This window comes from Pistacia vera, unplaced genomic scaffold (genome assembly GCF_008641045.1).
Source record: "Pistacia vera cultivar Batoury unplaced genomic scaffold, PisVer_v2 Contig10, whole genome shotgun sequence".
Lineage (NCBI taxonomy): Eukaryota > Viridiplantae > Streptophyta > Magnoliopsida > Sapindales > Anacardiaceae > Pistacia > Pistacia vera.
In genome coordinates this window covers 43,620-115,708 of record NW_022195027.1, presented here as the reverse complement: position 1 = coordinate 115,708, position 72,089 = coordinate 43,620, and the positions used below count along the sequence as shown (strand labels likewise).

The 72,089-nt window shown below is 36.6% G+C and overlaps 3 protein-coding genes across 4 annotated transcripts; 2 read left to right on the top strand and 1 right to left on the bottom strand.

Moving 5' to 3' along the window:
- The first annotated feature begins 15,297 nt into the window (after positions 1 to 15,297).
- Positions 15,298 to 22,598, top strand: LOC116111400 (tRNA-dihydrouridine(20) synthase [NAD(P)+]-like). Of its 2 annotated transcripts, none has more exons than XM_031398472.1 (9): positions 15,298 to 15,393; positions 15,495 to 15,600; positions 18,171 to 18,309; positions 19,122 to 19,176; positions 19,325 to 19,461; positions 20,285 to 20,421; positions 20,913 to 21,019; positions 21,241 to 21,368; positions 22,213 to 22,598. In XM_031398472.1, the coding sequence occupies exons 1-9, from the start codon at positions 15,349 to 15,351 to the stop codon at positions 22,283 to 22,285; spliced, it is 927 nt and encodes a 308-aa protein (XP_031254332.1). In that variant the 5' UTR covers positions 15,298 to 15,348; the 3' UTR covers positions 22,286 to 22,598. The 2 variants fall into 2 exon arrangements, with proteins under 2 accessions (XP_031254332.1, XP_031253726.1); XM_031397866.1 differs by having other exon boundaries at positions 19,122 to 19,230.
- Positions 22,599 to 23,346: 748 nt separating this feature from the next.
- Positions 23,347 to 30,028, top strand: LOC116116525 (protein RMD5 homolog). The gene is made up of 2 exons (XM_031402877.1): positions 23,347 to 23,738; positions 28,631 to 30,028. Exon 2 carries the CDS (start codon positions 28,675 to 28,677, stop codon positions 29,821 to 29,823), a length of 1,149 nt encoding a protein of 382 aa, XP_031258737.1. The 5' UTR covers positions 23,347 to 23,738; positions 28,631 to 28,674; the 3' UTR covers positions 29,824 to 30,028.
- A 2,688-nt stretch (positions 30,029 to 32,716) lies between these two features.
- Positions 32,717 to 35,104, bottom strand: LOC116122191 (probable E3 ubiquitin-protein ligase EDA40). The gene is made up of 2 exons (XM_031408121.1): positions 34,560 to 35,104; positions 32,717 to 34,476 (listed from the first exon to the last, which is right to left on the bottom strand). Exons 1-2 carry the CDS (start codon positions 34,938 to 34,940, stop codon positions 32,767 to 32,769), a joined length of 2,091 nt encoding a protein of 696 aa, XP_031263981.1. The 5' UTR covers positions 34,941 to 35,104; the 3' UTR covers positions 32,717 to 32,766.
- Positions 35,105 to 72,089: the final 36,985 nt, after the last annotated feature.

The window sequence follows — 72,089 nt, the reverse complement described above, 5'->3', positions numbered from 1 at the left end:
GGCTGTCGCACTATAGGCTGTAGTCTCGAACCTAAAGAACTTGAGTTATGCTGGCGTGATTAAGAGATATGAGAGACTTGAACACATGAACTCAAGCTAAGAGCGAGCTTATGAGCTTAATCAGCGCAAAGAGCTCAATCTGAGAACATAAAGAGCTCGATCAAAGAGCATAAAAAGCTCGATCTGAGAGTGGAGGAGTTCGATTAGAAAGCGCGAAGAGCCTGATCTATAAGCATAACTCGATCAAAAAGATGAAGCTTGATCTGAGAGCATAGCTCGGTCAGAAAACATGGAGAGTTTGATCTGAGAGCATAGATCGATTAGAAAGAATTGAGAGTTTGATGAGTGCATTGCTCGATCAGAAAGCATTGAGGGCTAGATCTGAGAGCATTGTCAATCAAAAAGCATGGAGAGCTTGATCTGAGAGCATGACTTGATCAAAAAGCATGGAGAGCTTTATCTAAGAGCATAGGTCAATTAGAACGCGCAAAAAGTTTGATCTAAGAGCATAGCTCGATCAGAAGTATGGAGAGCTTGATCTGAGAGCATAGCTCGATAAAAAAACATGGAGAGTTTGATCTGAGAGCATAGCTTGATCAGAAAACATGGAGAGCTGATATGAGAGCATAGCTTGATCAAAAAGCTTGGAAAGCTTAATCTGAGAACATTGCTTGATCAGAAAGCATGGAGGGCTTGATCTGAGAGCATTGCTTGATCAGAAAGCATGGAAAGTTGATCTGAGAGCATAGCTCAATTAGAAGATGGAGAGCTGATCTAAGAGCATAACTTGATCTGAAAACATGGAGAGCTTGATTTGAGAGCATAGCTCGATCAAAAACATGGAGAGTTTGATCTGAGAGCATTGCCAATCAAAAAGTTTGAAGAGCTTGATTTGAGAGCATTGCTCGATCAGAAAGCATGGAGAGTTAATCTAAGAGCATAACTCGATTTGAAAACATGAAGAGCTTGATCTAAGAGTATTACTCGATCAGAAAGTGTAGAGAGCTGATCTGAGAGAATAACTCGATTAGAATGCGTGGAGAGCTTGATCTGAGAGTATAGCTCGATCAGAAAGTTTGAGATTGATCTGAGAGCATAGCTAGATCAGACAGCATGGAGAGGTGATTGAGAGCATAGCTCAATTAGAAAGCATAGAGAGCTTGATTTGAAAGTATAGCTCGATCAAAAAACATGGAGAGCTTGATCTGAGAGCATAGCTCGATTAGAAAGCACGGAGAGTTTGATTGAGAGCATAGCCGATCATAAAGCATGAGAGTTTGATCTGAGAGCATAGCTTGATCTGAAAGCATGGAGCTTGATATGAGAGCATACTTAATCAGAAGCATGGAGAGCTGGATATAAGAGCATAGTCAATAAGAAAGTATGGAGAGCTTGATCTGAGAGCATAGCTCGATCTGGAAGCATAGAAAGCTGATATGAGAGCATAGCTGATATGAAAACATAGAGAGTTTGTATGAGAGCATAGCAATCTGAAAGCTTGAAAGCTTTGATCTAAGAGCATTGCTCAGTTAGAAAGCTTGGAAGCTTGAGAGCTAGAGAGCTTGAGAGCTCGATAGCTTGGGAGCGTAAAGAGCTAGCTGAGAGTTTGATAGCTTGGGAGCTAGAGAGCTTGAGAGCTCTTTCTAATATGAGAGATATTGAGCACGCGATCTAAAGCTGAAGATCAGAGGGTCTAAACGCACAATCGAGCGATCTTGCCACGTGATTTGAGAGTCTGATTTGGAACATGCTTCAGTATTTTGACGATAACTTGAGATGCAGACCTGGATTGGATGATTTTTGAACCGTCGAAAAGCTGACTCAGAGGGCTAGATTCTTGTGTTTACTGCTTAGCCAGATTCAGATTTTCGCATTTGATAACATGATTCTAGATTAGAAGCGTGGGATTTGCTGAAGAAGTTGAGACTTGTTGGAAAAACATGGAGAGCTGTTGTGAATCAAACCCTCCTTTAGCGCCAAAATATTGATATAAAAATTTGCATCAACTAAAGAATTCTGATTGACCCTGTCGGAACCAGAATGAATGTGCACGTGATTTAATGAAAATCAGCAACGAATAAAAAAGAAAGAGTCATAAATAAGAACACAAACAATTTTTTAAGTGGTTCAGCAAGTTAGAACTTGAGCTACTCCATTGTTATCTTATTGCTTTGAGAGCTTACAAAAAACAGTATAATTTCTAGAAAAAAATGCTTAGAACAATTGCTTAGCCCTCTTGACAAACAAGTTATGATGGGTATATAGCACCTATTTACATGATAAAGTTGAGATAAGATTCAAATACGTAAGATTAGGAAGTTGCATGATCTTCAGTTACCTTAATGAAATCTAAGTCAATTTGAATATCATTATTCCAAATTGAGCCAATCTAAAATATTCTCTCTAATAAGGAATTATCCTCTCGAATTTCACGCATAACATCTGTAACATATTATTAATATATTTATTTTGAGGCAAGTAACCCGTGAATATTTATACATACATTTAATATAAAATAATTTGTTTATCTTCCAGAATTTATTGATTTATTACTGGTTTATTATTGATGTATATAAATTTATAATGTTCCTATTATTTTATCATTGATCCAATAATTAAGATGAGTAGATACAAAAACTTTATGATGTAAAAATTGAAATGAAGAATAACAATATATATATTTGTGTTGAAGATGAATAAAAAATGTGAAAGAAGATAACCCTAACCCCATCTTCTTCTTCTTTCATTTTCTTTATCCTACCCGCAAAGTCATGGCCACATGGCTCCATGTCAGCATCCAACTTCATGGTTTGATTTATCTGAGTATCCATCCATTTTAATGGTGGCGACGCAACAAGCTGACACATATTACCTTTATTCCAAGTTTCAATTCTGACCAAAGACTATGCAAAAATACAAGCAGTCAATCTTAGACAACTTACTTTATTCATTATTTGGAAAAATCTAACGTTCAATCATCTATTTTAAGAACAGGTTCTCCGAATAATTAACCCTATCAACAAGTGGCGATGGCATTCCTGTTAGACATAAGTGTAATGTTGATTATTTCCATAGAAAAATATTTCCAGTTTCCACCTTGAATATACATTTTATTTGATTTCTCACTAATGAAAAGATCGATCACGAAATATTATATATATTAAGCAATAGCTAGAATAATAAACTTTGATATTTCATTAAATTTGTTGTGAAATATTGGAGATTGTAAATCCGTTACAACTTACAAGTATTGTATATCATTAAAGTACAGTTTTTGGTTTTGAAAAATAAAAAATTGGCTCATAAATTAGTCTCACAAAATCTTTTTCACAACTCCGAGTGACAGTTCAATACTCAATTCGTAATAATCAGCGAAACAATTTATTAGAAAATTAATTATAAACTGTCAAGTCAAGATTGCAGATTGAATTATAAGTGTAAATTGTTAATTAGTGTTTCACTATAAAAAGGCCAAACAGTTATGATTTATTAATTATAAAAAAAAACTCTTAAAAGTCGTTTTTATTCTAACATCAATTTTTAAGTATTACATCAAGTATATTCTCTCTTAATATATTTTAGTTTTAAAAAATTATATACAAATCACAAATCAAACCATTCTAATACCCTGAAGAAAAACCGTTTCAGAATGATAATTTGTGAAAGAAAAAAGAGATAAACAGTGTGAAATAGAATTAAAAAAAGAGAGGCTAATTCTTCATTCAATAATGATTGAGTTGCCGATTAAACTACCGATTTGACATACTGATTAAGTTAAATTTGAGATTTGGGTAATGAACAGGTGAGTCGGTATGTAAAAATCGATAACTTGATCGATAAGTGTAGTATTAGTGTTCTTCATTTGTTGAGTAAAGTAAACATTGCTTTACAAAAACTAATGGGTGGTTGGGTTGGGACCACACTAGTGAATAAGAAACACGAGGGGGGAGAATAAGAATCTAAATCTGAAATTTCATTCCTTTTTTTTTTTTTTTTTTTTTTTTTTTTTTTTTGGTGACAGCATTGATGTTGATGGGAAGCTTCAAGGCAAAAAATTAAAAGTTACACATATGATCCATTCACATGAGACCTCCTCGAAACCAATAAATAAAATTTAACTTTATCAAAAATGGGCGGTAAGAAAAATGAATTTGGCCACCTCGACTAGTCGTCTGACTCCAAATAAGGTTTTCGAAACAAGGCAAACCTTATAATCCGTGGTCAATAACATTAACAACATTTCTCGTGATTCAAACTTGAGACAATAGAAAAGCCAACCCCTTCGAGTCTTTATTGTTAGGCTAACCAATTGTTAGTTATAATGGTACAAGTTGGCTCCAGATAAATTTGATTTATCTTTAAATATTGAGATTTTAATGTAAGATATATGTATATATTTCTAGATGTTAAAACATTAGATTTAGATTACGAAGATGATAGTTAAAATTTATTTTTAAATATAAAAATTTACTTTGGTGGCTGAGAATTTTAAATACAGATTCAAGAATAAGAAATTATTACATATCCTCCCATTGTTAAGCTGATGAAATGAACCTTACATTTGATGATAATTATCTTTTGAAATATATTTTTATTTATAAAATTACCTTTTTTTTATGGTTTGAAATTTATTTAGGTTTAAAAAAAAATTAATGTCAGATGATATAATGCCGTGCAGCTAATAATAGATAACGTGGGCCGTGGGGTATCCCATCCCTCTATTCGATCAAAAATGAATTGTCACCATTAATGTAAATATTGATCAGGTACGAATAACATCTTCACATGACAACCTTGCCTTTCTAGAATTGCTTACAAATCAACCATTACCTTTATTTCTATTTTACTTTTAATTTTGTCTCACCAAATTTAGTATTATTCAAAGACTATTAAGTGTCTACTTTAACACACAACTCTTGTGAAATGATCTTCACTAATTTTAGTTTCCATCAATATTATCATCATTACATTATATTACGGTTCAAAAATAACGATGATTGTTTTTAATGCATTACCTAAATTATAAAACTAATAAAATTCCTCCTTTTTAAAAAAAAATAAAATTTCAGCACTTATCTCCTCAGTTGTTCAGAATAATTTTATTAATAAAAATTAGTTTCTATTTTAACTGAAAATTGAATGAGGGGAAGTGAAACTTATCCAATTAGAATCAGAAGTCTAAACACTAGAAAGGGGCATGAGCATGTGAAGAGTTCAATCAATCTAAAATCTGCACCGTTCATTTGGCAATAAAGGAGTCAGATTCTCAGGAAGTAGTTCTAGTTTATAAGACAGACGATTATTTGGTTTCTTTATATCTAACAAAACCTTTATGACAAAAATATATTATATTTTAGTTTTACCTTTAAATAAGATTAATTAATAACATATAGTTATAATTTATCAAAATTATTTCATAATATATTACATTGCCTTTAGGGTTCATGGTAAAATAATCCTTTTTTCTTCATGTCATTTTCAGTATTTTAAATATAAACTGTATTATATTATACAAATGAAATTACATTACATCCCAAGACATAAAAATAAATAAATAAATAACCTAAAAATTGTATAGCCTCTTTTTGCCAATGTAACATAATAAAAATCATTATATCGATAACGTTAAGTTGTGGATGCTATGACGAAAACCCAAACAAAATCAAATTTAGTGGTTTGTATAATAAACGTGTGTGTGGTGCGGCACTTTTTTAACATTTTCCCAATCACTATTCAATGTCGAAAGGGAAACTGTTGACTTGACATCACCACGTCCATGTCAGCCGTTATCTATCGGTTATCGATTCAAGTACCGCTGCCAAATCTTCCGCCACGTCAGCTGTCCTTTTAGAGAGCTATCCGAGGTTTAAGCCTCCCAGCTGTAAAAAACTGGAAATCTCTTCGCTTACATCACCTGCAATTTGTTATATAAATATTATAATATTATAACAATTTATGTTCTTTTTTCGGGTGGATATATAATTAATTATTTAAAACAATGATTTAGTCATATGGTCCACGCCATGTTCCATTATTCTATGCGATGACTGTGGGCCGACTCCAACAGAATATGGGATAGAGGACCATAGCACGAAGTTTTTTTTTTTTTTTTTTTTTTAAATTGAAAATTTACTTTTAATTAGGGGTTTTGTCAAATATCTACTTGATTTGATTGATGATAGATTCAGAGTAAAAAATTATGAAAATGTTCAACTTATTTGGAATTTAAGTTTGTACGGAAACAAAATATGTCGTTGTTTGGTTCAATATTTCTACCCATATTTTTAATCTTATTTTTCAAATATTATTTAGCACATTATTCTAGACATATTAGTCTATTTTTTAATTATTCTTAGAACCCTTAAGTTTATTAATTTCACTAAATACCTATAGAAAAAAGTTTAAAAATTAGCAAAAACACCCCCACCCACCCATATTTGCTAGATTCCGATAACCATTGTCGATGATAGCTAGAATCTGTCATAACGGCTTACACCAAGACCGAAACTGGTCGGTTATTTATCGATCTGGCAGTCAGCGACGGCCAAAGAAATGGTCATCGTTGACCGAAAACGACGGCCAAAGATGGACCTTTGCTGCCGTCGACAACCACATTTGGCTGTAGATCTGGCCAAATCAGTGGTGGATCTGGCTAAAAAATGTCATATCGACGCGTTACGACACAGATCCAATCGGTCTATGTCGTAGCGCAATTCTTCGGCCAGATTCTGGCGGTGGTGGCCGAAATCTAGCATTGCAGGTGGTGAGGGTGTTTTTATCATTTTATATATTGGGGTGTTCAATTAAATTAGCAAACCTAGGGGTTTTTTTAATAAATTTTTAAATTTTACCTCGTAATACTATCCTATTCAACTACCCAAAATCCTATCCAAAATAATAAACCAAACGCATCCACACTATTGTTGCTAGTTTTTTTCCTTTTTTATTTGTTGTTTCTCTTGACAAATTATAGATTTGTTAATGTTATTTATCAAGTTCTCAAATATTTTTCCCATGTAAGATTCTTAACGTTTAATTTTAAAATTAAAATAAATAGACAAAATATTAATTTCAAAATACTCATAAGCTACATATCACTTTGGATGAACATTTTGAGATATCTCATAAAAAATATATAGTATTATTGTATGTATAATATATAGTATTATTGTCTGTTGTTGATACAGAAATCTGTACCAACCAGAGAATTCCAATTGACCCTGTCAGAATCAGAATGGATACGCGCATGATTTAATAAAAATCAGCAATGAATAAAAAAGAAAGAGTCATAAATAAGAACACAAGACAATTTTTAAAGTGGTTCGGCAAATTAGAACTTGAACCTACGTCTACTGTTATCTTATTACTTTTGAGAGCTTACAAATAACAGTATAATTTCTAGAAAAAATTGCTTTGAACAATTGCCTAGCCCCCTTGAAAACAAGTTATGATGGGTTTATATAGCACTCATTTATATGATAGAGTTGAGATAAGATTCAAATACGTAGGATTAGAAAGTTGTTTGAACTTCGGCTACCTTAGTTGGAATCTAAATAAATCTGAATATCATTATTCCAAATTGAGCCAATCTAAATATTTTTTCTCCTAATAAGGAATTATCCTCTCCAGATTTCACGCACAATAATAGTCCCCCAGTTTTTTAAATGCGTAATCGCGCTTCAAAAACTCATGTCTTTGATATGGATGGCTGTCGCACTATAGGCTGTAGTCTCGAACCTAAAGAACTTGAGTTATGCCTGGCGTGATCTAAGAGATATGAGAGATCTTGAACACATGAACTCAAGCTAATGAGCGAGCTTATGAGCTTAATCAAGGCGCATAAAGAGCTCAATCTGAGAACATAAAGAGCTCGATCAAAGAGCATAAAAAGCTCGATCTGAGAGTGCGAGGAGTTCGATTAGAAAGCGCGAAGAGCTTGATCTAATAGCATAACTCGATCAAAAAGCATGAAGAGCTTGATCTGAGAGCATAGCTCGGTCAGAAAACATGGAGAGTTTGATCTGAGAGCATAGATCGATTAGAAAGAATTGAGAGTTTGATCTGAGTGCATTGCTCGATCAGAAAGCATTGAGGGCTAGATCTGAGAGCATTGCTCAATCAAAAAGCATGGAGAGCTTGATCTGAGAGCATGACTTGATCAAAAAGCATGGAGAGCTTTATCTAAGAGCATAGGTCAATTAGAACGCGCAAAAAGTTTGATCTAAGAGCATAGCTCGATCAGAAAGTATGGAGAGCTTGATCTGAGAGCATAGCTCGATAAAAAAACATGGAGAGTTTGATCTGAGAGCATAGCTTGATCAGAAAACATGGAGAGCTTGATATGAGAGCATAGCTTGATCAAAAAGCTTGGAAAGCTTAATCTGAGAACATTGCTTGATCAGAAAGCATGGAGGGCTTGATCTGAGAGCATTGCTTGATCAGAAAGCATGGAAAGTCTGATCTGAGAGCATAGCTCAATTAGAAAGCATGGAGAGCTTGATCTAAGAGCATAACTTGATCTGAAAACATGGAGAGCTTGATTTGAGAGCATAGCTCGATCAAAAAACATGGAGAGTTTGATCTGAGAGCATTGCTCAATCAAAAAGTTTGAAGAGCTTGATTTGAGAGCATTGCTCGATCAGAAAGCATGGAGAGCTTAATCTAAGAGCATAACTCGATTTGAAAACATGAAGAGCTTGATCTAAGAGTATTACTCGATCAGAAAGTGTAGAGAGCTTGATCTGAGAGAATAACTCGATTAGAATGCGTGGAGAGCTTGATCTGAGAGTATAGCTCGATCAGAAAGCTTTGAGAGCTTGATCTGAGAGCATAGCTAGATCAGACAGCATGGAGAGGTTGATCTGAGAGCATAGCTCAATTAGAAAGCATAGAGAGCTTGATTTGAAAGTATAGCTCGATCAAAAAACATGGAGAGCTTGATCTGAGAGCATAGCTCGATTAGAAAGCACGGAGAGTTTGATATGAGAGCATAGCTCGATCATAAAGCATAGAGAGTTTGATCTGAGAGCATAGCTTGATCTGAAAGCATGGAGATCTTGATATGAGAGCATTACTTAATCAGAAAGCATGGAGAGCTGGATATAAGAGCATAGCTCAATAAGAAAGTATGGAGAGCTTGATCTGAGAGCATAGCTCGATCTGGAAGCATAGAAAGCTTGATATGAGAGCATAGCTTGATATGAAAACATAGAGAGTTTGATATGAGAGCATAGCTCAATCTGAAAGCTTGAAAGCTTTGATCTAAGAGCATTGCTCAGTTAGAAAGCTTGGAAAGCTTGAGAGCTAGAGAGCTTGAGAGCTCGATAGCTTGGGAGCTAAAGAGCTAGCCTGAGAGTTTGATAGCTTGGGAGCTAGAGAGCTTGAGAGCTCTTTCTAATATGAGAGATTTGAGCACGCGATCTAAAGCTGAAGATCAGAGGGATCTAAACGCACAATCTGAGCGATCTTGCCACGTGATTTGAGAGCTCTGATTTGGAACATGCTTCAGTATTTTGACGATAACTTGAGATGCAGACCTTGGATTTGGATGATTTTTGAACCGTCGAAAAGCTGACTCAGAGGGCTATGATTCTTGTGTTTACTGCTTAGCCAGATTCAGATTTTCGCATTTGATAACATGATTCTAGATTAGAAAGCTGGGATTTGCTGAAGAAGTTGAGACTTGTTGGAAAAACATGGAGAGCTGTTGTGAATCAAACCCTCCTTCTAGCGCCAAAATATTGATATAAAAATTTGCATCAACTAAAGAATTCTGATTGACCCTGTCGGAACCAGAATGAATGTGCACGTGATTTAATGAAAATCAGCAACGAATAAAAAAGAAAGAGTCATAAATAAGAACACAAACAATTTTTAAAGTGGTTCAGCAAGTTAGAACTTGAGCTACGTCCATTGTTATCTTATTGCTTTTGAGAGCTTACAAAAAACAGTATAATTTCTAGAAAAAATTGCTTAGAACAATTGCTTAGCCCTCTTGACAAACAAGTTATGATGGGTTTATATAGCACCTATTTACATGATAAAGTTGAGATAAGATTCAAATACGTAAGATTAGGAAGTTGCATGATCTTCAGTTACCTTAATTGAAATCTAAGTCAATTTGAATATCATTATTCCAAATTGAGCCAATCTAAATATATTCTCTCCTAATAAGGAATTATCCTCTCCGAATTTCACGCATAACATCTGTACAATATTATTAATATATTTATTTTGAGGCAAGTAACCCTTGAATATTTATACATACATTTAATATAAAATAATTTGTTTATCTTCCAAAATTTATTGATTTATTACTGGTTTATTATTGATGTATATAATTTTATAATGTTCCTATTATTTTATCATTGATCCAATAATTAAGAATGAGTAGATACAAAAACTTTATGATGTAAAAATTTGAAATGAAGAATAACAATATATATATTTGTGGTTGAAGATGAATAAAAAATGTGAAAGAAGATAACCCTAACTCCATCTTCTTCTTCTTTCATTTTCTTTATCCTACCCGCAAAGTCATGGCCACATGGCTCCATGTCAGCATCCAACTTCATTGGTTTGATTTTATCTGAGTATCCATCCATTTTAATGGTGGCGACGCAACAAGCTGACACTATTTACCTTTATTCCAAGTTTCAATTCTGACCAAAGACTATGCAAAAATACAAGCAGTCAATCTTAGACAACTTACTTTATTCATTATTCTTGGAAAAATCTAACGTTCAATCATCTATTTTAAAGAACAGGTTCTCCGAATAATTTTAACCCTATCAACAAGTGCGATGGCATTCCTGTTAGACATAAAGTGTAATGTTGACTTATTTCCATAGAAAAATATTTCCAGTTTCCACCTTGAATATACATTTTATTTGATTTCTCACTAATGAAAAGATCGATCACGAAATATTATTATATATTAAGCAATAGCTAGAATAATAAACTTTGATATTTCATTAAAATTTGTTGTGAATTAATTGTAGATTGTAAATCCGTTACAACTTACAAGTATTGTATATCATTAAAGTACAGTTTTTGGTTTTTGAAAATAATAAAAATTGGCTCATAAATTAGTCTCACAAAATCTTTTTCACAACTCCGATGTGACAGTTCACAATTACTCAATTCGTAATTAATCAAGCGAAACAATTTATTAGAAAATTAATTATAAACTGTCAAGTCAAGATTGCAGATTGAATTATAAGTGTAAAATTGTCTAATTATGTGTTCACTATAAAAAGGCCAAACAGTTATGATTTATTAATTATTAAAAAAAAACTCTTAAAAGTCGTTTTTATTCTAACATCAATTTTTAAGTATTACATCAAGTATATTCTCTCTTAATTATATTTTAGTTTTAAAAAATTATATACAAATCACAAATCAAACCATTCTAATACCCTGAAGAAAAACCGTTTCAGAATGATAATTTGTGAAAGAAAAAAGAGATAAACAAGTGTGAAATAGAATTAAAAAAAGAGAGGCTAATTCTTCATTCAATAATGATTGAGTTGCCGATTAAACTACCGATTTGACATACTGATTAAGTTAAATTTTGAGATTTGGGTAATTGAACAGGTGAGTCGGTATGTAAAAATCGATAACTTGATCGATAAGTGTAGTATTAGTGTTCTTCATTTGTTGATGTAAAGTAAAACATTGCTTTACAAAAACTAATGGGTGGTTGGGTTGGGACCACACTAGTGAATAAGAAACACGAGGGGGGAGAATAAGAATCTAAATCTGAAATTTCATTCCTTTTTTTTTTTTTTTTTTTTTTTTTTTTTTTTTTTTGTGACCCACTTGTTGGTTATGGGAAGCTTCAAGGCAAAAACTTAAAAGTTACACATATGATCCATTCACATGAGACCTCCTCGAAACCAATAAAATAAAATTTAACTTTATCCAAAAATGGGCGGTAAGAAAAATGAATTAGTGGGTAACAACTTTTTAAGAGAAAGAAACGAGGGGAGGGAGGGATTATGTGGTAGAGGCTAAATGCTGATGCCTTTTTTCAGCAGGAGTGATTCTGATGGCGATAACGATGGGCGAACAAATAAGATTTTTATGAGATAAGTTGGTAAGGTATGGTGAAGATTTGTCCTCTTTAAGGGGAGGTGGGTTCTGTTTCTTGGAGAAATAAATTCAAACGGGAAGGTAGTAGAACTGGGGGAGTTCCAAACTTGGGGGAATTAAAAGGTGGATTCAATTGCAATCCACATTCTTCGTTTTTGCATTTCTTTAGCCTTGACCCATCCTACTTACAAATTTCCACGGACTTGACCCGGTTGATAGATGTTTCAACATTGTTTTATAGCGTTTAATTTTGGGTGATGTATTTATCAACTAACTAGTTTAATTGCTAAATAATTTGTGTACGTGTACAACAACATTTGTGGGTATGGAGGGTTGCTTTGTATTTGTATGTTGAAAATAAATATTTTGATTGGAGTGTTCAAATCAATTAGTACATACCTCAATTAATCCCTGAAGATTTTAAAATTATCAGCCGAATAAGAGTTCTAACAGTCACCCTTATTAGAGGTTGCGAGTACTCGAACTCAGAAGACCATGTAAATTTAGATTCTCATTTGCTTTTTTATCATCAGACCACCTAGTGGTGATTAACTGTCTAATCATCAATTCTCAAGAAAACCATACAATCCATATATAAAGTATTACATTATAAGTTTATAGTATTATTAAATAACAAAAAATTTAAAATTTAAAATGTTAAAATAAATGGTAAGAAGATAATTTAGTAAATATTTATTAACTTATAATAGTGTAAACTTTGACGGCTCATCGATGGTTGTTGTGTATGATTTTTCTATCAATCTCAGAGGATTATGATGTTATAGCTCGATCCAGAATCAGTTCTACTCAATCAATTATTCGACTCAGCATAAGCTCGTTGAGTTGTAGCTTGACCTAGCACAAGCTCATCGCGACCAATCCTTACAGTTGTTCAACCAGCGCACAGATAACATTAGATCCCGAATATTTTAGAAGGGATCAGATCGATAACAATCTTGGTGCAAGTTTTGCACTCAATAGTGAGAATATCAAAGTTGCATTTCAATATTAATTGTAATCTCTTTATTTTTGCTTAAACCCACTCCAACGATGAGAAAGGGGTTAACAAATTGTCATAGGATTATATTGTAAACTCTCACAATAAATACAAAAAACAGTGGACGTAGGCTCAAGAGTATAACTCGCTGAACCACTTTATAAACTCATTGTGTCATTTATTTTATTGCTTATAACTCATTACATTGCTAATTACTCGTAATCACACACACATCAGTTCTGATTCCGTCAAAATCAATCAGATCACTCTAGTTTGTGCAAATCTTGTATCAACGATGGTTTACATAACACTTCAAACCGTTCATGTTTTTTTTAACTCTAAATATATTTATATACAAATAAGATGATGTTAAGTAAGTTTTGTGATTTTTATTCTTTTTTTTTTATATAAATTAAATTAAATTTATTTATTCAACTCTTGTCCACTCGCTTTCAACAGAGACAATTACAGAAAAGTCAGTAGCTGAAGCCCACAGATTTCATAAAATAAGGTAAAACTTTAGTAAACGTTTCAAACAAGTATTGGAGACCTTGTGGTAAAATTTTGGCAGCAGAAGCAACATTAAAGAAAGGATAAACAAATTAAACTCCAAGATAATCTATTAATGGATTGGGATCTTTTAATATCTATTTTTAATTTAAATTTTCATTCACCTTATTCATTTGCAACAAAATATTTCTTTGTGAAAAATAATTTTTTATTCTAAATTTTTTGTTTCAACCATTGGATTAAGGTGAATAAACATATAAAACTTTTAAGTTAAAAAATTTAAATAAAAAGTTAAAAACTATGCAAAAATTATTGACACTTTCACCTAAGTTCATGTAATTCTTAAAAAACATGACGTGACACTTTAAAAATTTACAAAAATTAAATAAACATTTTATTAGTAGGTATTTACGTTTCAACTATTGCTTAAGTAACAAATTTAGGGTTGATTGAAGAAGGTGGATGGATGGCCCTTTTGAATGTGTAATTTGTCTACCCAATTCCTAAAGAGACACATTTGACATTACATTAGCATTCAATTATTCAATCCAAATTAATGTACAAAATCTTAGAACATTTCAAACCCGTACAATACCAAGGACACCTCATCAAGATTTAAGTACAAAGAGTAATCTAAGATTTAATATATAATTATTTAATTTTTTATTCAATTAATCTCTTCAAACTGATCAATTTAGTGTGCATTCATTGACTTTTATCATTGTCAATGATTTTGAAATATTTAATTGATTACTTTTTTATTCATATTTTGGAAACAAATGAACACGTCTATCTGCAATCTCTTCATTATACTTATAATCATAGGCATGACTTTGGAGATTTAATATTAATTTGAATCATAACCAAATTTTTCGAAAACTATTAAAAATTCTCCTATAATTGTTAAATCCTACTCAAATTATTTCCATGAATCTTGTAAGATTAAGCGATTTTTGAATAAAAAAACGTTTCTAAAACACAAAAATTAAGTTGGCAGAAACTATGATTATTATTAGAAATGATTAAATATCATCAAAGGTGGCTCCATCTGCGTTTACTTTCCAAATTTACAATTAAGTTGGCCGATTATTTTTCACAGAAATATTAATTAGCAATTACTATACGTCATACTCGAACCAAATCTTTTGGTGGCCATCTTGCATTGATGTGAAACATTTTGTGAAGTTGAAAGCCGGCTGCCTTACACGCAATTCAATTAGAATACACAAGTACATGCCTGAACGTGACATTCAAGAAAGATATTAAACCAAATTTTCAAGGATTTGGTCTGGGTTTTCTGATTTTCCATATAAAATACAACAATCTCATATTAACCCCACACGTACCTTTGTGAATCTGATTCGAGCCAGATCGCGAACCTTCTTGTGAAAACGACTTCGTTTAACTCATGTACTGTCAATTTATTTTTTGTCGATAAAGATTCATTAGTCTGTACCTATTTGAGTTCTAAAGCCTTCTCTCAGAAGGTTGTAATAAAACAATTTTTATATTATTACAATTTTTTATTTTTTCTCGTCGATAAATTTCCGTCTAATATATGTAATATGGGTTAGAGTTGCTGCATATTGGGCCAATCTATGTCCAAACTTCCCTATGGGCCTTAAACATCAAGCCCAACTTTAATGATCCGCTAACAAAATTGAATTTTGTCATGACTACAAATTGGGCTAACTGTAATCGACTGTTAATCGCACCACAACAGAATTTGTTTTGATTCGCCGGAAACGATGGAATACCACAACAAGCTCGTCCTCGCTCCCATGGTTCGAGTTGTAAGTCAATTCTTTTTCAAACTCCTTTTTATTTCTGTCTGCAACCAAACAGTGTCTACCAACTTTCAATTTTTTGTTTTTTCTGTATTTCTTTCTTTTAGGGAACGCTGCCGTTTAGGTTACTAGCTGCTCAATATGGTGCAGATATTACATACGGGGAGGAGATTATTGATCGTAAATTTCTCAAGTGTGAACGCAGAGTAAACGGTACTGTTTTTGCTCAACTTTCATAAAATTTCTTCCTTTTCTTTATTTATAAATTTTGTTTTTGCAGTTTCGTTAATTTCCTGGTTTTTGCTGAACTAATTACGTGGTTTTGGTTTAAACTAGGGTTTTGCTAATTATAATTGTGATTAATTGCTGTTTCATTAGATGATGTATCCAAAATGGACCAAAAATTTGTAAAAATCAGTTAATTTTGCCATGTCGCAGAAGGATGGTTTTACAAAATCAGTTTGCAATTGAGACTATTTTGCTGAGGAAATAAGTGTAACTATGCACATGGAAGCGTTGAAGTTTTACTGATTATGAATAGTTCGAATTTGAGAAATTTTACATCAAGATTTAAGCGTTTGTGAAATTTAATTTCTCCTGGAAGTGGTTTGCTTTATGAATTTACATCTCTCTTCAATTGTTTGTGTATAACTAGAGTTTTTAATTTGGGAAATGTGTTTGATAGGTGTTAGGTATCTATAGGCCTATGTAAATGAAATCAGCAAGCAATGATGTGAATGTTAGCTTTTAAGAAATGTTTTGCCATGGCAATGAATAGTGAATTCCATTATTTTCTCAAAGGGGTTGTGTTTGTAAACTTTAGAATAACTGGTTAGCGAACTAGTTTTATAAATATAGTTAGTTTGGGTATGCTAATGAGGAGGATGAAGGAACTAATGGTTGAAGTTGAGGTCAGCTGGTATCATAGGGTCTTGCTGCTATTTAGTTCAGATTTCAATTTTAAAGTTGAACCTGCACTCAGATTTCTTCAGAACTATGATGATTTCTTTCGTTGCTTTTCTTGTTTCTTAATTTGTTCATCCAATTGTTCACGGCTCTTTAGAACCTGAGTTTTACGTATTACAAGTTTAACCACTGCAAAGCAAGGTGCACTTGTAATCTTATCATCAAAAGAAGAATTGGTAGACTTCAGCTGGTTAGCCGGATGTAACTGTTTTTGGTTATTTATAAACATGATATTTTAAAGTAAACTTACTTTGGTCGACTCAAAGCATCAAACATGTTGAGAACGTTAATAAGATAGTAAGAGTTAGTCTTTTAAGCAAATCACTTGATGGCATTAATTTTTGTTAATGAATTTTGCAAAAGTGTTTCTTTCTAATGTAATCATGGAAGTGGCCATGTTTTACCCATGTATATAAAGTAGCATAGTTTATCATCAAAATTAGTTTCTTTACACCTAGATATCTTGTCAGGGACTATGTATTCTTTGGCATGTTTGCTGGTTCATGTTTTGTGTTGTCAATTAGGCTTGCATACTCATACTCTTAGATATCCAGGCTCAAACTGTTGAAATGTCTATTTAGCTTGTTATCGGCTGGAGCAATATAGCAAAATGTAGGCTGGAGATATCCAAGTGAAGGTTTCATCACTTTTGGTATATGCTTGAGCTGGAGAAACCACAAACCAAAAATATTGTATGACTAACCACAAACAAGAAATATGGTTTTCTTCATTTTCTTTTTTTTCGGCCAACTCAATCAATTGGACCAAAAGTTGTCGCACTGTAAGGGTTTTAAAGATATTACTAACTACCAACTTATTTACTCTTGTCCTTTTTTCTTTTTAGGTTTCAAAAATTTGGAAGTTATGAAAACTACTTGATTTGGTAGATTATAATGTTGTTCCTTCTGTGCTCTTTCTCTGGCTCTTTGTTGGGTTGGACTTACTTGTGACGAGGTCATGTTAAGATCCTTGACCCAGTTTTGATCAATCCATGTGCTGATGAGCTTGTATGAGGGTTTTGATTTTAAAAAACCGGGCAATTCGATGGACTCTTCAACAAGCAATTTATGATCAACATGAATTTTCTTTTATATAGGCACTTCAAGGTGAATTATTGTTGATTCTATCCTTATTGATTAAATTAGGTTACTAGCTCAACGTGGTGCAAACATTGAATTGGAGGTTGGGGTAGCCAATTATGTACTAGTCGAGTCCTAGCATGGAATAAATGGTAATTTTTTTTTTCATGTTTCAGATCAAATGAATAATTAGATTTTTTAAAACATTTTTAATATAATGAATGGTAAATGGTTTTAGCTTCTAAACAATTCCACTAGGTTTCCTTTGCCATCTTGAAGGAGGAGCAAAGGGAAACACTTTAGAATTCCTTCATTTTTTTAAGTGGAGCATGGTGGAAAAAGGGTGAATGAGAGAGAGAAATAAGGTGATAAGAACAAACATACTTGACACTTGTTCCATGAAATCTATAACTCCCTCAGTGAATTGATTTGGAGTGAGAACTCAAGACATTTCATGGCTAACAAAAATACCTAATTAATGACCTGGCTATACCTCAAGCTCTTCTTTGTCTCACCTTATTTATATAAACAAATCAATGAAGTGATTCCTCTACAGAATATTTTGTCTTTGTTTTTTTAATGGCCAATCAAATATACTTTGACGTTATTTGTTGTATATTTGCATAATTAATTGCTAATTATGTGCTATTTTTGGTGGAAGTTTTGGAAGGGAAAATTTGGTCTATTGTTGGTTTATGTTTTAATTTTTGGAGCCTCATATATTCTTTTGTTGTCCAGAATACATTGGGTCAACAGATTTTGTGGAGAAGGGAACAGATAATGTTGTATTTAGAACTTGTCACCAAGAAAGAAATCAGGTAGTATTTCAAATGGGAACTTCTGATGCTGTGAGGGCTCTAAACGCTGCAAAGATAGTGTAAGTTATCCAGGCATTCATTGTTTCCTTTCGTTATAAAGTGCTAATTCTGGTTACTGCTGTAGCTTTAGATTCTTGGAAATTATATATCTTGTTTCATTTAAGGAAGGTTTAATAGAATTCATTGATGCAATTAGCTCTCTAGTTGTGGTTCTTCTAGGCCTACTTGGCACTCATTAAATTTGGGTGGGGTAAAAGCAAATGCTGCAATTATCTTGTCTGAGTTGTTTGATATAAATCCTGAGAGTTAATGTGTGCCGTAATTGAGCCAGAAAATAGAAAGGTTTATGGAATTTTTCAAGCAATTTCATGTGTATTTATGCTATAAAGAACTGCATCATTGAGCCAAAACAAAGAGATATTCATATTTATAAATGTAGTTGCATAAGCAAGTCAAGCTGTATTAAGCTTAATAGACTATACCAAGTTGTGTTAGGCTCAAAATTGAAATGCTTGGTTTACTGCTGCTATTTGATTTATAATAATTACTTAGCAGACATAATAAGTGATTTATAGTAATTGCTTAGTGATTTCATTTATTATAATTGCTTAGCAGATGTAGCTTGGAACTTGCATTGGCATTACGCAAGGCATATTGGTTTCAGTGCATGCATTGAAGACTAATACTATACCAGATCTGTCTATGATTTCTCTCTCATTCATGTTCCCTGTAGGCAGCTTGGATTTTATATTTGTGCCTGAAATTTGGGGTTGGCCAGTTTAGAAGCATTTATTCATCCCTTGTTTGACCAAAACCTTTTCTCCACTCCTTAATTTGATTAAACATTATTGACAGGAATTTATCCATTTAGGTGTAAAGATGTTGCAGCGGTAGATATCAATATGGGCTGCCCCAAGTCATTTTCCGTGAGTGGGGGCATGGGTGCTGCTCTGTTGGCTAAACCGGAGCTCATTCATGATGTATGCTTGCATATACTTGGAGAAGTCTCATTTTCTTTTTTTTGATGTTGAAATTTTTCAATAAGACCATCCTTATTTTTATTTCTTAATCCAGATTTTGACAACACTGAAGAGGAATTTGGATGTTCCAGTGACATGCAAGATTCGACTTCTAAAATCATCTCAGGATACTGTTGAACTGGCAAGGCGAATTGAGAAAACAGGTGTTTCTGCTCTTGCTGTGCATGGAAGGTTGTTTCTAAGTTGTACATATTTTGTCAGGAGCTTTATACTTTTATTGGTGTGATTGAGCAGGTTTAGATTTTAATGGCTTCATTCCATGTTATGACATTAGCTCCATGAGATGCATGTGCGTATTTCTGTTTATCCAATATGATGGAATATTATTTACATATGTTTTGAATGGTCAGGCCAGTGACAAAATCAAATTGCTGAAATATGCATAGTGAATTGCCTTCTGATAGGAGCCTACTCTAACAACTCAAACAATTGGGCTGGGCAATGGGTCTTTCATGGGCTTGAGTAGAACTCTCTTTGGAAAATCAGTTTGCCAAGGGAGGGTGCTCAAGCCCTTTATAACTCATGTGCCCACCCTTTTCCCTTCCAGTTCGGGATCCTAACACCTTCCTTTCACTCCACCTTCCTTTCCAGAGTGAAAGAAATTCAATCAAAGCAGATCCTTTCCATGCCTTGCTTGGAACTCATTTGACTCCCAAGGCAAATTCTGCCGTTGCCAGGAGAGTAAAAAATCCTTCTTTTTAGATTAATTTTTTTGCTTGAGCCAGAAAGAATCTGGAATACTTGTTACTTCTCAAACGTGGAAGTGAAATATAAATTAAGTTATTACACAAAAAGATAATATCATTTATCCTCATAATCTAGCATCACTGTATATTTATATATCCTCTGAAAACCTTAAATGTAAGGCCCAGTCACGATGTTTGTGATTGTATATCTAGATTACTCATTGCATATCCTTGGAAATTTTAATATAGTATTTTCTCTCAAATTTTATTTCAGTTGTGACATGTATTTCTCTTGAAAAAAATTGCAGAAAAGTAGCAGATAGGCCAAGGGATCCAGCTAAGTGGAGTGAGATTGCTGATGTTGTATCAGCATTGTCTATTCCAGTTATTGCTAATGGCGATGTCTTTGAGCATGATGATTTTCAACGCATTAAAAGTGCTACAGGTAAATATTGTCTAATTGTTTTTCTTATTATTTCAAACTTCATAGCGTGATGGAGTTGTTACATCTTTTAATTTACAATACAGGAAAATGTGCATGAAAGTCTTAAAAATAACTATACAAGGTGGAACATTACCGAGATCTCTTCAATAGATTTTTGTTTAATTAATTTCATTCTAATAATTAATACTTTTTTTGCAGTTTTTTGATAATTATTAATTGATTTTTAGAATTACAAATTATGCACCATTGAAGAGTGTATATTCATCAAATATTGATTGTACGTTATACTAAATTTTTTAATGTTGTTACTTGGAGAGTTTATGGGTAGTTGAAATATCAAGCCTCCTTGGGGACATCTACAAATGGATTGGTTTTATATTGCATTACTGCAGGCATGAAACAGTTTCAATAGAATACTCATACTTCTATATTCCTTTATTGAATTCTGATTGATGTTTATGAATTCTAAGTGATCCTAGTGTTTTTTTAAGGTGCCTCGTCGGTCATGGTTGCTAGAGGAGCTCTCTGGAATGCATCAATGTTTTCTCCTGGAGGCAAATTACAGTGGGAAGATGTGAAAAGAGAATATGTTTGGAAGGTAGGTTTTCCTTTGTGTGTGTTGACTTACTATAACTCAATTACGAACTTGGCTCACATTTCCCTTCTGAAAAATTTGGAAATTTGTGTTGAAGTCAGGTTCAATTTGGCATGTTTTACAGTTTTTTAAATTTTCATAGCAATGGTTTCTGCTATATACTTTGTCTTTGCCATCTGGTGTACTACGTGTGACCTTACAATATTTTGTGCTTTTAATTTCAGAGCATCTTATGGGATAACGACATCAAAAGTACAAAGCACACTTTGAAAGAAATAATAATGCGTTATTCTTGCCTTGAACTCCCAGAAGGGAAGGCTGTGATCAAGTCAGAAACATTGGCAGATCTAGCGTAAGTTTTGATTTTAATAATCTCAGCTTAAAAACTTGAATGGTTTTGAAAATTTCCTCCACCCAACTGGTATTATTATTGTCATTGACTTTATCTGTGTATATTCTGGAGCATATTCAAGTTCTTTTCTTAAACTATGACAATATCATTGATTGAAGAAGTAATTACAAAAGAGTGAGCAGACTGTCCACAAAAGTAAAGATCCATCTAGAGGATCAAAAAAAGATCTATGCAATATAGGAATTCAAAAAAATTTCATTTGAAAGCCTTAAATTGTTAGCAAGTTTCTTTAAGTGATTAATACTCAGCGCATTCCTTTAAATATTTTGGAGCTGGAAGTATTAGTCCTGATTAGTTTCATGAACTACTTCTGAAAGTTTTTAAAGATGCTGCAGTGTATATGTAAACCTTTGAGAGGTTTTGCCAGTGCTAGCATAACTAGATATCTCTTTTCTAGAAATGTGAAGCATTATAAATTAGTAGTTATTCTAATGAATAAATCTTTTTTGTAGAACTGGGTGTGCTGCCTTTTTAATTAACTTTTCTAAATTTTTATGGTATATCTACTCTAATTTATAAAATTGCAGCTTTTCATGATAACGTGGACAGGCCTCAAGTTAGGTTAGGTCTCTGTCATAATAGACATACTATTACATCACATAGTATTGTTTTGACCTGCAATATTTGCGGAAATGTGTCTGGTTTCTTGACCTCCAATCCTGCCCCTAAGATGCTGCTTGGCTAATTGTGTTGCTTTTAGTTGATTGCATCTTATTTTGGCATTTTGAGGCTGTTGTTACTCGGGTGATTATCTTGAACTCTTATTGATTACTTGATCTTTCAGGAAACTTTATGGGGAGGAAAAGTACTACCAGTTTGTTAGTGATAACCGATCTTTGGTCAACGGAAGTAGATGAAATTTAGTGATTCAGTCAATATTATTGCTTGTTGTCCAAGCTTGAACGGTACAGAGTTTTGACAAATTGCGGACACACTACACCCACTGAGATTATGTAGGAAAGAATAAGAAAGGGTAGCGAAGTAGGGTGCTCAATGCTGATATTTTTTTTCTCAGTGCCCTGCTGGCAGAAATGTGCCATGTTGAAGGGGCTTGTATTCTTTGGAATGTGCCAAATGTGCTCAGTAAAATTTTGATCTATAACTTATGTTGTAAGAATTTTCAAAGTAGGGTTATTAATGATGTGTCAACTCTCCTCATACTTCTTTTAACTTTCTCTCCTCCATACATTTTGGACACCACGCGAGAATGTAGCCTTTCGGTGAAAGTGAAAGATTGAGTAGTTGGTAAGTAAATAGATTGCTCAAGTTTGCTTGTGGAATGGTTTTCTTTTGGGAGTAAATGTCTTCATCAAATCTACGTTTTGGTCATTTTTAATTTTAAAAAGTTATTTCAATATGATATTGTCCTTTATTGGAGGTTATTTTGTGTAAAATTTCTGAACTGCAGGGGTCAAACACTCAAACTGTAAGCGAGGCCTGTAATATTTGTCCATTTTATTTGAGCTTGACAGTTACTTTGGTTGGTCTCGAGTTATTTTCAGTGAGATTAATAAATCCGCGTTTCTTTAATAATTTTATAAAATGTCAGCCAACATGATTGACGGGGATGGGCCCATTCTTTTCCATTAAAAATAATAAGCAGATGAACCAATTAATTAAATTAATACATTATCCTTCCTATATTTTGACATAATTGAATTAGTTAATTATTATGTTTAACAGTTTACTTACGTTTTAAAATTTAAATAATAAAATAACACCGAATCAATTTTTTTTAATTTTTAAGTTTATAAAATAAACAATTTATCCACGCTATTTCAACCGACTCACAGAAGGGCCAGGATTAAACATAGGTGCACATATCCCGAATCAAAGCCGTATTGGATCCCGCCTCATAAAAGGAGTGGATAAAACGGTGATAAAAGAAGTCGTAAAAGGCCATTTTAGCAAAATCACATAAAAATAATCTCTTGCGTACTCTGATCCTCCACAGAGAGGCGTTTACTTCCCACCTAGGTTTCTCTCATCTTTACATTCACTTGTTTGTACGCATCAATTTCTTTTTCGTTTTCTACTTTCCATTCTCTTTCATATTTCGTAAACCTAGATCCATCACAAGTTTTTTCTATTTCTTTCTTTTTTTATGTTTTGAGTTTTGCGTTTTATTTAGTGATTTCAGTACTTGATTTAGCAAATATTTGAAATTATTGAATGAATCTCGTGTCTTTCTGTGAGCGAATCTTTGTAGAATGCGTGATTTTGATGTGATTAACATTGTGATTAGTGGTGTAATTTCTGTTGCAGGTGAAGTTGGGAACTGACTGCAAGCTTGCACTTATATTCAGATTGGTAATTCTGATTCTTTTTTCTTTCAAAGTTTTTTTGGTTGGAATTAAATACGTATCATCATGTATACTTTTCATATAGTTTCTTAAAATATTGTTTTTTTTTTTTTTTAAAGAAAAAAATTTGCAAGAGATTGATTGATATTAATGTGTGTTGATGTTAGCAGTTTGTTGAGTTGATGAGAATTTTTTTTCATTTTTTAACACCAATGCTGATTTTTGTTCTGCATAATTTATGTTGAAACACTATTAAACCTGAGAGTTTAAGTTGCCTAAAAGTTTAAGCTGATAAGGAAGGGCTCGTTATACTTGAGTTCCTTTATTCTTCCACTTGTGGAAAACCAGATTAAGAACAACTTGTCTCATAAAATGAAATACAGGCTTTTTTTGTGCCATAATATAATCTAATTAATGAAATAAGGCTTTTTAGGATTTTAACACAAGACCTGATTTAGGGCTAAATAGAGAATGAACATATAGAATATAGTGTAATTTAGAAGGAGAAGAATAGAAATTAGGGTGAGAAGAGAATTAGAGAGGAGAGTGAATTAGAAGATAAGAATTTAGGAAATAGAGGCGAAAATGATTTACTTTTCTTATTATTTCTTAATTAGTTTGTCTTCTGAAGATACATCATTTAGGCCTATATATAGTGGCCAGGTCTTAATCAAAGATGAAATAAAAAATTAACTGCAAATAGATAAACTGAATTTGAGGCAACTTAATCAAATTTAAACAAGTGATAATCCAACTCAAAAATATATGATCAAGGTGGATTCTTGATTCTGTGTCATTTTCTATCAATTTAGAAAATATTGATTTGTGTTGATTTAAGATATTGATAATAATTAAAGCGATGAGGATGATGAAACTCTTCTATATAGGATGGCTCTTCCATTTAATTAAAAAATACAAACATTATCTATTCTCAATGTAGCAAACAAATCACCCCAAACAGTTTTTGTTGCATCAATTAGCTCATGCGAAGTTTTAATGTTGTACACCTTAGCACAAGGGGAATGAAGTTGTGACTGTTATACTGGATGAATGATTTGTTAACACCATAAAAGAGTGCAGTAGAGGCAATAAGCTTCTATTAATTACTGAACTATCAACTGAGTGTAAAGAGATCCAACGGAATGGGTAAACTGTTTGAGAAAAATTTTCACAGTGATTGTGATCACATCACCATCTAGGTTAGAGATAGATACTATCAAGGTGAGATGGCTTACTTGTCTCAGTGGGTGGAATCACACTCTTAGGACTTGTACACAAGATGGGTCAAGAGCCTAGAGAGGTTTAATAACAGTTATACTCTCTTGGTAAGGTACTATGTTCTTTAGGTGCTGACAGAATGATGATTTGAGTATATGTGGGAACTAGAGATGTAACAGAAGGGTTATCTGAAGGTTGTTTGCTTGAGATATGTAAATTTGTCGGGTTAAGTTCTAAAATAGAACGTCTAGGTCATTTCAATTGTCTTATAGCATCTTTAATACCCTGAGCATCATTTCTCATGAAAGTTACATCCTTTATGATAAGTGGCTAAATACTTGAAAATTTATAAGGCATATATGAAAATACAAATCACTCAAAAGGTCTACAAAGTAACCCTGTAAGTGAATAAAGGCAGTTTGACTCTCCATGAGCAAAATTAATGGTTTTAAGAGTCATTTTAATAACCCAAAATGCCATTGGATAATGAATCAAGTCCAATCCAAACACGCAAACAAAAACGGCAGAAAAATATTTTTAATTAGTAGCCAACATTTTCTTGACAGGCAAAGCATATCCCATGCACAGATAACCAGGGCACTGAATCATCCTCATGCATGTTTCATTGTGTGAGTGCTGTGCTTGTGAAGGCTGTTGAGGCTGTTTTGGTGTTAATTATAGTGTTTTGAACAAAATTTTGTTTTGAAAGATTGATATCAATTGATGTAGGATAACAAGAAAGAAAGAAAGAAGGAAGACAGAAGATTAGAGGAGAAAAGAATGGATAATTACTTTAAACCTCTTGAGGTTTCCCAAATAAACTTGAATCCCCTATGATATAGTTATTAACTCTGAACCCCTTGCCATTAGACTGTAGTACTATCTCGATAGTTTTAACAAATACAGAAAATAAATAGTAATTTACCTAACCCTTATTTATTATTTTAATCAATTCAATTATTTATTAATAATAAAGTATATAAAAGTTATATCAGTGACAGCCAAGTGTATAATAGAACTGATACATAAGTTTAAAAGCAATGAACAATTTTGTAAACTTGTAAATCAGTTACGTCGAGTTGTCTCCTTTTCATATCATGGGGCCTATAACTCTATGACTCATTTGACTGGATATATTGTGAAAGTTGCTACTCATCTTGTACCACTGACTTCTAATATCTAGTGATTGTTATCATTTATTAGTACTAGTTCAGAAGGTCTAGACTGTACAGTTCTGGAAATTGATGAAGACAGTTACTTTGATTATGTGCTGTTTAGATTGATTCTGTATCAACTTGTGTAAAAATCAATTTGTTCACTTTAAATTCAGAAATTAGCTGTGTGCCTCTGCCTCTCAAGTTTTCTATGTTAATTCTAACTGTCAAATGGGTTTTATTACAATCTGCTTATGGTTGAACTCTAGTTCTTGAAATTCAGTTCCTTGGGAGTGATAGTTTTTAATTTCCAACAAACACACCAACAACCCCGACCGCGCCCCCCAAACCACAACCACCTCCGCCTCCACAACAACCACATTAGCGGATGTGGGCTTAAATTACTGTGTGATTTTATTCAAACTTAAGAGCAATCACAATTTATTTACCATGATGCTCTGAATTTTATTTATTAAGTTCATTGGATGATCAGTTTAAGTGATACCGTGTAACATTCTAAATCTTGTCAATAGATTATTACGGACTTCCCTTTTCTGGAAGCCACCTTATTTTTTCTTTCATCTATCTTTAGGTAAAAGAATAGTTAGATTAGATTAAGAGCTGGAAATTTTGTGACCAAGTTCACTGTTTGCTGATTCTTCATAAGTATATGTTTTTTTGTCATTTCTTGGGGAGGACAGCATTTGTCTTTCCATATTCCACTCTGCAAAAGATAAAATTTTCATTAATTTAGAACTANTTAAGTGATACCGTGTAACATTCTAAATCTTGTCAATAGATTATTATGGACTTCCCTTTTCTGGAAGCCACCTTATTTTTTCTTTCATCTATCTTTAGGTAAAAGAATAGTTAGATTAGATTAAGAGCTGGAAATTTTGTGACCAAGTTCACTGTTTGCTGATTCTTCATAAGTATATGTTTTTTTGTCATTTCTTGGGGAGGACAGCATTTGTCTTTCCATATTCCACTCTGCAAAAGATAAAATTTTCATTAATTTAGAACTAGCATGCAAGTTAATAGCAGTTCTCTATTATAGGTTCCCCTTATTGAAGTATTTTCTTTTAGGATTCATATAATGGGCACCATAATTTTTTCCATAGCTTGAAACATTCTCTTTATAAATAAACTAGCAAGTGATTCTCATTTGAATGCACTGTAAATCATTTACTCAGTAACTGTTTCGTAATTTTAAGTTCAGTTTACTTATATTTACATTATGGGACTGAAAAAGTATGCATGAGACATAGTTTTACTTGAATTGTTAGTAGTTCTCTTGTAGCTATTTGTCACTGGGTTGTGGAGTTCCATGAGCTTGTAAATGGGCAAAAAAGAATTTGGGAATTGAGAAAATATGCACGTGTATTCAATAATGCAACTATTGTTGGGCTTCATTATAGTGATTTATCTACAAAAACAAATTTAAGTGCATTATTTGATGGACGACTCTTGAGAAGGCTGTTATGCAAAAATTAGTTAGTTTGGTTCAACTTGGATGATACGAATATACGTTCAATAGTGCAACTATTGTTGGGCTTCATTATAGAGATTATCTACAAAAGCAAGTTTAAGTGCATTATTTGATGGATTTCTCTTGAGAAGGCTATGGTGCAAAAATTAACTTTGTTCGATTTGGATGAAATGGTTAAAACTGCATATTGCTTGGAATGTTTGGTATGTTTATTTTGCAAGTGTTAATCTATCACATACTTCAGTTACCACCAAGGCAATATGATTCTCAACTAACTTGGTGGTTTGTTTGATTCCTACATAATATCATGAAAAATGAATACATATTTCACCACTAGTTAGTTACAACTTGGAGCCTCTAATAGCATCATGATGGTTTGGGTGTTATTTTCTTCCAAAACTTTCTCAAGCTAAACTATTGTTTTCGGCCGACTGTTACCTGTTTACATCTTTTAATATGATAATCAACATATTGAGGGGGGAAGAAAGGCTTTTCTATTTAAGTGCATGGAATTGTGGAATTGTGCATAAGACTTGCTNTAATACCATCATGTTGGTTTGGGTGTTATTTTCTTCCAAAACTTTCTCAAGCTAAACTATTGTTTTGGGCCGACTGTTTCGTGTTTACATCTTTTAATATGATAATCAACGTATTGAGGGGGGAAGAGAGGCTTTTCTATTTAAGTGCATGGAATTGTGGAATTGTGCATAAGACTTGCTCATTTTATTTTCTTGTCTCTCTTCTATAATGGTTCAATAAAGAAGAAAGTTTCAATTGGTTATTTTATTGTTATGGTGCTTTCTTTGAATAGATAAGATGAGGCTTGCTACTTTTTAAATGTTTTAGTCCAAGACTTCTCTCCTCTTTTGTTGAAGGTAATGCTGCTGTTGCATTAATTAAACTCTGGGGAAGTTGTAAACTGGGGCTGGAGTCCTTTTCTGTTATTTCATTTGTTTTGCATGTTGTCTGGTGCTGGAAGTTCTTTGCCATTAAAAACTTGACCAAGGAAAGCTCTCTTTTCTCTGATTTGACTGGCAGGTTGATACATTGTTACAACCTACTTACAGTGAATAGGACTAAAGATGGAGCTGAATAACATTAAGGATGCATTTGATCGTGTTGCAAAGAAACAAAAGCTGTCCTGTTCTAAAACCCAAGAAGTGATTGAAAAACTTATCGAAGAAATAGGAAAGGCATTAGAAACAATAAAGACATCCTCACAACTAGATGATAGGTATGTCCTCACTGAACTTAAGAAAAAGTTGCAAGAACTTGCTCCCCTCAGTCAACTGGAAGGCACACAGAAGGAACTGAACATAGCACTGAGCAAGTACACGAAAGTTCTGGAGAAATCCTTCAACCCAGATATATCCAAGGCTTACAGGAATGTTGAATTTGATAGTCAGACAGTTAACCAAATAATTGCAAACCATTTCTATCGACAGGGTTTGTTTGACGTTGGTGACTGCTTCATAAGTGAGACCGAGGGATCAGAAAGTGGTGCTGCTATGAAATCCATTTTCCAGGATATGTATGAGATTCTTGAAGCCATGAGGAGTTGGAACCTAGAGCCTGCACTAAAATGGGCAGCTGCAAATTCCGATAAGCTCAAAGAAAATGGGTCAGACCTTCAGCTTAAACTTCACAGCTTGCAGTTTGTGGAATTATTACGAAGTGGAAGCAGAGATGAAGCTCTCAAGTATGCAAGAGCCTTTCTGGCTCCTTTCGCTTCAAACCGTGTGACTGAGATCCAGAAGCTGATGGCCTGCCTCGTCTGGGCTAGAAAGCTTGACAGTTGCCCATACCCACAATTGTTATCCCCAAGCAATTGGGTTTTAGTGGCAGAAGAGCTAACTAGGCAATTCTGCAATCTTGTTGGACAGTCTTATGAAAGCCCATTGAGTGTGACGATAGGTGCAGGGGTTCAAGCTTTGCCACCACTTGTGAAGTTTATGACTGTGATGGCAGGGAAGAGGCAAGAATGGCAATCGATGAAGCAGTTGCCTGTACCAGTCGAATTGGATAAGGAGTTTCAGTTCCATTCCATATTTGTGTGTCCGGTGTCAAAGGAGCAATCGACGGAAGAAAATCCACCAATGATGATGTCTTGTGGGCACGTGCTTTGCAGGCAGTCTATTAACAAGATGTCGAAGAACAACACAAGAACTTTCAAGTGCCCATACTGTCCATCAGATATCGATGCTTCACACTGTACACAGCTGTATTTCTAATGAATACCCAAATATGTACACTGGGTTTGTATTTAACTGTCTTTCTCTCCATCTCGAACAAACACTTGTAGTTTGGAAGGAACTTGTGTTGTGTTGTGTTGTGTGGTGGTGACACAAGTTGGTCTGGTCTGGTCTGTTGTACACTGTTAGTTTATGCATTTGTTGTATATAGAAATTCTTTCTTCAAATTCATCTTCTTTTGGTATTTTGGAGAAGTCCCAAAACTCCCAACTCTTTTCTTTGCCAGATTGCATGCCATGGGTATATCACATTAATTCATTTTAGAAAAACTAATGGTTTTCACATTGATTCATTCATCTTTTTTTTTATGTATAGTTGTTTCGATTGTACTTTGTGTATGATTAGTTTGATATATGAATAATGTTTCGTTTCATCATTTCAGAACTTTTTCACTACATGTAAAAAGTTAACCTGATAATCAATCAATCCAATGGGTGAGTAATTTATGAATCCTATAGTGAAGCAGTGCATGAATATAGATGATGAAATGCACAGATGTTGGGATATGTTAAAATAGCTTGGAGATGTTCACTTTTTAAAGCGGCAAATAGAAGGTATGCACTCATCAACACCACTAAAAGCTTAAAAGTGTGCGCAATTTCAGGAAATTCATCAATACCCCAAAAGGGCTCCCTACAAAACAATCACCCTTTTTAAGCTTACGATTGATTGTCACCTCTTTTTAGGCTCTCCTTATCTTTTGCAAACGTGTAATTAAAGTCATGCCAACGTAAAAATAAAAATAATTTTTCATTTCCCAAAAGTTGTTCGAGTTTCATTGAATGGCAACCAACACCCCAAGTGAAAGTTCATTTCATGATAATGTGGTCCATAATTTTTTTTAACTTTTAACCATGTGATCTTTCCTTGGTTTGGGATTGATAGGTCCACATTTTACTGAAGGTGTATTGCTCTTTTCTTTTTTTTCATAATTAGGTGGTCCCATCTTCTTAACCCATGTGATTTCTTCGTTGGATCATGTTTCTAATTTTAAGGATACATAACTTTAATTTCTTTTCTTTTCTTTTTTTAATTTTCTAAATCAAAAACTTGTCAAGGCAGTAATCTATGAATTTGATTTTAATGGACCTTCAACACGGTGTTCATATCCACTAAAAGGTTATATTGTAAAATTGCATATACTTTACACACAGAATGTACAAATAGAAATAAATGGGTCAGCATTATTGTACATGATGGTACCTAAAAGGTGAAAAAGTAGAGAAATTGATTATAAGAAAACAATTACAAGGAGGGTGTGTCATTTGTGATACATCTGACAGATATTACGTGCCAGTTGTGTTGATTCTTTTGTTCAATAAAATCTTGATGTTTATATATGTAACAAGGACTTTTATTGTTAGGTTGCAGTGTAAGAGGTGACATAATAATGGCCACCCACCATGCAGACCAACTCTTTGGAAGAACACCAAATTGTTTGATTCATATTTTTTTCTTTAGTGAGAATTAATTTGCTTAAAAACTTTCGGTTAGTGGACTAAGTACTCAAATTATATGATAAGTGGAATGAATCTCCATCTTCAGAAAACACATGTATTTGATTTATCTAATGTTAATTATGAGATTTTGTTTTGGCATTAGCAAGTAAGTGCGCTTAACAAGACATGCATGCACAAATAAAGTGGAACAATTCTTCTTTCTAGTGGAATTCAACTTTTCATACATTTTCAATCACCCAATTTCTTAATCAGTCTGACTCAGAGAAGGAAATCCATGGAATATGGGATTCTTTTTTTTAAATAAAAGAACCCATTTAATGGTTTTGTATAGAACGAATAAAGTATGTAAATTTAATTACAATAAAGTGTTTCCTAATAATTATAATTATATATAGTGAGCTTTTGGTTTACTTTTTTAGTTTATGTTCTATTATTAAATAGAATTAACTTTTTTCTGAAGTTTTTGCTTTTAATTTTGTGTACTAAACCCATCCCTCCTACATTAATTGTGATTGACAAATTGCAGAGATTTAAAATTCATCAAAAGCTTGTTATAAATAAAAAGATCTCTGCTTACTTTATTGAGATTTGGGCATTTGAAAAAGTAAATAAAAATGATAATGCTTCAAAAAACAAAACTAGATATAGTTGAATATACCTTATATGCAGAAGGAGGGTTGTTTGGAGGAGTTTGGGAAGGTGTGGGGTCTGATAATAATGGGGTTAGAATAAAATGATAAGTGGAATGTATCTTTTTCATACACAAAAAGTACTAGATTACCTAATTTATGTAAAATTTGATCACTTTGTTTTCTCCAGAAACTGCCCAAATATCTTACAAGTGCGCCACACACAAAAGTGAAACAAACAAACAATCATACTTCACCTATTCCAATGCCTTCAACATTTTCAATTTAAAAACTATGCGAAATTTTTAAATAACATATGCTCCATCTTTACTCTTAACTTCCATTCTAAAGATTTAAGAACCCTTTTGTCATTTACCTAAAACACAACCATACCCTTCTCTTTAAACCCACCAAAAAATTAATCCATTTCAATATATTTTACATGCAAAAACGAACCCATTTCCAATATGTATTTTTTCCTGGCACATTGTGATTGTAGTGATGAGATTGAGACTCGACAACCAACAAAATAATATAAAATCTAAACAAAGAGCCCCCCCTTCCCCATTCCCTACCAATTTCAATAATTTTTAATGAATAATAATGACAAAAAACAGTCTGAAAACTCAATCAAGTTCATGTGGCTTGTGGGGTTTGTTTCATTTCACTATCTGTTCTGCAGAAAGGGCCTAGCCGTCCTCTACTGCTTTGTCACTATTTACCATCCCTTCATTCAATTATTTTATTTTATTTTTTTTCATATTCATAATATTTATATTTTTCTTTGTAGTACAAATATTTAGAAACAAAAAATATATTTTTTAATATCAATATTAAAATCTTGCATTTTCAAAGCCGTGCAAATCGCTGACTCTGTTCATATGTTTCCTCATAATCGCCACTTTAGCCAATCTCTCAGCCGCTCTCCAAGCCGATGTCGGCGTGAGCGGCTCCGGCTTCTCCTCCGCCGTTTGTCCATTCACTCTCGCCCTCTGACCCTGTATCTGTCTGCGCTTGTGCAACTCGGCTAGCTCGGTTTCCAAGCCGCGTACGTACTCCTCAGCCGAGCCCGTTCTCTTCTGCATCAATAAAGCTCGAGCCGAAGACAACAAGTGGTGAGCTCCGGAAAAGTCGTTAATCTCGATTAATCTCCTGGACTCGGCAACGGCTCGAGTGGTGATGTGGAGATTCCTCAACCGTGCGATGTTGGGGGTCGAGGATCTAACGGCTTGCGGTTTAGGTGCCAACATGGATTGCTCCTTAGAGCAGAATACTTCCTGTGATAATGGGTCTATGTAAGAAGACCGTACGGACAACACATGGTGAGACCCGATTGATGAACCGACTACTTTCAATTCGATTAACAGTTCTCTCTCCTCCTCTGAGTATAAATCCCCAACCCGAACCGACCCCAATGCAAGAGATGCGGGCCGGCCAGTTAGAGAGTAAACACCCGTTATCTCTGCATGACCCGATCCGGATATGAACCCCAGTTGGAGCTTCAGATCCTGGACCACCACGCTTAATAATCCCCCAATGAATTTGGAAAACGCCTCATCATACGGGGCGTGGTTAGACGCGCCGTTGTCACTGAAACCAATGGAATGTACGGGGATATCCGACTGTGAAAAGCGCGTGGAAGACACGACAGGTAATGAACGGCCCTGATTGGAAGAGGAGCTACTTTCTGACAGAATCAGAATCGTAGAGAAGGGATTTCTCTCGCGTCGATCTTCGAGTACTTTGGCTGCTTTTTTAAGCGCGTCGCTTACAGTCATTCCTTGACCGGTAGTCCCAATGGCGTCCACTATTCTCCGTGCGGACCTCCGTCCATTGGTTGTCATCCGCCGTAAAGGCAATAACCTTTTAGAAGTAGTAGAAAACGCAACTATGGATAAACGATCTGATGCACTCAAATTCGAAATCACCAACCGCATGGCCCGTTTCATCATCTGAAGCTTGGACCCTCCCATGCTCAAACTCACATCCAAAACCGTCACTAAATCGATAGGAGCGCGTCTCATTGCACGCGCTCCAACACAAGGTGGCGCCTTAACCTTCAAAACCATAGCATAAGTTTCGTAACTCCTACCTACCGTAACCACAGCCGCCTCAGGCAACAAAGCTATATGAACGTTGGACGTAGAAGAGGCAGAGGCGGCGGCGGCGGCGGCGACATCGATGGTGGTGGCATAGAATCCTGGAAAGTCCTGAAGTTGTTCTTCTTCTTCGGAGGATTCGGGAATGGGATTGAAGTGGGATAGAGAGATTGGAGATGTTAAAGGCTCGTCGTCGTTATAAACTTTGAAGGTTTTTGATACTTGGTGAAGGTGTTTGCTGTTGTTGTAGTTTTTGTCGTCTTGGTTAAACAAAAGAGGGAGTTGTTTCCAGTGAGAGTTGCAAACTGGACAGATTAAAAGGGTGTTCTTGTTGTTGACGTGAGTGGTTATGCAAGGAAAATGAAATATATGAGAACACTCCGCCGTGAAAATTGCTGTTCCCTGTCCAGTCTTCACGCTCTGTAAACAGATTCCACATCTACTCTGCAAAACCAAAACCAAAACTCATTAGAAAACAAGTGAATTAATAAATAGTTTACATAAAGTTTGAATATGAAGAAACTTACTTTGGAGAGACGTAGGGTGGCTTTGAGAAAAGAGAAGCTGGAGGGAGATTTGGGAGAAGATGGATCGGAGAAACGGAATAATCTGGGACTGTGACCGGTGCTGTTAGGTTTCTTCGGACTAGAATCAGTAGAGGTTTTGCATTGAAGTCTGGGGCTGCTGGGAACCGACGTCGTAGTACTGGTTTTGCATCTCATGCTCGGGCTCGAAACTGGCTGAGACTGTAACCTAGGCGTGGAAGGATTGGAAAAAAACCCAAATTTAGAACTCAAACTCGGGCTCTGGCTATGACAATGCTGCTGCTGCTTATCCGTCACCACCGTTGTTGTTTCTCTCTCTTTAGGTATTGAAGTACAAAAAGCTCGTCGCCAACCAGTCACCATTGCCGCTAACAATAACAAAAACAAATATCAAACGTGAAAATCTTTATGTTATAGAAAAGAAGAGTTTGATAGGTTAAGCATAGAGAAGAGTCTCTCGATTCTCTGTTTTGTGATAAAAAATTTGTGTTTAAACTTTCTCTTTCTTCTTTCTCTCTTTAGCTATAGGATATTGATAATAGAATATTTGATATAAATAACACCAACTAATATAATGGAAGAAGCTGCCATCACAAAGACATGTTACAGTATTGGGATTAACAAGTGACTGACAAGTGTAGGTTTTTATCAAGTAACAAGTAATAAAATTTTCCAGTTTTTTTATTTCTGTAAATACAAACAGTACAAATTATAATATCGTGCTAGTATAATGTAATCCCAGCATCACCAATTTACCTTCTTTTCACAAACAAGATTACTTTTTTTTTGTTGTGGTCAACGAAGAATTTTAATCCTTCTATCTGATCCTGATGGAGATGGATGGTGTAGGTGAAGCAACTGTGATCATGCGGATCTTGATGGTGATTTTGGTGGGTCCGGGTGACTTAAATGGATGGGATCCAATTGTGAAGAGGATGGATAAAAAATATGCATTTTATTGATGTGATGGTGATTGATTTTGATTTTATTACTAATAATGCATAGAATAACGAACTAGTATAATGAAATAAAAATAAAAATAAAAAAATTATTATATGCATGGATCCCGAGGAATCCTAGAACACACTGTAACAAAGAGGAAGAGGGAACATGAACAACAACCCTATTTCTGATTTAATGAACAAGATAGAGTAGCCGGGTTAGGTTATTGTTTAATTCTTTTTTGATTCGCTATATTTTATTTCTTTTAAAAGATTCATTAAATTCACTGACGGAAAACAGTACAATATGCCATTTAATAATTGGATAATGTTGTTTAATTATTCTCATTAAAAGCTTATTTGAAAATTTCCGCAATTTTCAATATAACAGCAAAATTCATAATTTATCGTGCGTTATAATTTTTGCATTTAAGTAAAGCATTTTGATAATTTTTTTTATAGCCAAAATATTCAGATCAATTTACATGTATTTTTATTAATTTTTTAAGATCTTAAAATTACCGATCAGATAAAAACTTTAATAAAAATAAGATTTATCAATTTTTCTCTTGGAGTGTGTCTTTCGTATTTGTACATATTTTGTTTTTTATAAAATTCTTACATTTCAAAAAAAAAAAACTTTAATAGTTATCTCTATTAACACCTAAAAAAATACTTAAACTCATGATATTTTTAAGTAATACAATTGAAAATTTCTATTGAACCGTTCGATTATATTGCAAATTATTTGAATCTCATAGCGTAAATATATAAATTCATAATATTTATGACTATTTTTCAATTTGGAAATAGTGTTATTACAATACATGAATGAAATGGTGGAAATGATTACACAATAAAGTGCACGTTTTTGGGTTGATTCCATATAATTTTGCTACGCACGTAACGTATATACAGGACCAATCATTTCTTTACCTTGTTATGCATAGTACCAAAGAATTATGTGGTTAATTATCACACTCATTTATAATTAATTATTGTTATTTATAAATTTTATACGCTAATTATTGTTATTTATATCATGATAAGTACTATATAGAGAACGATGATTTGATAACACTTGGTGCAAATAAATTTAAAATATTAAATATTTCTAAATTTTATTCATTTTGGATTAAGTTTAGATAGGTTGATTCCATGTTCATTAGAGTGCAATCGAATAAGTTAGTTAATTATCAAATCAAAGTACGAGGTGGTTAGCTTGAACATGGATTATTATCGGAACTTTTTATGCTTGATTAGATAAGATCCAAATGTAACCATAAATTTCAATTATTTTAATCTAAAAAAATTGATTAATTTTGGTTGTTAATGTTCATGAATTGATTTGGAACAAAATTTATGATCCAATCATGTAAAATTGTTAATGAATTATGGATATGGTTAATTGCTTTTAGGATTTTTGTTTTTTTTGGTGACTTTGGTGATCGGAAGTGTCCGAGTCAACTTACGCGTACATTAATTAATCTTCCGAAACCCTGAAGTGAACAATCAGATAAATCTTCTCAGTAGTCATCCTTATTAGTACTAAGGGAGACTCGAATTCAAGAATCCATATTAAATTCTTTTACTCTTTTACTAGTCAACCACCTAGTGGTGGTTGCATCTAGGATTCTTTCTCATACGACGGCAACTAAGGATGAGAAGCGAGTCGAGCAGTTTGCGAACTACTCGAGCTCGACTCGTGAAAAGCTCAAAATCGACTCGCTTTGAAGTCAATCGAGTCGAGCTTGAGCTCGAGTGGTTTGTTTGAGGGGTCAAGTCGAGTTCGATCAGGGTGAAGCTCGACGCAATAGGCTCGAGAGCCTTATCGCACTTGGAGGGTCAAATTGCAAATTTTATAACTTTTTTATTTTCAAGTTTTTAAAATGACAAACAATCCTCTTCTAACAATAAACACGAAGCTCGAGCTCGAGTATCCACCCATACTCGTAAGCTCGAGCCCAAGTATTCCAACTCGAATTTCATACTGTTTATCATGAACAGAGCTCTAGACACTTGGCTCGTACACACCCTAGCGCAAAAAAGTTGCAGATAATAACGGTTGTTCTGATTACGGAAGGCCATTCTCAATTGTTTATTAAGTTAACAGTTTGAGAATAAAATTTTTAACATTTATTATGGAATGCTTAATTGTTTATTATTAAATTAACATTGAGTTAACAGTTTGAGAATAAATTTTTTAACATTTATTATGGAATGCTTAATTGTTTTAAGAGTGACGGGACATTTCCAAATTCATTTGTCAATTTTCTTTCCATTTATCCAAGGGGACAAGTCATGTCTCCTTTCACTCATACTACTCCACAAATAATGCTACTCATTTTGTTCTCTTCTTTTTGTGCTTTTTTTTCAATCTCATTTATTCATTTACTCTATTTTTGTTTATATTTTTATTATTTTAACAGGATTAATTGGGTTTATGGATCTTTACAGAAATTAAGTATCCAAATTTCGATTTCCAAAAATATTAATTGAATGAACCTCATCCACAAAAAAATTGGTAACAGAAGCATGCACCTAACTCTAATTGAACCACATTGATCTTCATCAAACAACTATGATGTGACCCATTAACTCCTATTTATTTATGTAAGAAATAGTGGTAGAAGAAGAAGAGTTCTTATCTCAAATAATAAGATGTAGTCTAGTATGTATACGGGATACTAATTATCCAATAAAATATGAATTTACATAATAAATAATAATTTAAAAAAATTATATAGTAATTATTTTTGGCTTAGTGATTAGGATTTAACTGAGTTTAAGTGATCAGATTATGGCTATTTGAAATAATTGTTCTAAAAAAAGATACTTTTATGTTTTTATTTAATTAGTTTAATATGTGAATATATACTTATAAAAGATGAGATATTGGGAACGGTCAAAAGGGCAGATTTTAAATCAAGAAATATAAAATTTAACACTATGACTCATTAATTATTCACGATCTTGTAGATAAAGTATTAATATAATAAAAAATGTATATGCTTTCCTTAAAAGCAACTATAAAAGGTGAGTTTATATTAAAAAAAAATTAAAGGGGTGTTAATGTAAGTTTATGAAACTCATGGAAGGTATCGTAAATTTTACGCTTTGTATTTATGAGATAGTCAACAGTACTCCTCCCAAAAAATCACCAGGCCTTGATTTGACACTTGACAGTGTTAACGGTCAATTATAACAGCAGCGCTCCCAACAGTCACGTGCTCTGTTTAATTTAAACGCCATCACCTCCGCCACACGATTCGCCTCATTGGAAATACCACTCTCGTGGGACGGCGTTAGTCAACTCCGTCATGTATTTTTCAATATGCACAACCTCACCTTCAACTCTAAATTAAATTAAATTTTAATCTCGTTAATTGGATCCAAAATCATTTTTACTCCTTTGCCTTTTCTTCTCCCGGTTGACTATGTTCTTGTTTTTCATTTCTTCAATCACCGGCTACCGGCTATAATATTTTATTTTCAAATCTACGGCCTGCAGTTTTTCCACAGGATCAGGGGCTCTGGATGGTGGTGGAGTCAGAGTTTTTTTTTGTAAATAACGAGGTAAGCTGTAAAAGTGTCCAACTAGTTGAAATTTGAATTAATAGTCAACCAATTCATATCTTCTAGTATTAATAATGTTACTGTAGTGTCCCTATCATTGCTATAATATTTTATCAAAAATATATTTTTACTGTTTAACTTTTTTGAGAATATTAAGAGTAATATTCCCAATCTTGAACCAAACGAAGCCATGTATTTTGTAAAATTAATTGATTGAATATAATATCTTTAGAGATACACCAATCTAGTTTATAAATTTTATTAATGGAAGATTTATAAATTATTTTGAAAATCTTCTAGTCTTGTTATATTAATTAATTGAATTTGATATGCCCCTCATGTAGGTTGGACTTTTCTATTAAAATACAAAGATAATATTATATTTATAACACAATCTCAGGAATTTGACGTGATAACTTGTAATTGATCAACTCATAGTAGGTGTCACTTGTCCAATTGTGACTCCATCAATTGTAAGCTATCACATCAGGATTGTGAGAGAAAATTTGTAAGATTAGGTGTGAATAACTTTTTATTGTGTAAAAACAATTATAAATTTTTTTAATATTATTTCATAACTTCAAGTTTTAAACAAATCAAATAAATGAATAAAGAACAAAAACTTTTAAATAATAAAATAATAATAATAATTTTTTTTTTTTTTTTTAAAGTTTTGGACTGAGGGGTCCAAATTCGAAAGGCAATTAATAATTAAGTGAGTCAAATAATGATAATAATTGTGGCAAACACAATCTCTATGGCTTCTCTTTTAACATAAACAAAAAGGCCCATCTTGTGGCAACCACAATCTCTTAACACCAAAATATTTTATTTCTAGGAATTGTTCATATAGTAGTACAAGTCTTTGAAATTAAAAGACAATTATTATTATTATTATTATTATTATTTTTTTTTTTTTTTTGTGTGTGTGTGTGAATGTGTGAATGTTATACATATTTTTAAACATTACCATAAACATGTTATTAATATTTGCTTTTGCTTTTATAAAAACTTCTCACTAGAAGATTTATACATATGTAAAATGTCAAAATAATGAAATATTATCCATTTAAGTGTGGGTCACATCACATGCCAATGGCCGTCACCATACTCCACTAAGGGGGTTTAGTTTAAGATAGATGTTAAGGATTATATTTATAACTAAACCAATAGACAATCTTATGAGATTATCAAGACCCACCTTCATCTCCCTTTTGACTTTAAAACCCACTCAAATTTTTACTAATTTATTCTATCAATCAACAATTTAATTGGCTTATTTTAAACCTTTGGACCATATCCCACTATCATATTCGACCTTAAAATATATGGGTATGAATATGATAAAGACATTATTACCCTCCCCTAAGGACAAGTATGGTTCATTCATCAGGGCAGAAGAGGATTTTCACCGGGTTTTTAGAAGTAGACCATGTTGCACATGATAATGGGAGACAAACCCATATGATAGATTGATTCAATAAGAGCTTGATTATATATATTTTGATATTCAATTCAATTCAATGCAATCACAATTTCTTCTTAGATATAAGTGAAAGTTTTGCAATCAAAATGGGTTGCATTTTGAGAGGATTATGCATTTTGTCTCAAAATGTGAATCTCTAAGGCCTCTAATTATAAAACAAGTTTTGTCAAAAATGGTTCATTTCTTTATTCAATGCATTCTATATATATATTCCAACTAAATGGAGTTTTAAATTTCAAAATAACGAGTACAAAAGTGGTAGGTCATCTGAAATTTGGATTTCTTCCAACTACCCATCACTTGGCCAAGAAAATAATATTCAAAGACGAGGACACCTTACTTAATTAATTAATTATATATATATATTAGCAATTTAATTAGAAGAAAACATTCCTTAAAAGAGACTACGCGCAAGTGCAAGGCAATTAAGGGCCTCAAGATCTTCCTATAAACGACAGAAACCAATGATGGAGCTAACCAGATTGTTGGCTTCACATGCCCAATTGGAATGGATTAGTAAACCAACATAATTATTATTAATTAACATTCACTAAATTGAATAAATCTATTTATTTAACAAATTGTTGTTTACTAGTTTCATTTAACTCACATGCATAACTAGCTATATATAATAAAACCCAATATTCTTTTTTCTTTTTTAATTTTTTATGACCGGGAGTATTTGGTCCAGTTTGTGTACCTCAACTAATCTCCAATGCCTATAGAACACTTTGCAAGTTCAATATTCTAAGGTAAACCATAAATATATGGTAGATGTCCCCAATGTGCTATATATAATAAAACCCACTATTCATTTTTGTTTTTGTTTTTAATGATCGGGCTGTTCAACCCAGCTTGGGCGTGTCTCAACTAATCCCCAAGGCCCATTAAACACCCTACAAGTCCAATGTTTCAAGGTAAACCAGAAATATGTGGTAGATGACCCCAAAGTAGTTTGAATCTAAGAAATCAATGAAAAGAGCAAATCTTCTTAACCACCAAATTTTTTTCTCTTGTTGAAGTATGCATTTGTATAAGATCTCGGCTTTAAATTTTATATGCAAAAAATTATCAAAGTTCAACCTTTTACATTAATAAAACTAATATCAATGCTCCTAAATTTTGGTGTTTTTTATATAATTTTTTTGGTTTATATTTTACAAAAATACTGGTTTTTAAGGTCCCCAAAATATATGTATTGAGAAGTTTGATAATAATAACATAATGTCAAAAAAAAAAAAAAAAAAAAAGAGATTTAGGTATGGTAGGTGGTTGAGTGGTTGCTATTATGGGGGCACATGCCATGAACTCATGGTGCCAACAAACTATAATTATATGTATAATCATAATTAAAGAGAATGCAACAAAGCTTAATTACTTTACATGCTATAAATTAATCTTTTATAACAAGGTTAATTGCATCTACATTCCATAGTCTACTTTTGTATTATATTTTAATGTTTATATACGTACAAAAACATGGAATTGTTTCATTCCTTGACGGCCAAATTAATAATAATATCCCTCTTGATTCTGTCAAGATTAGTTAATTAATTAAACTTAATGATAATTAAGACCCCCTCTTTCTGAGGTATCAAATGAACTGGACAAGTGAAGAGACGATGTTGAAATTCAGTCTCCGTCAGGGCTCCATAAGGCAGTTAAGAATATTTATTATTCTCCAGAATAAGCGTGCAATTAACTTTCTGGGCCACCATTCTCCTGTACACTGCTTTAAATTTGCACTAAGATGATGTAAAGAAGCTCCAATTATAGTTTGACATGGAGAATGATTAAATTTTTCTGGACAAATTTTTTTTTTTTTTTTTTTGATTCAACGGACAGAATGCGGAAATGCCAACATCAAATTAAGTATTCTTAATATGATGTTGACAAACCGAACATGTATGTTTTATTTGAGGTCGTAAGAGAAACGCGTGGAGTCTCAGGGGAAAGGCGATGAGAAAGAGCGAAATCATTTGCAGCCAGAAATGGTTGCTTTGAGTAATGTTTGCAGATCATGTGAGTCCCCCATTTCAGGAGTTCGGCGATGTGGCAACTTCGGGCTCATATGTAAATCATAATGCCACCACCTTCCAATTAAATGAAGTCGGTATCCCCACAACCGAAGTCTATTGTACCTTGAAGCACAAGTTAAAGATTTTATAATCTATCAACGTCATAACATTAAACGTGTTTATTCTATATCCACAAAATAATAAAAGTTATATACAAAGATATTAATTCGGGCAGGTTTGGTTTGGAGCAGTTTGAGTAAGAATTAAATGAGAAAATGTTACAGCTACATTTAGAGCAAAAGAGAATTGGTATTTTTGCTTAAAACATTTTTCCTGGAAAAGCCAATTTATTCTTATCATTCACACATGGTCCCTCTTCAGCCATTCTGATAAAAAGCTAGATGTCTTTATTTGAATCAAAAATTTCCATTATTAGTTTAATTGTCCTGTTAGCAAAAAGTTCTGAAAAAGTTCCACCTTCTTAAATGAATTTTACAGCTACGTTTCAGTAGCAGACAAAGGAAATTAAACACTTCTGTAAGATAAGAACAAAAGTCTGAGGCTCAATAATCCAATACTGAAGTGTCACACTCATGCACTTAAGATATGAGTTGTTGCCTAACAGGATGTTGAAAATGACTGCCATGGCAACTATGCAAAAATCTTGTGGTCGAGCAAAGGGACTTGGGCATGTGCCTTTCCCTTTTGTTTTCAAACCATATCTACTGATACATCGTTTGTAGAAATGGCACTGTGCCAGGTGACGCCCAAATAGTTCTGAAATGCTAGATGGCATGTACCTTTCTCCTTTCCATTCAACCTCCATGAAATAGACACTACATGTAATATGTCATCCACTATAATCCAGTCCTTTCCGACGAAAGTTTTAGGTAAGGCAGGGGTATCGAGTCATCTGTGCATCTATCCAATTCTTTGTCCCACCATGAATGGCCCCATATTCACAATCACAATCAGGATTAACTTTTTGTATCTGGTTACTTTTACTGCAGCAAGTGCAAAACCAAATCAATCTTTTACTGGGAAAGTAAATTTTCACCTCAAATGATGCGCTTATGATTGGAGTTACAGTGAAGAGATTGGTTACTTTAAATCCTAACTAAGCAAGAATATTCCTGGCCATGATTTCAAAAGAATCTATGATTATTACAACAGAATTCAATTCACTAACCAGTAACCACTACAGCTTTATCCCTTTAATTAAATAATTAGTGCAACTAACCACGCCAACTTTCCCAGTTTCTTATTCTTCAATCCTCAAACCTTAAATTAAAAGCCATTAACAGTTTAACAGGATAAATGAAGAACTTTAACTACTGTTTGAAGAGAAGATGACTAGTCCTTGAATAGAACAAAATGAAGAAATTTTCAAAGATACTCTTGGATAAGAAAATGACAGAATCATATAAACTCTCTCCACAACTTTACACGATTAAAATCAAATAAACATGATAATCCACACAGAATCAAAATATAAGGGAGATTTTTCATGTGATAAAGCAAATACAAATCTTCGTGATTACTTAATGCTGCTGCTCATGATTAAGCTCGCACTAAGTTGAAGAATTATTCAAAGAAGCAATAAGTCTACCATCGGCACCACTAATGGGACAAAAGTTAACGAATAAATTCACAAGGCTAACAGTATTGCCAATGAATAAAAGTCAATATTATTAATTTAAAAGTCCAAAAGGCATCATAATGAAGTAGAGATAATTGTCACATCAAGCATAATGGTGCATTAGAAAAATGGAGAAGGGAAGATTAGAGACAAGTTTTAGTAGTGCAGAGCAATAGAATTTCATGGAATTTGGTGGTACATACCTGTGCCGAGAACAATATTTCTATATATGTTTTGACATTCTAAAAGGGTCTTAAATTATTGGTGTTCCACTTTCAAAGATCCTACTTTATATACAAAATCCACGAGAGAGATTGGTGATGAATCTGTTTATACTCCATAGTCAACACACTGATTTGGGTATCAAATAACAAATTTGATTTACATGAGCTGTAGGATCTGATTGGATCATCTGAAAGAAGAATGAGTGAGGCATCTCAGTGCACAAATATGATTAATTTTATTCAAAAAAAGGGGCGGTTGAATAAAAAATTCAAGAGATAATACCATTTCAAAATTCAAAACGGGAAAATTGACATTCGCATTTCTGACTTCTGACTTCTGTACAATTTTAACTTGGCTGACTAATATCTGGGTCTAAGCGTTTTTGGTAGCATGAATGTTCTCATTTAAGCAAGTTTAACTGCAGATTCTGCGCATCTAATCTCTAATGTCCAGTAATTCAATTATAACAAAAAAGTTTTATAACATGCGTTTTTCTGATAGCATGAAGTGGCAGGTTTAATGCATGTTATATTGCTCTTGAATCTTTATAAAAATTCTCAAAGCTAATGAATTTCAAGTTTCCAACATGATGCCGATAAGATATGAAAACACAGCTGTAATTTTATCGACATTGATAAGTAAGGTTCTTGTTTTAATCTTCAATTAGCTTGTAGCTATCGGCTTATTTATAAAGCCCAAATGAAAGTTTTTATTCTTGATAATTCACAGCATTGCAGTTATGAGATACTGATCCTAAAAACACCTCTCTAAAACTCTACACAATCCGTGAATAAACGAATATAAAGAAGCTGAAAAACTAAAGTTTGAATTAGTCCAATTGACTCATAAATCATATAAATATTACCAAATCAGGAACCTAGCTATAAAAACATTTCAATAAATTATATTGATGCCAAATTTCGCACCAAACGTGGGATTACTGTCTTGCCCTTTGGAACACAGTGCCTTTACACTTCTGCACTTGGATTCATTTGGCTCTTTCATTTTTGACTTTATCGTTTGCTGTAGCGCCAGTCTCTGTCCCAGCGACAAAACTACGAAGGCACCTATGGGATCGCACTGTTAGAACAGGGGCGAAGGCTAATTCCAGTGACATTCAACTTCAATACAGAGTGCTCAAGTGCAAGACTTCTCTTAGTGATTATTGTATGATCATTTCATGCCGTTTAACCCGTCTATATAATAAAATAGATTAGTGTTTAGAGAATGTTATGCCTGAAAAAGTAGAGCTGACGCGGAGTTTTGTAGCATGGGATGGTCAAAACTTTGGAAAGTTCTGCGACCGTAAGTGGCATGGCCCTGTCAGTGCAGTGGGTGAGTGCCAGGTTAACGGATGGTTGAAAATCGTCCACGTGTCCAATCCTTGCATAAGTGGAGGAAATCATTCGGGCAGGTGAGCAATGTGACGCAGAGAAGGATTTGCACGATATCCACCCATTTGCAGATTTAGTAATCATTACCTTGGTTTATCCCACTATAAATAGAGGTCTTCTCTCTCATTTGCGAGATTAGCTAATTTCACTCTAGGATAGCTCTCTCTCTCTCTCTCTCTCTCTCTTGTATTCTCTAAGTTGTAACTAAGCTCGCCAAACGCGACCTGACCTTACTCTCATTAATACAATATCAGTGGACGTATGATTCGTTTTTGAGCATCCGAACAACTTTAAACATTGCTTTTCATCCTTTATTTAACTAAATATTCTCATATCGCGTGTGACTTCTAAGTCTGCTTACATTTTCCACGTACGAATAGTTGGTATCAAAATCAAGCATTAATAGTTTGACGCTAGAAAGAGGGCCTGATTTAATACCTGCTCTTCATCAGAAAAAATCTCTGACTAATCGGTCCTGCCACAGCAAATGGCTCGCGGTTTCGAATCTGAGCGAACCAATTATGGCAATGAAGAGATTCCCCAAGTACATGAGGACACTTCTCCTGAAGTACCGCCAGTCCGGCAGAATATCATGGGGGATATCCCTTCAAGCTTGCGGTTTGATCTGGCCATCATGAGTTACGTGGAGAGGTTCAATGAGGTTCAATAATACTCTTCAAACGGTCAGCCAAAGGCTAGATCGACTGGATTGGGTCGTGCCACCTGAATCCAATGAGGCAATGCCACTACCAAAAACGTCTACAGGTCGCATGAAAGCGCGAAAAAGGGTGAAAGCCCATACTGTGCCCACTACAGCGCGTCAGCGAAAGGGAAAGCAAGTGGCGCACAGCGGACCCAAAGGCTCCGAAGGACCAGCAAACACCAATCGTGCCCCAAGTAAAATGTCCGTGGCATTGCGACTCGGCGATATATCGCAGCATGAGTTGTCCCACTCCACGTCGCACGGGCACTCCCATAAAAGTGAAAGGCAAAGAGTTTCCCAATATCGCCAAAGGGATGACTTTGATCGTCATCGTGCAGGGGATTCCCATCGTTCGTGGGTCGGTTCGTACCACTGTAGAGGTCAAAAAGATTCCCCGAACAACTCGATGCAGTCACACGGCTTTAGCCAGTATGTGTCGAGATTGGCTGAAGCTTCCAGCCGGGGTGAGGAAGAGTCTGATTTGAAGTCTTTCCTTAACCGCAACCGTGAGGGCCGAACCCGCATTGCAGAAAGTGATACCCAGGTAGCTTTGCTGCCTTAGATTGAGGAGCTACAACGAGCTCTAAATTAGCATAAGGCTCAACAAAATGAGCAAGGGTAGGTCGTAGAGGCGTCTCCCTTTTCTTCGGCAGTGTTAGCTACTCCCCTCTCATTGAGATTCAAAATGCTCGACATGTGAGCATTCGATGAGAATTTTGATTCGTAAGATCATTTGTAAGAGTTCAATGACCTCATGGAACTTCACCAAGTCTTTGACTTGGCAAAATGTTGTTGCTTGGCGGTAACCCTTACCTCCCATGCCAAGCGATGATTTAAGTCGCTCCCAGCATGATCATTTAGCTCATGGCCTCAAATGAGCTTGACATTTCTAAGGCACTTTCAGGCGAATCGGAAGTTCTCAATGCCTTTAAGCTACCTGAGCAACATAAGGCAAGAGAGGGATGAATCCCTCTAATCTTATATAGACAGGTTCCACAGGGAGCTCCACAAAGTGGTTCACACTCCCGAAGAGTCTGTTCGGACTCTCATCATTGCTGGAGTTCGCCCGCGTACAGAGTTATGGAAGGAACTGCAATCTGAGGATGATGTTTCTCTCACTCACTTCTACAACCTTACTGAAAAGTACCTCCGCATTGAAAGTTTCATGGCTGCTCTTAATCACCACGACCTCGGTCCTTTGAGCAATGCTCCCAACTAGGGTACCACTGTGGAGGTCAGAAAGATTCCCCGAACAACTCGATGAAGTCACACGGCTGTAGCCAGTGTGTGTTGAGATTGGCTGAAGCTTCTGACCGGGGTGAGGAAGAGTCTGATTTGAAGTCTTTCCTTAACCGCAACCGTGAGGGTCGAACCCGCGTTGAAGAAAGTGATCCCCAGGTAGCTCTGCTGCCTTAGATTGAGGAGCTACAACGAGCTCTAAATTAGCGTAAGGCTCAACAAATTGAGCAAGGGCAGGTCGTAGAGGTGTCTTCCTTTTCTCTGGCAGTGTTAGCTGCTCCTCTCCCATCGAGATTCAAAATGCCCAACATATGAGCATTCGATGAGAATTTTGATCGTAAGATCATTTGTAAGAGTTCAATGACCTCATAGAACTCCACCAAGTCTTTGACTTGGCAAAATGCTGTTGCTTGGCGGTAACCCTTACCTCCCATGCCAAGCGATGATTTAAGTCACTCCCAGCATGATCAGTCAGCTCGTGGCCTCAAATGAGCTCGACATTTCTAAGGCACTTTCAGGCGAATAGGAAGTTCTCAATGCCTTTAAGCTACCCGAGCAACCTAAGGCAAAAGGGGGATGAATTCCTCTAATCTTATATAGACAGGTTCCACAATAAGCTCCACAAAGTGGTTCACACTCCCAAAGAGTCTGTTCGGACTCTCATCATTGCTGGAGCTCACCCGCGTACATACTTTTTGGAAGGAACTGCAATCTGAGGATGATGTTTCTCTCACTTGCTTCTACAACCTTACTGAAAAGTACCTCTGCATTGAAAGTTCCATGACTGCTCTCAATCACCACGACCCCGGTCCTTCGAGCAGTGCTCCCAACTAGGGAGAAAATCGAAGGGTTAATCGCAGACGGGCTAATGATGATCATCGAAAAGAAAAGAAGCAGCGGCACGAGCCCAAGAAATCTTATGCTCCAGTTCTTTGTCACGATCGCGACAAGAGTCAATATACTCCTCTAAATGCCTCGGTATCAGCTATTCTGTATAAATCAGAGGAAGGCAGTTTGCTCGGAGAGTCCATGAAAAATCCCCCTTCAGCCAGAAACAATAAAAAATATTGTCATTATCATCAGGATAATAGACACCACACCAATGAGTACCGAGCCCTCAACCAAGCAATTGAGGACCTCATTAAGTAGGGGCACTTCAAGGAGTATGTCGATGACTCTACTCTCGTTCGAGAGAAAAATCAAGAGGAGTCGAGAAAGAAGCGTTGTAGTCGCAAAGGTCTCTACTGTGTAGGGATTATCTTTGGAGGACCATACCTCGAAGGGAATTCTTGAGGTGCCCAGAAAAGGTATGCTCGCGCAGTCCGTCATGACCCCATAAGTGTGATGAGTATGATGCCGCGACCCGCCAAGGTTCACAGGGAAGAGGAAATCACCTTCTTTGAGAAAAACGAGGTGCGATTGCATCATCCCCACGACGATACTCTCATCATCGCGCCTGAAATAGGTCGGTGTGAGGTCCACAAAATGTTGGTGGACAATGGAAGTGCCATGAACATCTTGTTCTAGCGAGCCTTCGGGAAGATGAAATTGGACGAGGCAGATCTGAAGCCTACCTCTATCCCTCTGCATAGTTTCATCGGGGATCATTTGATTCCCAAAGAGACGATCTCGTTCCAGGTCACGTCCGGAGAGACCAACTAGATGACCAAAATGACTGAGTTCTTAGTAGTGTACTATCCATCCGCTTTCAATGGCATCTTGGGACGACCTCTACTACGAAGCTTCAAAGTGGTCACTTCAATCTACTATCTGAAGATGAAGTTCCCCACCCCGACAGGGATAGGGGAAGTAAGTGGATCTTAATGCACATCTCGTGACTGCTATGTAAGGACAGTGTAGATGGCGTGTGATAAGAGCTTGAATGTTTATATTTTGTTAGTGATTTAATTGGTTTATTTATGGAAAAATGTGTTTAAAGTGTGGAATTTGGACTATTTCTTTCATAAATACCATTTATGGGATCACGGGTGCATATTGAGTGTTTTTAGGCTCAAACAGGTTGTTGAAGGAAAAAGAATGATGTCGATAGGATTCACGATGCGTAGGAACAAACAACACAAGAATCAGGGTCGAAATGAGGGAGTTGTGGTACGTCGAAGATGTTACAGAAAATCTGGAAATTCTTCATCATGAGTATGCGAATTTTCATGGATAAAGCAAATACAAATCTTCGTGATTACTTAATGCTGCTGCTCATGATTAAGCTCGCACTAAGTTGAAGAATTATTCAAAAAGCAATAAGTCTACCATCGGCACCACTAATGGGACAAAATTAACGAATAAATTCACAAGGCTAACAGTATTGCCAATGAATAAAAGTCAATATTATATTTAAAAGTCCAAGGCTCATAATGAAGTAGAGATAATGTCACATCAAGCATAATGGTGCATTAGAAAATGGAGAAGGGAAGATTAGAGACAAGTTTTAGTAGTGCAGAGCAATAGAATTCATGGATTGGTGGTACATACTGTGCCAGAACAATATTCTATATATGTTTTGACATTCTAAAAGGGTCTTAAATTATTGGTGTTCCACTTTCAAAGATCCTACTTTATATCATCCACGAGGAGATTGGTGATGAATCTGTATACATCCATAGTCAACACACTGATTTGGGTATACAATAACAAATTTGATTTACATGAGCTGTAGGATCGGATTGGATCATCTGAAAGAAGAATGAGTGAGGCATCTCAGTGCACAAATATGATTAATTTATTCAAAAAAGGGCGGTTGAATAAAAAATTCAAGAGATAATACCATTTCAAATTCAAAACGGGAAAATTGACATTCGCATTTCTGACTTCTGACTTCTGTACAATTTTAACTTGGCTGACTATATCTGGGTCTAACGTTTTTGGTAGCATGAATGTTCTCATTTAAGCAAGTTTAACTGCAGATTCTGCGCATCTAATCTCTAATGTCCAGTAATTCAATTATAACAAAAAAGTTTTATAACATGCGTTTTTCTGATAGCATGAAGTGGCAGTTTAATGCAGTTTATTGCCTTGAATCTTATAAAATCTCAAAGCTAATGAATTTCAAGTTTCCAACATGATGCCGATAAATATGAAAACACAGCTGAATTTTATCGACATTGATAAGTAAGGTTCTTGTTTTAATCTTCAATTAGCTTGTAGCTACGGCTTATTTATAAACCCCAATGAAAGTTTTTTTCTTGAATTCACAGCTGCAGTTATGAGATACTGATCCTAAAACCCCTCTCTAAACTCTACACAATCCGTGAATAAACGATATATAAGAAGCTGAAAAACTAAAGTTTGAATTAGTCCAATTGACTCATAAACATATAAATATTACCAAATCAGGAACCTAGCTATAAAAACATTTCAATAAATTATATTGATGCCAAATTTCGCACCAAACGTGGGATTACTGTCTTGCCCTTTGGAACACAGTGCCTTTACACTCTGCACATGGATTCATTTGCTCTTTCATTTTGACTTATCGTTTGCTGTAGCGCCAGTCTCTGTCCCAACGACAAACTACGAAGGCACCTATGGGATCGCACTGTTAGAACAGGGGCGAAGGCTAATTCCAGTGACATTCAACTTCAATACAGAGTGCTCAAGTGCAGACTTCTCTAGTGATTATGTATGATCATTTCATGCCGTTTAACCCCTTCTATAAAAATAGATTATGTTTAGAGAATGTTATGCCGAAAAAGTAGAGCTGACGCGAGTTGTAGCATGGGATGGTCAAACTTGGAAAGTTCTGCGACCGTAAGTGGCATGGCCCTGTCAGTGCAGTGGGTGAGTGTCCAGGTTAACGATGGTTGAAATCGTCCGTGTCCAATCCTTGCATAAGTGGAGGAAATCACTTCGGCAGTGAGCAATGGACGCAGAGAAGATTTGCACGATATCCACCCATTTGCAATTTAGTAATCATACCTTGGTTTATCCACTATAAATAGAGGTCTTCTCTCTCATTTGCGAGTTAGCTAATTTCACTCTAGGATAGCTCTCTCTCTCTCTCTCTCTCTCTCTTGTATTCTCTAAGTTGTAACTAAGCTCGCCAACGCGACCTGACCTTACTCTCATTAATACAATATCAGTGGACGTATGATTCGTTTTTGAGCATCCGAACACTTTAAACATTGCTTTTCATCCTTTATTTAACTAAATTCTCATATCGCGTGTGACTTCTAAGTCGCTTACATTTTCCACGTACGAATAGTTGGTATCAAAATCAAGCATTAATAGTTTGACGCTAGAAAGAGGGCCTGATTTAATACCTGCTCTTCATCAGAAAAAATCTCTGACATCGTCCTGCCACAGCAAATGGCTCGCGTTTCGAATCTGAGCGAACCAATTATGGCAATGAAGAGATCCCCAAGTATGACACTTCTCCTGAAGTACCGCCAGTCCGGCAGAATATCTGGGGGATATCCCTTCAAGCTGCGGTTTGATCTGGCCATCATGAGTTTATGGAGAGGTTCAATGAGGTTCATAATACTCTCAAACGGTCAGCCAAAGGCTAGATCGACTGGATTGGGTCGTGCCACCTGAATCCAATGAGCAATGCCACTACCAAAAACGTCACAGTCCATAGCGCGAAAAAGGGTGAAAGCCCATACTGCCCACTACACGGTCGCAAAGGGAACAAGTGGCGCACAGCGACCCAAAGGCTCCGAAGGACAGCAACACCAATCGTGCCCCAGTAAAATGTCCGTGGCATTGCGACTCGGCGATATATCGAGCATGAGTTGTCCCACTCCACGTCGCACGGCACTCCCAAAAAGTGAAAGGCAAAGAGTTTCCCAATATCGCCAAAGGGTGACTTTGATCGTCATCTGCAGGGATTCCCATCGCGTGGTCGGTTCGTACCACTGTAGAGGTCAAAAGATTCCCGAAACACCGATGCAGTCACACGCTTTAGCCAGTATGTGTCGAGATTGGCTGAAGCTTCCCCGGGGTGAGGAAGAGTCTGATTTGAAGTCTTTCCTTAACCGCAACCGTGAGGGCCGAACCCGCATTGCAGAAAGTGATACCCAGGTAGCTTTGCTGCCTAGATTGAGGAGCTACAACGAGCTCTAAATTCATAAGCTCACAAAATGAGCAAGAGGTCGTAAGGCGTCTCCCTTTTCCTCGGCAGTGTTAGCTCCTCCCCCTCATGAGATTCAAAATGCTCGACATGTGAGCATTCGATGAGAATTTTGATTCGAAGATCATTTGTAAGAGTTCAATGACCTCATGGAACTTCCACCAGTCTTTGCTTGGCAAAATGTTTTGCTTGGCGGTAACCCTTACCTCCCATGCCAAGCGATGATTTAAGTCGCTCCCCATGATCATTTAGCTCATGGCCTCAAATGAGCTTGACATTTCAAGGCATTTTTCAGGCGAATCGGAAGTTCTCAATTCTTGTTGAAGTATGCATTTGTATAAGATCTCGACTTTAAATTTTATATGCAAAAAAAATTATCAAAGTTCAACCTTTTACATTAATAAAACTAATATCAATGTTCCTAAATTTTGGTGTTTTTTATATAAATTTTTTGGTTTATATTTTACAAAAATACTGGTTTTTAAGGTCCCCAAAATATATGTATTGAGAAGTTTGATAATAATAACATAATGTCAAAAAAAAAAAAAAAAAAAAAGAGATTTAGGTATGGTAGGTGGTTGAGTGGTTGCTATTATGGGGGCACATGCCATGAACTCATGGTGCCAACAAACTATAATTATATGTATAATCATAATTAAAGAGAATGCAACAAAGCTTAATTACTTTACATGCTATAAATTAATCTTTTATAACAAGGTTAATTGCATCTACATTCCATAGTCTACTTTTGTATTATATTTTAACGTTTATATACGTACAAAAACATGGAATTGTTTCATTCCTTGACGGCCAAATTAATAATAATATCCCTCTTGATTCTGTCAAGATTAGTTAATTAATTAAACTTGATGATAATTAAGACCCCCTATTTCTGAGGTATCAAATGAACTGGACAAGTGAAGAGACGATGTTGAAATCCAGTCTCCGTCAGGGCTCCATCAGGCAGTTAAGAATATTTATTATTCTCCAGAATAAGCGTGCAAATAACTTTCTGGGCCACCATTCTCCTGTACACTGCTTTAAATTTGTAGTAAGATGATGTAAACAAGCTCCAATTATAGTTTGACATGGAGAATAATTAAATTTTTCTGGACAAATTTTTTTTTTTTTTTTTGATTCAACGGACAGAATGCGGAAATGCCAACATCAAATTAAGTATTCTTAATATGATGTTGACAAACCGAACATGTATATTTTATTTGAGGTCGTAAGAGAAACGCGTGGAGTCTCAGGGGAGAGGTGATGAGAAAGAGCGAAATCATTTGCAGCCAGAAATGGTTGCTTTGAGTAATGTTTGCAGATCATGTGAGTCCCCCATTTCAGGAGTTCGGCGATGTGGCAACTTCGGGCACATATGTGAATCATATTCCCACCACCTTCCAATTAAATGAATTCGGTATCCCCATAACCGAAGTCCACTGTACCTTGAAGCACAAGTTCAAGATTTTATAATCCATCAACATCATAACATTAAACGTGTTTATTCTATATCCACAAAATAATAAAAGTTATATACAAAGATATTAATTCTGGCAGGTCTGGTTTGGAGCAGTTTGAGTAAGAATTAACTGAGAAAATGTTACAGCTACATTTAGAGCAAAAGAGAATTGATATTTTTAGTAAAACATTTTTCCTGGAAAAGCCAATTTGTTCTTATCATTCACACATGGTCCTCTTCAGCCATTCTGATAAAAAGCTAGATGTCTTTATTTGAATAAAAAATTTCCATTATTAGTTTAATTGTCCTGTTAGCAAAAAGTTCTGAAAAAGTTCCACCTTCTTAAATGAATTTTACAGCTACGTTTCAGTAGCAGACAAAGGAAATTAAACACTTCTGTAAGATAAGAACAAAAGTCTGAGGCTCAATAATCCAATACTGAAGTGTCACACTCATGCACTTAAGATATGAGTTGTTGCCTAACAGGATGTTGAAAATGACTGCCATGCAACTATGCAAAAATCTTGTGGTCTATCTTAAGAGCAAAGTTTTCTGATACAGGACTTGGGCATGTGCCTTTCCCTTTTGTTTTCAAACCATATCTACTGATACATCGTTTGTAGAAATGGCACTGTGCCAGGTGACGCCTAAATAGTTCTGAAATGCTAGATGGCATGTACCTTTCTCCTTTCCATTCAACTTCCATGAAATAGACACTACATGTAATATGTCATCCACTATAATCCAGTCCTTTCCGACGAAAGTTTTAGGTAAGGCAGGTGTATCGAGTCATCTGTGCATCTATCCAATTCTTTGTCCCACCATGAATGGCCCATATTCACAATCACAATCGGGATTAACTTTTTGTATCTGGTTACTTTTACTGCAGCAAGTGCAAAACCAAATCAATCTTTTACTGGGAAAGTAAATTTTCACCTCAAATGATGCGCTTATGATTGGAGTTACAGTGAAGAGATTGGTTACTTTAAATCCTAACAAAGCAAGAATATTCCTGGCCATGATTTCAAAAGAATCTATGATTATTACAACAGAATTCAAGTCACTAACCAGTAACCACTACAGCTTTATCCCTTTAATTAAATAATTAGTGCAACTAACCACTCCAACTTTCCCAGTTTCTTATTCTTTTTATATAATTAAGTGACCAGGAATTCAATCCTCAAACCTGAAATTAAAAGCCATTGACAGTTTAACAGGATAAATGAAGAAATTTTCAAAGATACTCTTGGATAAGAAAATGACAGAATCATATGAACTCTCTCCACAACTTTACACGATTAAAATCAAATAAACATGATAATCCACACAGAATCAAAATATAAGGGAGATTTTTCATGTGATAAAGCAAATACAAATCTTCGTGATTACTTAATGCTGCTGCTCATGATTAAGCTCGCACTAAGTTGAAGAATTATTCAAAGAAGCAATAAGTCTACCATCGGCACCACTAATGGGACAAAAGTTAACGAATAAATTCACAAGGCTAACAGTATTGCCAATGAATAAAAGTCAATATTATTAATTTAAAAGTCCAAAAGGCATCATAATGAAGTAGAGATAATTGTCACATCAAGCATAATGGTGCATTAGAAAAATGGAGAAGGGAAGATTAGAGACAAGTTTTAGTAGTGCAGAGCAATAGAATTTCATGGAATTTGGTGGTACATACCTGTGCCGAGAACAATATTTCGATATATGTTTTGACATTCTAAAAGGGTCTTAAATTATTGGTGTTCCACTTTCAAAGATCCTACTTTATATACAAAATCCACGAGAGAGATTGGTGATGAATGTGTTTATACTCCATAGTCAACACACTGATTTGGGTATCAAATAACAAATTTGATTTACATGAGCTGTAGGATCTGATTGGATCATCTGAAAGAAGAATGAGTGAGGCATCTCAGTGCACAAATATGATTAATTTTATTCAAAAAAAGGGACGGTTGAATAAAAAACTTAAGAGATAATACCATTTCAAAATTCAAAACGGGAAAATTGACATTCGCATTTCTGACTTCTGACTTCTGTACAATTTTCACTTGGCTGAATAATATCTGGGTCTAAGCGTTTTTGGTAGCATGAATGTTCTCATTTAAGCAAGTTTAACTGCAGATTCTGCGCATCTAATCTCTAATGTCCAGTAATTCAATTATAACAAAAAAGTTTTATAACATGCGTTTTTCTGATAGCATGAAGTGGCAGGTTTAATGCATGTTATATTGCTCTTGAATATTGATAAAAATTCTCAAAGCTAATGAATTTCAAGTTTCCAACATGATGCCGATAAGATATGAAAACACAGCTGTAATTTTATCGACATTGATAAGTGAGGTTCTTGTTTTAATCTTCAATTAGCTTGTAGCTATCGGCTTATTTATAAAGCCCAAATGAAAGTTTTTATTCTTGAAAATTCACAGCATTGCAGTTATGAGATACTGATCCTAAAAACACCTCTCTAAAACTCTACACAATCCGTGAATAAACGAATATAAAGAAGCTGAAAAACTAAAGTTTGAATTAGTCCAATTGACTCATAAATCATATAAATATTACCAAATCAGGAACCTAGCTATAAAAACATTTCAATAAATTATATTGATGCCAAATTTCGCACCAAACGTGGGATTACTGTCTTGCCCTTTGGAACACAGTGCCTTTACACTTCTGCACTTGGATTCATTTGGCTCTTTCATTTTTGACTTCATCGTTTGCTGTAGCGCCAGTCTCTGTCCCTGCAACAAAACTACAAAGGCACCTATGGGATCGCACTGTTAGAGCAGGGGCGAAGGCTAATTCCAGTGACATTCAACTTCAATACAGAGTGCTCAAGTGCAAGACTTCTCTCAGTGATTATTGTATGATCATTTCATGCCGTTTAACCCCCTCTATATAATAAAATAGATTATTGTTTAGAGAATGTTATGACTGAAAAAGTAGAGCTGACGCGGAGTCTTGTCAGCATGGGATGGTCAGAACTTGGGAAAGTTCTGCGACCGTAAGTGGCATGGCCCTGTCAGTGCAGTGGGTGAGTGCCAGGTTAACGAATGGTTGGAAATCGTCCACGTGTCTAATCCCTGCATAAGTCGAGGAAATCACTCAGGCAGGTGAGCAATGGGACGCAGAGAAGGATTTGCATGGTATCCACTCACTTGCAGATTTAGTAATCGTTACCTTGGTTTATCCCACTATAAATAGAGGTCTTCTCTCTCATTTGCGGGATTAGCTAATTTCACTCTAGGATAGCTCTCTCTCTCTCTCTCTCTCTCTCTCTCTCTCTCTCTCTCTCTTGTATTCTCTAAGTTGTAACTCAGCTCGCCGAACGCGACCTGACCTTACTCTCATTAATACAATATCAGTGGACGTATGATTCGCTTTTGAGCATCCGAACCACTTTAAACATTGCTTTTCACCCTTTATTTAACTAAATATTCTCATATCGCGTGTGACTTCTAAGTCCGCTAAGCATTTCCCACGTACGAATAGTTGGTGTCAAAATCAAACATTAACAGTTTGGCGCTAGAAGGAGGGCATGATTTAATACCTGCTCTTCATCAGAAAAAATCTCTGACTAATCTGTCCCGCCACAGCAAATGGCTCGCGGTTTCGAATCTGAGCGAACCAATTATGGCAATGAAGAGATCCCCCAAGTATAGGAGGACACTTCTCCTGAAGTGCCGCTAGTCCAGCAGAATATCATGGGGGATATCCCTTCAAGCTCACGGCTTGATCTGGCTGTCATGAGTTACGTGGAGAGGTTCAATAATACTCTTCAAACGGTCAGCCAAAGGCTAGACCGACTGGATTGGGTCGTGCCACCTGAATCCAATGAGCCGATGCCACCACAGAAAACGTTTGCAGGTCGCATGAAAGCGCGAAAAAGGGCGAAAGCCCATACCGCGCGCACTACAACGTGTTAGAGAAAGGGAAATCAAGTAGCGCACAGTGGACCCAAAGGCTCCGAGGGACTAGCAAACACCGATCGTGCCCTGGGTAAAATGCTTGTGGCATTGTGACTCGGCGATATATCGCAGCATGAGTCGTCCCACTCCACGTTGCATGGCCGCTCCCACAAAAGTGAAAGGCAAGGAGATTCCCAATATCGCCAAAGGGATGACTTCGATCATCATCATGCAGGGGATTCTCATTGTTCGCGGGTCTGTTCGTACCACTGTGGAGGTGAAAGATTCTACGAACAACTCGATGCAGTCACACGGCTCTAGCCAGTGTGTGTCGAGATTTGTCGAAGCTTCCGGCCAGGGTGAGGAAGAGTCCGATTTGCAGTCTTTCCTTAACTGCAACCGTGAGGGTCGAACCCGCGTTGCAGAAAGTGATCCCCTGGTAGCTCTGCTGCCTTAGATTGAGGAGCTACAACGAGCTCTAAATCAGCTTAAGGCTCAACAAAATGAGCAAGGGCAGGTCGCAGAGGCGTCTCCCTTTTCTCCGGCAGTGTTAGCTGCTCCCCTCCCATCAAGATTCAAAATGCCCGACATGCGAGCATTCTATGGGAATTTTGATCCGTAGGATCATTTGTAAGAGTTCAATGACCTCATGGAACTCCACCAAGTCTCTGACTTGGCAAAATGCTATTGCTTGGCGGTAACCCTTACCTCCCATGCCAAGCGATGGTTTAGGTCGCTCTCGGCATGATCAGTCAGCTCGTGGCCTCAAATGAGCTCGACATTTCTAAGGCACTTTCAGGCGAACAAGAAGTTCTCAATGCCTCTAAGCTACCTGAGCAACATAAGGCAAGAGGGGGATGAATTCCTCCAATCTTATATAGACAGGTTCCACAGGGAGTTCGCCCGCATACAGACTTGTGGAAGGAACTGCAATCTGAGGATGATGTTTCTCTCACTCACTTCTATAACCTTACCGAAAAGTACCTCCTCATTGAAAGTTCCATGGCTGCTCTCAATCACCACGACCCCGGTCCTTCGAGCAGTGCTCCCAACTGGGGAGAAAATTGAAAGGCTAATCGCAGATGGGCTAATGATGATCATCGAAAAGAAAAAAAGCAGCGGCACGAGCCCAAGAAATCTTATGCCCCAGTTCTTTGTCGCGATAGCGATAAGAGTCAATACACTCCTCTAAATCCTTGGTATCGGTTATTCTGGATAAATCAGAGGAGGGCGGTTTGCTCGGAGAGCCCATGAAAAATCCCCTTTCAGCCAGAAATAATAAAAAATACTATCATTATCATCAGGATAATGGACACCACACTGATGAGTGCCGGGCCCTCAAGCAAGCAATTGAGGACCTCATTAAGTAGGGGCACTTCAAGGAGTATGTCGATGACTCTACTCCCGTTCGAGAGAAAAATCAAGAGGAGCCGAGAAAGAAGCGTCGTAGTCGCAAAGGTCTCTACTGTGTAAGGATCATCTTTGGAGGACCACACCTCGCAGGAATTCTTGAGGTTCCCAGGAAAGGTATGCTCGCGTAGCCCGTCATGACCCCATAAGTGTGATGAGTATGACGCCGCGACCCGCCAAGGTTTACAGGGAAGAGGAAATCACCTTCTTTGAGAAAGACGAGGTGCGATTGCATCATCCCCACGACGATGCTCTCGTCATCACGCTTGAAATAGGTCGGTGTGAGGTCCACAGAATGTTGGTGGACAATAGAAGTGCCGTGAACATCTTGTTCCAGCGAGCCTTCAGGAAGATGAAACTGGACGAGACAGATCTGAAGCCTACCTCTATCCCTCTGTATGGTTTCATCGGGGATCATTTGATTCCCAAAGGGACAATCTCATTCCAGGTCACGTTGGGAGAGACCAACGAGATGACCAAAATGACTGAGTTCTTAGTAGTGGACTGTCCATCCGCTTTCAATGGCATCTTGGGACGACCTCTACTACGAAGCTTCAAAGTAGTCACTTCAATCTAATATCTGAAGATGAAGTTCCCCACCCCGACAGGGATAGGGGAAGTAAGTGGATCTCAACGCGCATCTCGTGACTGTTATGTAAGGACAGTGCAGATGGCGTGCAAGGGAAAAGGAACTCTAATCGGTATCCTTGAGCAGGCAATGGCGATCAGCAGGATCGAGCCATAGCTTGGCCCAGTTGAGGATAACATGGATCCTCGCATCCAGGAATGCCCTTGCAGTGGGCCGATCGAGGACCTATATGAGGTATCGGTCGATCAAAGCGAGCTGAGCCGAGTGTTGAGAATCGGAAGTAATCTCAACCCCCAGCTCGCCAACGACTTGACCAGCTTCTTTAGGAAAAATATCAACATATTCGCATGGACTCATGCTAACATGGTTAGGATCAGCTCGAATATTATATGTCATACCTTGAATATAGATGCTGAGGTCAGACCGGTCCGCCAGAAGAGAAGAGCAATGGATCCCGAGCGATATGCTGTCTTGAAAGTTGAGGTAGATAATCTCCTCTTAAACGGATCCATTCGAGAGGCATTCTACCCGAGCTGGATTGCCAACCCGATCTTGGTAAAGAAGCCTAACGACAAATGGTGGACCTACGTTGACTTCATCGACCTCAACAAAGCCTGTCCGAAGGACCGCTTTCCCTTGCCAAGAATAGACCAGCTCATTGATGCCACCTCTGGGCACGAGCTACTGAGTTTTATGGACGCCTACTCGGGATATAATTAGATCCCGATGTACGCATCGAATGAAAAACATACCTCTTTTATTACGGATCGGAGGCTGTATTACTATAAGATTATGCCATTCGGTCTAAAGAACATTGGGGGGACTTACCAGCGACTGGTTAACCGAATGTTTTTTGAGAAGATTGGAAAATCAATGGAAGTCTATGTTTATGATATGCTGGTCAAATTGCATGTCGCTTCAGATCACATAGCGCATATTGCTGAGATGTTTGGTATACTCCGGAGGTACAGAATGAAGCTCAACCCTCTCAAGCGTTCGTTCGACGTATCCTCGGGAAAATTCCTGGGGTATATGGTTAACCAGAGGGGAATATAAATCAACCCCGAAGAGATCCAACCTCTCCTTGATATGAGAAGCCTGACTAACCAAAAACAGGTTTAGAGTCTCAATAGGGGAATAGCGACTCTTAGTCAAGGGCAACAGATCTCTGCTTGCCATTTTTTAATATACTCAGAGCCAACAAGAAGTTTGAATGGACTCCCAAATGCGAACAGACTTTCCAGATCATTAAAGAGCACCTCGGAAAGCCACATCTTCTGTCCAAGCCTCTCTCTTAGGAAATTCTTCTTCTGTATATGTCCATCTCTCAGCATGTGGTCAGTGCAGCTCTAATTCAGGAAGAAGGCAGGGTCCAATGGCTGGTATATTATGCAAGCAGACGTTTGCGAGAAGCCAAAATGCCATATCCAGAAATGGAACGATTAGCTTATGCCCTGCTGATCGCCTTTAGGAAGTTGTGACCTTATTTCCATGCCCACACAATTCATGTATTGACCAACTACCTACTCAAACAAGTCCTCCAGAAACCAGAGGCTTCAGGCAAGTTGCTCAAGTAGGCGATGTAACTAAGTCAGTTTGATCTGCAGTACAGATTGAAAGCAACCATTAAAGGGCAAGCTATTGCCGATTTCATTTCCGAGTTTTCATGCCAACCGATTAAGGATTCCAAGCAACAGGCCAGCGAAGTCACCCAGGAAACCGTTCAAAATATATTGACCTAGAGCTTCTATGTCGATGGATCCTCGAACAGGAAAAGGGCCGGGGCAGGCCTTTTCCTCCTTAGTCCTGAAAGGACTTGCATCCATGATATTCTTCGGTTTCTGTTCAAAGCGACCAACAATGAAGCTGAGTACAAAGCATTACTCGCTGGTCTATGGTTGGCAAAAGACATGGGTCAACCACGATCAGCATTCACAGCGACTCCATGCTGGCTGTTAACCAGATCTTGGGGGAATATCAGGCCAAAGAAAAAAGATTGATCAGTTATCTGAAGAAAGCTAAGGTTGCGCTCGAGCCATTCAAACACTTCACGATCATGCAAATTTCTAGAGACAGTAATTCTATCGCAGATGCCTTGGCAAAAATAGCCTCGTCGCTGGACTCAGATGCACCAAAAAGTATTCCTGTTCGGTTCATAGAGGTCCTTAGTATCAGCTCGCCCGAACAGGCCGTGAATGTGACAGAATTAGTTTCCTAGATGACCCCAATTATTCAGTATCTCCGAGATGGGACCTTGCCCAACAACAAGATCGAGGCAAGAACCATGTGGACTAAAGCTGCTCGTTACACAATTATAGGAGATCAATTGTACAACCCAGGGTTTAGCGTCACTCTCCTCCGATGTGTAACCGATGAGGAAGCAGACTATATCATGAGGGAGATACATGAAGGGATCTGCAGTAACCACACTGTCGTGTGATCCCTCGCTAACAAAGTTGTTCGCCAAGGGTACTACTGGCCCTTACTCCAAGAAGACACCTTCAACTTTGTGAAAAAACGTGACAAATGCCAGCGGTTCGTGAACATACCGTAAGCTCTTTCCTACCAGCTGACGACCATGACCAGCCCCTGGCCATTCTCCATGTGGGGAATTGATCTTATTTGATCTATGCCAGCTAGAAAGGGAGGGGTCAAGTATGTGGTGGTCGTGGTGGATTACTTCACTAAGTGGGCTGAGGTCGAACCCTTGGCCGCGATCACTACCAAAAAGCTCAAGGACTTCATCTTCAAAAACATAGTGTACCGCTACGGAATTCCTCATACCCTTATCTCTGATAATGAGAAGCAGTTCGATAACGAGGAATTCAAGCAGTTTTGCGATGAGCTGGGGATCCACAAAAAGTTTGCCTCAGTCGCAAGACCGCAAGCAAATGGCTAGGTTGCAACTGTCAACAAGACCATCAAGCATACTTTGAAAGCTAAACTTGGCGCTGTCAAGGGAAATTGGGTCGATGACCTCCCAGAAGTCTTATGGGCATACAGGACAACTCTGAGAACCTCTATTTCAGAAACACCTTTCTTGCTAGCGCATGGCTGCGAGACAATGATCCCTGTGGAAGTAGGGACTGGCTCGCTTCGGAGAGACCTATTCAATAAAACTGACAATGAAGCGCTTATGCGTGCAAGTCTGGATTTAGTTGAAGAACATCGTGGCAAGGCTCAGTTGAGGATAGCAACCTACCAGCAGCGCGTGAAAAGATTCTTCGACTCTAAAGTCAGGAGAAGAGACTTTTAGGTCAGTGATCTGGTTCTGAAAAAAGTTCTTCTCGGTACTAGGGAACAAAGCACGAGAGTATTGGGACCAAACTTGGAAGGCCCTTACCACGCCGTTAAGGTGATACGCCTGGGGACTTATCACCTCAAAAGGCTCAACGGTTCAGAAGTACCGCAAGCTTGGAATGCTGAGCATCTTTGCCCTTATTATCAGTAATTCCGAACTCGCTATTTCCTTGTAAAGATTCCCTTATAAAGCTTTTGTAATTAAGATCGCTGTCAAGTAAAATTCATCTTGTATAAATGTGATTTTGTTACTTGCATCGTTCTTATCTTTCTGTTCGCATGTGCAATGTTTGTGAAGTGCGAAAAATTATAAGTACTCACGAATAATTTGAAAAGCGATCAAATTCGTTCATAAATCATTTAGTACAAGGGACTACGCAAAGACAGTTAAGCAAAGTTGTGGGAAAAGTAGAGGTAGAAGAGATCATTGGTCTTCATCCCTAGGCCCTTCTGGTGCGAAATCGGTATCTCCAGGCTGGTCGCCGACCTCCTGGTCAACTTTTGAGTCCTCCGAAACATGCTCCTCCAGATGATTGTCTTTCAGATAAAGTCCTTGATCTGCCTTATCATCGGCTTGTGCCATAGAGGTAAGGATCTTCTGGTAATCATCCAAGAGGTCGGTAAGGTCCATGGTTGGGTTCTTTGGCCTCAGGGCATAAATTGACTAGATTGACCAGTTAGCAGCTTTTCTCTCGATCTCCAACTCTTGTCGTTTCATCTCTTCAGTTAAAGAAGCAACCCGCCCCTGGGACATTTCCAGGTCTGTTTCAAGAGCTTTCTTCTACTTCTCGGAAGTCTCTCACAACCGAGCTCTCTCTTTTTTTGCCCCCGTAAGGCCCGCTTAGAGTTCACTCGCAGATCCGCCTTTTTCTCGCCAGCCTCCCTGGTGAGCTTGGCCACCGTCCTTTGAAGCTGTTTGAGCTCCTCTCCCCTCTTCTTCAGTTTGGTCTTCTGGAATTTCACCGTATTAAGAGCAAAGTTCCTCTCCGACATGTATTGATTTATCTGGATGATGTTCAGGTCTAACCCTTCTTTCGTAGCTGCCAAATCTTGCTTCAGCTGCGCATTTTCTTCCTTTAGCTCGGAGAGTTCCTTGGCAACTTCTAGTTGGGTCTTTGTTGGGCCAGATGTAGGGCGAGCAAAGACTGTATAAGTAGTAAGCAAGTGTTAGGCTGTTTCCTTGAAAAATAGTAAGTATTGGAAAGTCCTCGACGAGGATAAACCATTTTACTTGGTTTTGTAGTTAGATCGCCCTGATCATCAGGTCCGTAGGGTTGGAGGCCACAAACTCGTCAAAAACTTTGGCAAGCTGGCACTCCAGAAGGGTGAACACCACCGATTGAAGGTGCTTCGGAAGCTGACCCATATAGTCCAGCATCGAGGTGTCAGCTCTTGTAGTCGAGGGCACCTCGCTAGTCGACCCCTTGCCTTTTCTCCTTCTAGAAGTCGCGGTCTGTCCTCTGCGCGAACTGCTCAGGAGAATTGTAGCCCCGGTCGTGCGCCTTGAGCTCCCTTTAGCGTGAAGAGTTTGATAAGGCTACGACCTCTCAGGCTGCACCCCCAAGCCCTCCGACTCGGACTCTGACTCTTTAGGCTACAACACCCTTCTTTTCTTGGTCTTCTGGCCCATGGTTTTCTGCTTTGGGTGAGTAGCCGCAGGCTAAGCAGTTTCGATTGGTTGTTTGGTAGGTGGCTGCACCCCCACCTGCATTCCTTCAGCAAGGATGTCGCTGGGGCATGTCTCTGCGGTCCCGTGGCACCGACCCAGGGAAAAACGAATGCTCTATCTCTCAATGATTTCAGCACTCTGGGCGACATGTTCGCTGCACACAAAAGTAAAATCTAAAGGGACCGCAGACACTTACGAAGTAAGGGTTCCAAGGTCGCTTTAGAGTTGAAAAAGCCGTACTTCCTCAAGTTCGCGGTTGTCACGAGTCGCTTCACGTCGCGACAGTAATCTGGCAGGGTACCGAATGAAACTATTTGGTTGAGGTCAGAAAGGTCTGTTAGCCTGGTCAACTTGTTCCCTGCGAAGAGACGAGAGATCGTTAGAAAACAAAGCCAAAAAGAAAGGAAAAATTCACCAAGTATAATCAGGGGAAAACCTACTCGGCTCCCTAAAGTGGCAGATGCCATCATAATGAAAAAAGAAAAACTTGGTCTCATATGCCCCGACATTGCTGGGGTAATTGTGAATGCCTCCCCCGATTGTGGGTTACCTCGAGAGGTAGTAAGAGTCTTTGTCCTTGCTCATCTTTAGATAATACGCGCAGGCGAGCTCCAGCGCAGTCAGTTGGCCGAGGCCGTACTTGGCGCACGCGATATATATAGCCACGACTATTATATATGCGTTAGGCATCAACTGTAAAGGTGTGACCTTGAAGTGATCAAGGATCGACCTGATAAAGGGATGGAAGGGAATCAGTGCTCTGTATATAGCTTTGGAGATCGTAGCCATTCCCTCTAGTGGATTCCGAGGTGTATGCTTCTGGTAATGATAGACGTCTATGCTAATTGCGTTTTGGTGTACTGCCTCTTGTACTTCATCTCGGGTAGCTACTGACATAATCTCTTTCGCAGAACCCACTGGGGCGTCCTGCGTCTGTGAGCTTGTCCCCTCATCCGATCTAGTTGCTGTAGGGTCTATATCATCTACGGTCTGAAAAATGGGGACACGTGAAGATTACTCAGTCTTCGTACAAAAATTTTGTAAGACAACGTGGAAGAGCAAAACCCTAAAAACCCTTAGGGTTTGCTTGGGAGTTTTTTTTTTCACTAGTTTTGGGGGGTTTTTAATTGGACTGGTTTTGAGGTGTTTAAAAACCTCCACTTGCCAGATTTTTAATGGGTTGGTTTTGACTGGTTTAAAAACCCCCTAAAATCAGTGTAGTGTATTTTTGAGGGGTTTATAAAACACCCCAAATCGGGGTGTTTTGATCGCTAATTCACAAGAAAATAAATTAGCAATCATGTTATAATCTAAATTATATTTTACAAATATATAACTAATAAAACTTATTAAAACAAGATCCTAAAAGAAGGATTAGAGAAGGGTGCATGACAGTAAAACAAGAAAACAGAATTATTATATCAAATAGATTGGTACCAGTGAGGTGATTTGGCTTGACTGTATCCATAACTAAGATTTGAACGCCTTCTTCCAGGGCTGTAGGTGATTATGGGTTTCTTCATTGTTCCCTTGAGATATTTTATAACAAGAGGGTTTGAAGTGGAAGACTTCTAGTGCAAAAATTTGATGAGAAATGGAACACTGGAGCCTATCACGACGACAATGATGGCTAACCATTCACTCTTTGGTGATATTACAGTGTACAATCCAGTTACAAAGGCGACCAACGTTTCGAAAAGGGCGATATTCAGCAAGTTCTTGCTATAAAAAATTGCTAAGTGCAAGAAGGCAGGATTACCAACCATTGCTAGAATTAAGAGAAATATCACTGTCATGGAAGAACACATTGCAAGTGAATCAGCCAACACAAATACCTACGGTGGTTAGCCAACACAAATATCTATATTTATCAAAGTTAATTAAGCAAAAGAGAGAGTGTTTTAACTTTATGGGCATTTATGTAAATTTATCATTTAAAAAAACTGTTAGAACCGTTGGAAAATAAACTCCCAAGCACAGGTTGGGTGTTTTAAAAACCGCTACGGTGGTTTACCCTCAAAACCGCTACGATGGTTTACCTTTATAACCGCTACCATAAAACTCCCAAGCAGACCCTTAGGGACCACCCCCAATGGCTTGGATCCTAAAAACCTATTCCTTACAGAAACCCTCCATTATCGACTGGTTACCTACACTCGAAACAAAAAAAAGAAAAGCAATGGAAGAACCTTCCTTACCTTTTTCTTTTGGCTATGGGGGTCGAATTTCTCCCTGTAAGCAGAAGATGTGCACCAGCGTAAAAAATTGGAAGTATGGTCTCGTGAGAGTTCCTTGCTTTCTTCTGAATATGTGAGTGTTGTGACATTGCTTAAAGAGAGCCTGGGGTTTTATAGTGGAGGAAATGACGATTGGGATTTCCGAGGCCGAGCGACGTTTGGAAGGAATGTGTCTCTGATCGTTGACTGCGACCACGTGTCATCAATCAGCGAGAAAGAGTAACCGCCATGCTTCGAGAAATTCAATCGTCGCGTCTCTCCATTGAAATAATCAAGTGACAACTCGATTCTCTCCTTCGCATTAAATGCGCTCCCATCCGCATTTAATGCCCTGATAAGGAATGTCATTTTAGCATGACTTGCATTTATTGCGTACAGGATACGTTTGTCAGAATAAAGGATACTTCATTAATGGATTAGCTGTCAAGCGCAATGGATAACATCTAAAGAGGTCGTTGGGACAGAACACTCTTCGTCGCATGTCAGTTGCGGAGCGATGTGATTCCTTCAGCAGAAATATGCTAAGTATAACCAAGTCGCGGACCTCGGTTAAGATAAGAGGCGCATTGATATGACACTGAATAGGTTCTGATCCAGGTCGTCACTCTTGCGGAAGGAGACCATATCATATCGTTTGTAGGAAAATGTTTTGCGACCTCATTATAGCCAGGTCAGATTGACTTGGCGTCATTCGGGACATATTAAATCAAGGCATAATTGTGAAGTTCTCAAGGTTCGATTCTCAAACTTTAAAAACTAGGAGACTTCTGTTATGCCTGAAAAAGTAGGGCTGACGCGGAGTCTTGTCAGCATGGGATGGTCAGAATTTGGGAAAGTTCTGCGATCGTTCAGACGCACCCACATCGCATAATAACGTAAGTGGCATGGCCCTGTCAGTGCAGTGGGTGAGTGCCAGGTTAGCGGATGGTTGGAAATCGTCCACGTGTCCAATCCCTGCATAAGTCGAGGAAATCACTCGGGCAAGTGAGCAATGGAACGCAGAGAAGGATTTGCACGGTATCCACCCACTTGCAGATTTAGTAATCATTACCTTGGTTTATCCCACTATAAATAGAGGCATTCTCTCTCATTTACGGGATTAGCTAATTTCACTCTAGGATAGCTCTCTCTCTTGTATTCTCTAAGCTGTAACTCAGCTCGCCGAACGTGACCTGACCTTACTTTCATTAATACAATATCAGTGGACATAGGATTCGCTTTTGAGCATCCGAACCACTTTAAACATTGCTTTTCACCCTTTATTTAACTAAATATTCTCATATCGCGTGTGACTTCTAAGTCTGCTTAGCATTTCCCACGTGCGAATAGTTTGTGTCAAAATCAAGCATCAACAGAAAATAACTTTCCTTGTCATAATAGGACTTTGGGTTGTAGAAGGATTGTTGGAGTTTTAGGAGAATACAAGATCTTCTTCCCTTTCTGAACCATAGCTAGTCCTTATTAATTTCCTAATTTAACTCACTTTGTTCGTTCTTATAGATTCTTTGCTCAATTAGAATTCTATTTCCTATTTTGGAGGGATATCCTTTAGATAACTTACTTAGTGGGCAAGCATATTAATTTAGGATTTTATTATTTTACCCTTAGGGTAATACAGATACTATAGAGGCCCCTGGTAGGGGTGAGCACGGGTAGCGTGTAGAACTGGAACCTACGGGTAGAACCGGAACCTACTTGGAATCGATACTATGTGGGTAGGTTCCTAGTCCATTTTATTGGAATCGACACTGTGCGGTTTCGATTCTGGTTCCTACAAGTTTTGGAACCGAAACCAGAACTGAAACCTAGGAAAAGAACCTGAAGCGGGTACCCGACTTAGAACTTGTTTGTGTTTTGGTTTTAATTGAGAAATTTTATGTGAATTGATTGAATTCAAGTGTTGCCTAGAGATTAAAGGATTTATGAGTCACATTGGACACAAATACATAGGTAATCAAAAGTTAAAAACTACTAAATGTAGGTTTTCTTAATTTGTAATGGGTGTATTTGTAAACTTTTAAGGTATTTTTGTTATTTTTTAAACTAATAAGGGCGTAATTATTTTTTACAGGGTACCCGGGTAAGGGACCGGAACCTGCATTTTAGGTTCCGGTTCCTTGAATTTAAGAACGGAAACCTATCGGTTCCAGTTTCGATTCCTTTTCTTGGGAACCTGCATTGTACAGCTCCAATTCCGGCTCCCCCAAAAAATGCAGGGTACCTGGAACCGCTCACCTCTACCCCCCGGTTTGTAGAGTCACGATGTTGTCTCTATAAACCAATTTACCGCTCATGTTTTTAGAGTCTTATAGGATTCCAAATACTACAACGTTGGTGCTTTTCTACTCCAAGGTTTGGTTCTACATTGCAATCTTACGAGCAGTTGATGGGAACACGTTTATGCATCCATACTTGTCACATCTGTCAGTGTCACTCTATAACTGCCATTGATAGTGTGGAACTTGTGGCCGCTACACCTAGAAACTATGGTATGCGTTTTGATCCTTGACCGTGTGATTTATCTAATGCCTGGGATTTAACATTAACTCTGACACTACTGTATATGAAGCTTACCTTGTTGTTTTTCTTTACAATTTTTCAATTTCTATTAATTTCTTTAGCCTTTAAACTTCCACCTGTGATGATTTCTGGCTCCTGGCAAAGATCAACTTTAATCAAATCACCTTGTTTTTCGTCATTTTTTGGTTAATTTTCTGGCTTTCCTTCTTTTCCTTCTTTGTTGTTATTTTATGTTATGTCTTTTGAAATGCATAGCCCTCTAAAGAATCACATGCTTCTAAGGTTTTTTGATCTCTAAGGATATCTTCTTTGGAACTTTTGTTTCAAAGGCAAAGGCAAAGGCTAAGCGGGCAAGTACATTGGCTTTGGAGTTCAAGGTTTTTAGCACTTGCTCAAGAGTGACTTCTTCAAAATTTTCTCAATAGCTTTTTGAAAGAGTCAAGTATGCGATCATGTTGTCTTCTTTTGCTTGGTATTCTACATTGACTTGGTTGACTATCAGTTGTGAGTTGCTCTTGATTAGTAGCCTCTTTATTTTGAGTTCTAGAGCAATTTTTCAACGCCAGCTATGAGGGCTTCGTAGTCGACTTTGTTGTTGGAGACCTTGAAATTGAACTTCAAAGCTTACACAAAGGCAAACCCTCAAGGCTTGTTAGGATGATTTTGCATCACAGTTGTGCACTATTGTAGAACCATTTACATGTATAATCCAGAGTGGATGACTCTGTTTTTTCTTATCAAGACTATGTTAATGGGTTCTATCGTTGCTGACTAAGCTTTTGCGCCATAGTTATTGTTTCCTTATTGTTGTTTACTTGTCTCGATTTCTGTTGTTTTTTCTCTGGTATATCCTCTACCCATTTCAAAGTTGGTGAATTCGGCCACGAAGTCAACAACTGCTTAAGCTTTCATGGTTGTTTTAGATTTGTAGAGAATATCAAACTCACTAAGTTCCATGGACCATCTTATAAGTCTCTCGAATACTTTTGGCCTCTAGAGTATTTGTCACGGAGGATAGTTGTTAGGACGGCCACTATGTAGGCTTGAAAGTAGGGCCTCAACTTTCGAGCAACTACTATCAGCGCTAAAGCCAACTTCTCTAACTTTGGGTATTTTTTCTTCGCGTTTACCAACGCCTTACTAATATAGTAAACAAGATATTAGACTCAAAGGTCTTCTCTAATTAGCATAGAACTTACAGCGGTTAGTGAAACAACAAAATAAAGAGAGAATTCTTGACAGCAGTGGTGGTTCTATCAAATACTCTTTCAGGCTTTGAAAAGCAGCTTCACAGTTAACGGTCCATTCCATTCCCTTTCCCTTCTTCAGAGCTTGGAATAAACATGACGTTTGTCGATTGCCCTTGAGACAAATTTTTCAGTGTTGCTACTCGTCCAGCTAGGCTCTAATTTCTTTAATGTTACAGGACAATTTCATTTCATGGATGGCTGGAAATTTATAAGGTTGGCATAATGCCCCTCTATTCATTACAAAACTAAGGAATTTCCTTGATGAGACTCCAAAGTCGCACTTCTAGGATTTAACTTCATTTGGTGGGTGTGTAGGACCATGAATGTCTCCTAGAGATGGCTCATGGTCTCTGGCATACAAAGACTTAGTGAGCTGTTGTCAATGTAAACTTTCATTCTACTTCTGAGTAGTTTCTTGAAAAAATTGTTTACTAGTTTTTGGTGTATCTCTCCAGCATATTTTTTCCAAAGGGCATGACTTTGTAGCAGTATAAGCCTTGCTTTTATAAACGTTGCACTTTCTTGGTCATCCAAATGTATCTTGATCTAGTTTTACCCAATTAAGAAGATGTCCATGAAGCTTAAATAGTTCATCTCCTATGGTTGTGTCCAAGTTGGTCGATGCACAATAGAGAAAGTTGTCTTTCAAGCAAACTTTGTGAGGTTATGAAATCCACGCATATCCTCCACTTGCACATTGGTTCTCTTGAAAAGCTACATTGGCTACCATTTTAGGTACTTTACTTCTCATGCTAATACGACTTTCAAAATTTGTTGGTCTCTTACTCTATGGCTTGTACTTTTCCTCGTTGAAGGCTCTGTGCTTTTGCTTCACAGGCTTGATGTTG

Excerpts from the sequence above, each read along its gene's own strand:
- LOC116111400 (XM_031397866.1), top strand. The coding sequence starts at position 15,349 with ATGGAATACCACAACAAGCTCGTCCTCGCTCCCATGGTTCGAGTT. Across the intron at positions 18,310-19,121 it reads CTAAACGCTGCAAAGATAGT|GTGTAAAGATGTTGCAGCGG; the intron begins GTAAGTTATCCA and ends TTATCCATTTAG. Across the intron at positions 21,020-21,240 it reads AAAGAGAATATGTTTGGAAG|AGCATCTTATGGGATAACGA; the intron begins GTAGGTTTTCCT and ends TTTTAATTTCAG.
- LOC116116525 (XM_031402877.1), top strand. The coding sequence starts at position 28,675 with ATGGAGCTGAATAACATTAAGGATGCATTTGATCGTGTTGCAAAGAAA.
- LOC116122191 (XM_031408121.1), bottom strand. The coding sequence starts at position 34,940 with ATGGTGACTGGTTGGCGACGAGCTTTTTGTACTTCAATACCTAAAGAG. Across the intron at positions 34,477-34,559 it reads CCACCCTACGTCTCTCCAAA|AGTAGATGTGGAATCTGTTT; the intron begins GTAAGTTTCTTC and ends TTGGTTTTGCAG.